Source organism: Triticum urartu, chromosome 2A (assembly GCF_056163025.1).
Source record: "Triticum urartu cultivar PI428250 chromosome 2A, HENAU_Tu73, whole genome shotgun sequence".
In the NCBI taxonomy this organism is placed as follows: Eukaryota; Viridiplantae; Streptophyta; class Magnoliopsida; order Poales; family Poaceae; genus Triticum; species Triticum urartu.
The window spans coordinates 388,380,667-388,452,755 of record NC_141874.1 but is presented as its reverse complement, the minus strand read 5'-3'; positions in this window follow the sequence as shown (position 1 = coordinate 388,452,755).

Here is a 72,089-nt window from a genome sequence, read left to right as displayed (position 1 = left end):
GCAAAACATTGACATACCTAGTTTTTAAAATCTATTAAATCCAAAACTCGTCTGAAATTCATGAAACTTGGCATGGTATCATGGAGCGACATCAACATGTCATGGTAAAATTTTTGTCCCATTTGGGGCAGGTTTGGGTATAAGCTTCTCACAAACCAGAGCTTCTCACAATAAGCCTCATGGATTCGGTACGGAACGTGCCACCTTTGGGGACGAAACGATATTTGTTGCCTCTTATTGCTTTGAAAATTTTCTAGTGCCAACATAGAACAACATGAGTGTTGTGTTAAGTTTTGGAATTTTGGGGGGTTTGTTTGGACATTTTTATACGTTAACTGGGTTTTCTAGACATTTTATGTGCATAACTCAAATTTGAATTACATGCACATGCTCCAGTGCATATAAAATGGTTGAAAAACCAAATCTGTGTCCTTGGGTGCATGCTTAGGTTCCATGCAAGAAATGGGAATGAATTTCAAACACCAGGGCACTGTTGATTGCCGACAAAACATTGAGATACCTAGTTTTTAAATTCTAGTAAATCCAAAACTTGTCAGAAATTCATGAAACTTGGCATGGTATCATGGACCAGTACCCGACATGCCGTGGTAAAAATTTTGTCCCATTTTGGCAGGTTTGGGTATAAGCTTCTCACAAACCAGAGCTTCTCACAACAAGCCTAATGGTTTTGGTATGGAACGTGCCACCTTTGGGGACGAAATGATATCCATTGCCTCTTATTGTTTTCCAAAATTTTCTAGTGCTAGCATAGAACAACAGGAGTGTTGTGTTAACTTTAAGTTTTGGAATTTTTCGGGGTTCGTTTGGACATTTTTATACATTAACTAGGTTTTCTAGGAATTTTATGTGCATAATTCAAATTTGAAATACATGCACATGCTCCAGTGCATATAAATTGGTTGAAAGATCAAATCTGTGGCCTTGGGTGCATGCTTAGGTCCCTTGCAAGAAATGGGAATGAATTTCAAATACCAGGGCACTTTTGATTGCCGAAAAAACATTGAGATACCTGGTTTTTAAATTCTAGTAAATCCAAAACTCATCTGAGATTCATGAAACTTGGCATGGTATCATGGAGCGGCACCCGACATGCCGTGGTAAATTTTTGTCCCATTTGGGGCAGGTTTGGATATAAGCTTCTCACAAACCAGAGCTTCTCACAACAAGCCTGATGGTTTCGGTACGGAATGTGCCACCTTTGGGGACGAAATGGTATCCGTTGCCTCTTATTGCTTTCCAAAATTTTCTAGTTCCAACATAGATAAACAAGAGTGTTGTGTTAAGTTTTGGAATTTTTCGGGGTTTGTTTGGACATTTTTATACATTAACTAAGGTTTCTAGGCATTTTATGTGCACAATTCAAATTTGAAATACATGCACATGCTCCAGTGCATATAAATTGGTTGAAAAAATAAATTTGTGTCCTTGGGTGCATGCTTAGGCCCCATGCAAGAAATGGTATGAATTTCAAACGCCAGGGGACTGTTCGTTGCCGGCAAAACATTGAGATACCTGGTTTTAAATTCTAGTAAATCCAAAACTCGTCTGAAATTCATGAAACTTGGCATGCTATCATGGAATGGCACCCGACATGTTGTGGTATTTTTTGAGTCCATTTTGAGAGAAGGTGCACTCAAATAACTGCCAACAAAGGCATTTTGAAAAAATAGCTCCCACTTTTATATCTCTAACGTTTGTACAATTCAAACCGTGTGCGTTCTGTTAACCATTCACCTGACCCCACATGTCTTGGTTTTAATGGCTATAGGAGGTGCCGTGTGGACAGGTGCTTAACTGAACAGGTGGCGTGCGAGCGCAGTCCGGTGCGCAGGCTCACCGGGAAGCGTGCAAGCTGTTCAACGCAGGATATGTGCATCTGTTCAACGCAAACAGTTCAGATTACGGCCCTGTTCAAGAATTCATTCGATTAACCAGTTAACTTGCCGATTAATCCCTACTCGTAGGGTCACCGAGTAGCCGATAAATCGTCCGATTAATTGATTAATGGCCGATTAACTTACCAATTGGGCTATTAATCCCCTACTCGCCAACCAACCGAGCAGCTACCACTTAATGATTTCCTCAACAATGGATTACGGTATGAAAATTAAAGCCAGACTTCGGCGCTAAGCCAAGAGACACTGCGATTTGTCAAAATAAGAAGCTAAAAATCAATTGCACTATCTAATTTTTGCAACTACAATTCAATAATTTAGCATAGATTTCATGCATAGATATTAAGCACTCGTTCTCACCGGGAAGCGAGACAGCCTTGGACCGCCGCCCGCCTCGCTCCCACTAGTGTGTATTAACGGCGCGGCCGAGTGGCCGCATCCCCCATACTCGCCACAGACACACAATCCTCTCTCTCCACCTGCATCCTCGACGCCGCTCTGAGTCCTCAGAACCGTCAGTGTATGAGGATGCCGCCGAAGCGCCCTATCCGAGGGAGTGGCGACGCCGGGGCTGCTGAAGCACTGGAGCACGGCATGAATATAGAGACAGGGGTTTCCTTCGCCGCCGACGAGGTGGAGAACGAGGCTGCCAACAAGCAGAGGCGGGTCGAGAAAGAACCACAAGCGACTCCAGCAGGCCTAGACCTCGTTAACAACCTCCCCGGTGAATGTTGAGAGTCATCATATTCCTCCTCCCAATCAAATATCGGGCGAGGACAGCCACCCTTTCCCAACGGTGGCACCCCTTATTGCTCCTCACCCCTGTCGACCTCCTCGACGCCCGCGAGCTCTGCCATGGCTATCGCCAAAGCTTGGATGCGTTCTCCCAGATCCTCGGTAGTCACCATGGCCCAATCAAAGGCCTTATCATGGGCAAGTTCCATTCCAATGGCAAGGACCGAGCCAAGCTTGACTAGTGGTTCCGATCCCCCACCATAGATCAGCTCGATAAGATCAGTTTTAATGATGGGCATATGCGCTTGCTGCCAACGTCCGTGCTCCGCTTCACGCCCACGCTGTGCGTCGCCAAGTTCATGAACTGCCATCCCCCCTTAATGACGTGCCCGCTCATTTTCTACCACGACTGAAGCACCTCGAGCTCGTCGCTATCTGCAAACCAAAGGATGACATGGAGTGTCTGCTCCATAGCTATACTTACTCGAGTTCCATCGTCTTCAGGCGATGAATTGGTCGAGTACCTTGCACATCACCTCCAGGACTCTCCGGACTATTTATGTGTGTTGTTGGTGCTGCAACGAGAGATCACCAAAGGCGGACCACAATATGGTCACTTAGGACACACCTTCACTTGAGAGATTACTTGTAGTTAATCAACAAGATCCAACAAGAATAAATGTCATTTCTGCGCCGAAATTGACAGTGGTGGGCTACTCGTCTGTCAAATACTACTACTTTAAGGTACAACAGTCGCCTTATAACTCTCCTTCTTGATATCAACATTATTTCTAGTTTTGAAGATGTATGTTTGTCTGTCATCCAGCAAAGCTTCACCCAGATTCTGGGCACAGTGAATGTCTTGGCACTAGAATCTGTCGGTCCCAACCTGGACCAAGTTGTCAGTTTCCTGAGATGTTTTCTGTGCCTGAAGAAGTTGTCTATCGAGGTGATGTTCCATTCCTGGTAAATTTTAACCATAAGGGAGTTCAATTTTTTGCACCTTTTCCCAAGTTTAAAATGAAAATGTACTATGGTTTCTGAATCAATTTTGGAGGATTTCAGGACATACATCCCCACCACATATTGGTTGCTTGATTCATATGGTTACAATCCATAAGCATTTCTCCTTTGGATTCATATGTACTTGTTTTCTTAGGGAATTTTTCATCCAATCCAACCTATTGTGAAGAAGGCTACATGTTTCTAGATTGTAAACAAATGCCCATGTTAATCATGTTAGATCGAAGATGGCATGTTGGAGCATTTTACAAATCCTGCAAACCAAATGGGCGTGTAGCAGTGTTCAAAACTGCATGTAGGCACTAACACGTTCTCTTCTTCTGCAGATAATAATAGGCCCAGAGGTGGATAATGTTTATAACGAGAATCACATCGAATGCCTGGATCTGCATCTCTCAATATTACTTTGAACTCCTACCGAGGGACCTTACCGGAGATTACACTCGCCAGGTTCTTTCTTGCCAGAGCAAAGGTGCTGAGGGTACTGAGGTTGAACACACATTTAATTAGGAAAGATGAATGGTATGTTGATCAAAGCCGGCAGGTACTACAGAATGGAAGAGGCTCCAAAAAGCTAAACTTCGTATTGGAAGAGCATATGGCAAATCAACTGAAATTCATTGTGTCAAACCCATACATGACTTGTCAGCGGCTGATCCCTTCCCGGAAATGACGATGTTTGCAATGTTTGAATTTGGGCATTGTAATATTTGAATTTGAACCTTGCAATATTAATGGTATTTGCTATATAACGTAATTGGATGTTTTGTCTTATCCATACATGGGCATCCCGATGCAATGTTTGAATTTGGACGCGCTCTGCCAGCGGTTGGGCGTGCACATGATCACGTCAGGGGGCCCATATGCATGCGGTTGCACCGCGCGCGTTGCCACATGATGCAGTTACGTGTGGCACGATGGAGTTACTCACTGCAAATTAGAGCTGCCATCGGGGCTTGCTGATATTCCTGGTCGTCTGGCTTCCCCTTTAATTCCTGCAGCCATTATAACCTTAATATCTTCAACCTTTCGATCGTGCCCCACAACACAACAAGCACACCCACGATGACACATAGAGAGGGGATGTCTAGCGACGCTCCAATGGAATTCGGCGAGCATAGAGTTGAGACCCACGCGAGGGAGACGGATCTCTTGGTGGTGTAGACCATCGACTCGGCCGTGGTGGATGACTACGTCAACAACGTTGAGTAGTTGATTGCTCGAGACAAGTACAAGGTGGTCGGCATCGACCTCCAGTACACCGCGGGTTGTCCTGGCATAGATCAGAAGGTTGTCGTTTCCCAGTTGTGCGTGCGCCATCATGTCCTCATCTACCACTACTGCATGGCCACAGAGCCTTGCGACCGTTTCAACAGGTTTGTCAACAACACCGACTACAAGTTTGGCACGATGGAAACCACTGATAATGTAAAAGTGCTCAGTGTTACAGGCTTGGCCTGCAAGAACCTTGTCGAAATCCGTGACCACTATAGGGTCTAGGCAAGCACGAAGAAGGACTCCCTGGTCAAACTCGCCTCAGCCATCATCAACCCCTACTACGAAAAGATGAAGCAGGATGCCCAAAGAACAAGTCGTGTATCCTGGCATAGATCCTGTATGCGGCAACTGGATGAACCTCACCTCAGGTTCGTGGCCAAGAGCGTGTACACATGCTACGAGATGCACAGGCGGATCGTTGACATGAGGAAGTTCCTCGTTACCGAAATCGACGAGCCCGGATCGAGCCACAAGTAGAGCAAGCGTCACAAGAAGTACATGATGATCAGATGATCATTTATGCTATTTAATCATGCATGTAATATATGGTTCACTTTATTGGTGTGTGGAAATGTCATGTGTGTAGTAGCCACCTTTGTACTTATGCATGTAATAGTTTACTTTCGTGTGTGCAAATGCCATGGTTGTAGTAGCCACCTATGTAAGTGGATGTTTAATTTGGTTATGCAATCTTGTCCCTATAAGTGTGTGTATATATATGTTGTTGTTCTATATGCAATCCCGTCTATGTTATTATCAGTCTTCACACACATTTTTGATTACAGGCTTGTTTGCTGCGTATCACACACGTCTTGTTATATTGAACCGTTTCTGTTCTTTTGTCTCAACACAAACAGTTCATCCGACTGAACCCCATGCCGTATATCTCGCACATGTTGATCTGGCTGACTGTTTATTTTGTGTTGCCTAATCACAAACAGTTCATCCGAGTGAACCGTATGATGTACATTGCACACACCTTCATCTGGCTGCCCGTTTCTTTTGTTCCTCCTGATTGCAAACGGTTAATTGAACTGAACCGTATGCCCTACATCGCACATGCAACTAAAATCTGAACCATGTTTGATGCATCCTCCATCGCAAACATTTTGCACCTTTTTTGATGGTTTTTTACACCACCGTTTGCGATTATTGCATCGCACACAGTTTCGTCGAATGGTATGTAACCGTAGTGTCGCGTTAGCAGCATGCTGCAGTAGTGAAAAAATATTTCTCTTAGAAATAAAATTATGAATTTTAAGCAACTGCATCATGAACATGTTTCCCAATCTTGGGACAGGATGGAATTAATGATAATAAATTTCCCTTCTCATGGTTTAAGTTTGTGGATGATCATACAAAAAATTTATGCGGGGTTGAACTTTGTTTCTAGAAATCTTTTAGATTCCGTCGCATGTGGTACCTTTATGAAAATTACATTACAAGAAGCTACCAAATTGCTTGATAATATTATGGCAAATCATTCACAATGGCATACTGAAAGAACACCTACTAGTAAAAAAAGTGAATTATGTTGAAGAAATTAGTACTTTGAGTGATAAAGTAGATACGCTGATGAAATTGGTTGCTAGTAAAAGTTCTCATATTGATCCTAATGATGTGCCATTGTCTACTTTGATTATGAAAAATAATGACCCCGTAGATGTGAATTTTTTCTCGTGAAACAATTTCAATAGTAATGATTATAGAGGTAATTTTAATCCTAGGCCATTTCCTGGAAATTCCTCAAATAATTATGGCAATTACTATTGTAATTCTTAAAATAATAATAATAATAGGATTATGACTAATCTTGAAAGTAATATGAAAGAATTTATTAATGCTTAAAAACATTTCAATAGTACGATAGAATATAAATTGAGTAAACTTGATGATATGTCTAGGAGTATGGATAGAATCGTTCATGATGTGGAAAATCTTAAATCTAAAATTTTGTCACCCAAGCTTGATATTAATGAATATATTAAGGCTCTATATGTCTCCATGGATGAATGCAAAGAAAGAACCGCTAGGTTGAGGGCTAAGCGAGAATTTTTAGAAAAAGCGATTCCAATCTGCGCGGTTTTTATCGTAGTAATGATGAAGATATTAAAATGATTGGTGTTTCTTCTATTGAATCTTTGCTTAGTGATATTAAATTTGATGAAAAGGGGACTGAAGAAGATTCAACTTTATCTAGAAGGCGTCCCCATAATTTGGAGGGTGAAAATCTTAATGAAAAAATTGATAAAAGTGGGTTTGGAGAGATAAAAAAACTTTAAATAGCGATGTGCCCACTATTTTGGATTGCAAAGATTTTAATTATGATAGTTGTTCTTTGATTGAGTGTATTTGTTTGTTGCAATCCATGTTAAATTCACCCAATTCTTATGAGCAAAATAAGGCTTTTACTAAACATATTGTAGAAGCGATGATGAAACCTTTAGAAGAAAAGCTAGAATTGGAAGTTCCAATACCTAGGAAATTATATGTTGAGCGGGAACCTACCACTAAAGTTAAAACTAGAAATTATGACTACAATGCTTTATGTTATTTGGGTGCTAGCTTTCCACAATACCAAAATCTCTATGTGATGTGCTAGGTTTTACCAATATGGATGAATGATCTCTTAATTTGCACTTAGCAGATTCCACTATTAAGAAACCTTTGGGTAGAATAAATGATGTTATTATTCTTGCAAATAGGAATTATGTGTCCATTGATTTCATTATGCTTGATATTGATTGCGATCCGTCTTGTTCCATAATACTTAGGCCTTCCCTACGAACCATAGGTGTTGTTGTTGATATGAAATAAGGGAATATAGAAATTTAGTTTTTGTTAAAGAAGGGTATGGAACACTTACCTAGAAAGAAAATTAGGCCACCATATGAATCCATTATTAGGGCCACCTATGGAATTAATCTCAAGGATGACAACACTTGAAACTACACATTACGCCTAGCTAGGGGCGTAAAACAATAGCGCTAGTTGGGGGGGGGGAAACCCAATAGTTATCTTAATTTTCTTGTTTATTTTTCTGGTTTTCTGTGTGCACACAATTATGCTACTATTATGGTTGTGTTTTTAGTTTTAATTAGTTTTTGTGCCAAGTAAAGCCTTTGGGATGATTTGGATGATAGTTGCTTTGATTCTGTGCAAAAACAGAAACTGCATCCAGTAGCAAAATTATTAAAATTTGCTGGAGCGCGATAAAATTCTGATTTTTTTACACATGATTGGTATACAAATTGCACATGTTCAGAAATTTTGGAGTTAAAGAAGTATGTTCATTGTTTGAATTATTACAGACTATTTTGTTTTTGACAGATTATATTTTTGTTGCGTTGTTTGCTTGTTTTGATGAATCTGTGGATTGTATGGAGGTATAAGCCATGGTGAAGTTAGAATACAGTAGGTACAATGCAATAATAAAATATAAATGGGTTTACAACTATACTTAAAGTAGTGATTTGCTTTGTCATACTAACGGATCTCACAAAGGTTTTTCTTGAGTTTTATGTGGCGAAGTTTTCATGTTTTTGATGAGATCGCGATGGATGAAGGAACAAGGAGTGGTAAGAGCCTAAGATTGGGGATGTCTGAGGCACCTGAAGGTAATATTCAAGGAATCCAAAGTATCTAAGCTTGGGGATGCCCCGGAACGCATCCCCTCTTTCTTGTACCAATTATAGGTAATTTTACTTGGAGCTATATTTTTATTCATCACATGATATGAGTTTTTCTTGGAGTGTCATGTATTATATGATTCTTTGATCTGTTTGCTTTTTAGTTTGTCACAATCATATTTGCTGGACACACCTTTGAGGGGACACACATTATTCGTGATTGGTTAGAATACTCTATGTGCTTCAGTTATATCTTTTGAGCTAGGCAGTTGCTCTAGTGCTTCACTTATATCTTTTAGAGCACGGCGGTGGTTATATTTTAAAGAAATAGTTGCACTCTCATGCTTCACTTATATCTTTTTTTATAGTTGATAATAGTAATGGCAAGTAGTATGGGTTATTAATTTGGTCCTAACATGATAGGCATTCAAGAGGGATATAATAAGAACTTTCATGTAGACCACTGAATATGATAAGTTTGATTCCTTACAATAGTTTTGCGATATAAATGTGGTAATATGCAGGTTGTACTAGTGAGCAATTGTGGTTTAGTAAGAATATTGGTGTTAAGGTTTCTGATTCCCGAAGCATGCACGTATAGTCTCCCGTTATGCTGAGAAGTTGGAGCCTGATTTATTATTGATTGTCCTCCTTATAAGTGGCGGTCGGGGACGAGCACTGGTCTTTTCCTACTAATCTACCCCCCTAGGGGCATGCATAGTAGTACTTTTCTTTGAGGGCTAATAAACTTTTGCAATAAGTACGTGAGTTCTTTATGACTAATGTGAGTCCATGGATTATACACACTCTCACCTTTCCACAATTTGCTAGCCTCATCAATACCGTGCATTGCCCTTTCTCACCTTGAGATATGATGCAAACTTCGCCGGTGCACCCAAACCCCTTGATATGATACGTTCTATCGCACATAAGCCTCTTATAACTTCCTTAAAACATCCACCATACCTACCTATTATGGCATTTCCATAGCCATTCCGAGATATATTGTCAAGCAACTTCCACCGTTCCGTTTATTATGAGACACATAATCATTGTCATATTGCTTTGCATGATCATATAGCTGACATAGTATTTGTGGCTCAGCCGCCGTTCATCATTTTTATACATGTTACGCTAGATCATTGGACTTCCCAGTACACCACCGGAGGCATTCATATATTGTTCTAGTATCGAGTTGTAATTTTATTTTGAGTTGTAAATAAATAGAAGTGTGATGATCATCATATTCATTATTAGAGCATTGTCCCAAGTGAGGAAAAAAATAGGCCAAAAAAGCCCAACAAAAAAGAGGGAAAAATGAGAGAAAAAGAGAGATGGAGCAATGTTACTATCCTTTCCACACTTGTGCTTCAAAGTAGAACCATGTTTTCATATAGAGAGTCTCCTATGCTTTATTTTCATATAACTAGTGATAATTTTAATTATAGAACTTTGCTTGTATATTCCAATGATGGGCTTCCTCAAATGCCTGAGGTCTTCATGAGCAAGCAAGTTGGATGCACACACACTTATTTTTGAGCTTTCATACACTATAGCTCTTAGTGCATCCATTGCATGGCAATCCCTACTCTTTGCATTGACATCAATTGATGGGTATCTCCATAGCCCATTGATTAGCCTCATCAATGTGAGATTTTCTTCCTTTTTGTCTTCTCCATACAACCTCCAACATCAAACTCTATTCCACCCATAGTGTTATATCCATGGCTTGCGCTCATGTATTGCGTGAGAGTTGAAAAAGTTGAAGCACGTTAAAAAGTATGAACCAATTGCTTGGCTTGTCATTGGGGTTGTGCATGATAAATACTTCGTGTTAAGAAGATGGAGCATGACAAGGCTATATGATTTTGTAGGGATAACGTTCTTTAGCATTGATATTTTGAAAGACATGATTGTTTGTTGGTATGCCTTATTATTATTATTATTATTATTATTATTATTATTATTATTATTATTTTATGTCAAACTATAGACTATTGCTTTGAATCACTCAGATCTTAATATTCATGCCACAAAGAGAAATTACATGATGAACATGATAGATAGCATTCCACATAAAAAATTCTATTTTTACCATTCACCTACTCGAGGACGAGCAGGAATTAAGCTTGGGGATGCTTGATACGTCTACAATGTATCTATAATTTTTTATTGTTCCATACTATTATAGTATCAATCTTGACGTTTTACATGCAATTATATATCATTTTTTGGGACTAACCTATTAACCTAGTGCCCAGTGCCAGTTGTTGTTTTTTTTTCTTGTTTTTGGCTTTTCTGGAAATCAATATCAAATAGAGTCTAAACGGAGAAAAAACTTTGGATCAATTTTTTCTAGACCAGAAGAGACCCTAGATGGCTTCTTATCTCTCTTTGATCTTGAATACAATGTTCTCCTCGATGTTCTTGGAGATCTATCCGATGTAATGACTTTTTGCGGTGTGTTTGTTGGGATCCGATGAATTGTGAGTTTATGATCAGATTATCCATGAATATTATTTGAGTCTTATCTGAACTCTTTTATGCATGATTATTATAGCTTTGTATTTCTCTCTGATCTATTGATTTGGTTTGGCTAACTAGATTGATCTTTCTTGCAATGGGAGAGGTGCTTTGTGATGGGTTCGATCTTGCGGTACTCAATCCCAGTGATATAAAGGGAGATGACACATATTTGTATCATTGCAATTAAGGAAAAAAAGATGGGGTTTATTCATACATGGGTTTACTTTGTCTACACCATGTCCGTCTACTTTGCTTAAGGCGTTATTTCGTTCTTTATGAACTTAATACTGTAGATGCATGCTAGATAATGGTCAATGTGTGGAGTAATAGTAGTAGATGGAGGCAGGAGTCGGTCTACTTGTCTTGGACATGATGCCTATATACACGATCATTGCCTTGGACATCGTCGTGATTATTTGATTTTCTATCAATTGCCCAATAGTAATTTGTTTACCCACGGTATGCTATTTTGAAGAGAAAAGCCTCTTGGGAAAACTATGGCCCCCGGGTATACTTTTTATCATATATTAAAATCGAAAATACTTTGCTGCAATTTTACTTTACTTCATTTTATTTTGTGTTTTAATTATCTATCTATCACTATGAGATTTCATCCTTGCAATTAACCGACGAGGGATTGACAACTCCTTGTTCACGTTGGGTGCCAGTATTTGTTATTTTGTGTGTAGGTATTGTGAACGAGGTGTTGCGTGGTTCTCCTACTGGATTGATAACCTTGGTTCTTAACTGGGGGAAATACTTATCTCTATTGTACTACATCCTCCTATCCTCTTCAACAAAATTCCAACGAAACTCACAAGTAGCATATGTCAAGAGTCCTCTCAAGTACTTACCAGACACAGCGTCGCTCTTTTTTGGTTCTTTGCCTCAAAAGCAGCCAGTTGGGCCTTTAGCCCTTAAATCTCCTGAGATTGCTGGTCATTTTTGGCCTTGAGACCATTCGTGTCCTCCCTACTTCGGGTAAGCACCCGGTGGCCAGCCTGGCATTGTGATTCGTCATACAGCAGATCCTATCGAGCCTGCTTGAGGTCCTTTTCTAGCTGACCAATGACTTCAACTGCTACGAATATAAACCCCATTAGTAGAGACCTCGGTTTCTCTATGGCAAATGACCATATACCATATACACTTACCGTGCGCTTCTCAGGTGAAATTTTTAATGTGCTCCACCTCGGACTGCGAGGCGTCCAGCTTTGTCTTCATCTAGGCCAGCACCTCGGAGACTTTCATTTTTCTCTCATGAAGTCTGCAAATTCAAGGCATTATTACATTAGATCAACCCTTAATATGGCCACACGTCCCGAATAAAGGCTCGGGGGGCTACTAGGACCCGGGCTCCTTTCGTAAGCTTCTTGGTCGTTCTGAATCTAGTCATCAGTTGTATCATCAGACAAGTTCCTTCAGGGCTACTACCATGCATTCAACCCATATGAAAGGAGGACTAAAGACTGAAACATGACTCACTGCCAAAGTAGTTGAGCACGAGGGCACCTCACCTACAAACACTTGGACAAAACATCCACTGCCTTCTGAAAGACGGAGTAGGTCACGCCAAGGTAGGCATCCACCGAACTGAGGGCATTGAATTCTTCACTAGAGAAGGTAGGGTTCCTTATAGAATCCCTCCTTCGACAATGATTCATAGTGCTTTCGACCTCGAAGGTGGTGGCTGCACAAGTCCCGAAGTCTCCGTTCGAGGTACTTTGGGGACATTCCCCGAAGCAGGTATGGCCTTGGTGCTAGGCCTTGGGGTCGAGGTATCCCTGGCGACCGCCTCCTCAGTTGTTGATGCATGGGCAGGCTTCCTGCGCGGAAGGACATGTAGTTAGGCATTTGATGCCGAAATAACTCCCGAAGTGTCATTGTTGATAATATCACCTAGTCGGGGATAAGGCATCATGCTCTATATCCATGGTTGCCACCCATTAAGGGGCACCATGTCCAGCTTTTGGAGGGGCCCCCTTGAGAGTCCAGATCAGGGCATGCACGCTTTGAGCGTCGACCCTTAGGAAGAGGAGTTAGGGTGCTCGGGGCATTCGGGGCGGAAGTTCTTTTTTGAGTTGAAGATAGAAAGGGTTTTACAAATGAAGATGGCTGAATTCCTGGCAAGTCGGGAGTAATAGCCACTCTGGAGCCATCAAGGCTCTCCTGATAAAAAGTCCCATCCTCATATATGGTGGACAATTCTTCATCTTCGTGGAAGCCAGGGTCATCATCTCAAATATACATCCCCGGCTCGGGCGTAGGGCAGCTTAGTGTCTCACCCAGTGCCTCCACCCCTGCTCAGATATACTTAACAATCGTTTGAAAGGAATAAGATGAATTGCTCGGATGGATGAGAGGGTTCGGGGGGACTTACTATTTTGGCAGGGTTGTAATAAGACAAACCGTCCATGAACTTCTGCTTCGCAAATTCCGCTGGTTCCCCCTTGTATATACAAGCTAGGGTTGCGCCAAAAGCCAGTTGATCCTTGAAGCTATTCCAAATTCATTAGGTGGCGGTGGGGGTCCCGTTGTACATACATAGTAGATGTCGGTGATGCCGTAGAGGCTAGACTCTTCGGTCGATTGCTGGCACCATCAAGTCTTTGATGGTGAGGCCACGATTTGTCAAGCACCTCACCTGGGCGGCCAGGCGAGCCACATTGGAGTCATCATTTTGAGCGCTGCTCTGTGGCCTCCGATTAAAGCGTTTCTCTAGGGGATCCGAAGAGAAGGTGGGGAGCCCGGCCCGAACTAGGCCGTGCAGCCGGACATTGGCCAAGTAGAACCACTTGGTCGCCCACGTGTCGGCATCCTCTCGAGGGGTGCCTATGGGGTAGCATTTCCCAGTGATTTGGCAGACCTCGGTCGCACCCACTTCATGGAGTCTCCCTCCTCGAGAGCAGAGCATCACCCAAAAATACTTCCTCCATAGCCCGAAGTGTGTTGTGCATCTAAGGTACATCTCACAAAGGGTGACGAATCCTGCTGTGTGTAAAATCGAATTGGGGGTAAGGTGGTGGAGTTGGATCCTGTAACATTCAAGTAGGCCCCGAAGGAGAAAATGGATGGGAAATCCTAGGCCGCAGAGGAGGAAGGGAAGAAAGCATACTAATACGTCTCCAACTTATCTATAATTTTTTATTGTTCCGTGCTGTTGTATTATCATTCTTGGATATTTTACAATCATTTTATAGCAACTTTATATCATTTTTTGGGACTAAACTATTGACATAGTGCCTAGTGCCAGTTTTGTTTTTTGCTTGTTTTTTACTTCGTAGAAAATCAATACCAAACGGAGCCAAACGCAGCAAAACTTTTTGGAGATTTTTTCTAGACCAGAAGGAATAACTTGGGCCAAAGAAGTACCAGAGGGGTGCCCCGAGGGGGCACAACCCACCTCGGTGTGCCTGGGGTCCAAGTGCACCTCGTGGATTGTGCCCACCTCGGTGGCCTCCCGCACCACCTCTTTGCTCTATAAATACCCCCAAAATCCAAAAACCCTAGGGGAGTCGACGAAACACAATTCCAGCCGCCGCAAGTTCCAGAACCACCAGAACCAATCTAGACACCATCACATAGGGGTTCATCATCCTCATTGGTGCCTCTCCGATGATGCGTGAGTAGTTCATTGTAGACCTACGGGTCCGTAGGCAGTAGCTAGATGGCTTCCTCTCTCTCCCTTTTGATTCTCAATACAATGGTCTCTTGGAGATCTATTTGCTGTAAGTCTTTTTGCGGTGTGTTTGTTGGGATCCGATGAACTTTGAGTTTATGATCAGATCTATTTTATCCATGAAAGTTATTTGAGTTTCGATCTCTTATATGCATGATTGCTTATAGCCTCGTATTTCTTCTTTGAATATTTGGTTTAGTTAGGCCAGCTAGATCAACTTTTCTTGCCATGTGAAGAGGTGCTTTGTGATGGGTTCGATCTTATGGTGCTCAATCCCAGTGACAGAAGGGGACATGACATGTATGTATCATTGGCATTAAGGATAACAAGACGGGGTCTATTCCTACATGAATAGATCTTGTCTACAGCATATCATCGTTCTTATTGCATTACTCTGTTTTCCATGAACTTAATACACTAGATGCATGCTGGATAGCAATCGATGTTGTTGGGAAACATTGCATGCAAAACAAAAAATTTCTACACACACGCAAGATCTATCAAGGAGATGCATAGCAATGGGATGGGGAGAGTGTGTCTATGTACCCTCGTAGACCGTAAGAGGAAGAGTTTAGTAACGCGGTTGATGTAGTTGAACTTCTTCGCGTTCCAACCGATCAAGCACCGAACATACAACACCTTCGCGTTCAGCACACGTTTAGCTCGATGACGTCCTCCGCCTTCTTGATCCAGCAAGACGGTGAGGTAGTGGATGAGTTCCGGCAGCATGAAGACGTGGTGACGGTGATGGTGAAACTATCTCCGTATGGATTCGCCTAAGCACTACGAAAATATGACCGGGGGTGTAAACGGTGCAGGGGGCGCCGCACGCGGCTAAGGGATTGATGTGCTTGTGATAGGCGCCCCTTCCCACATGTATATAGGTGGGGGAGGAGGGAGCAGCCAGGAGGGCGCCCCAAGTAGGCCGAATCCTACTTGGGGTCCTCCCTAAGTGGCGCCTCCCCCTTTCCTTATTTGCCGGAGAAGAAAGGGGAGCAGAGAGAAGGAAGGGGAGGCCGAACCCTCCACCATTTCCTTTCCCACTTTGGTGGCTGCCATGAGGGGCACGCCAGCCCCTTGTGGGCTGGTGTGCTCCCCTCTTATGGCCCAATAGGCCCAATACCCTCTCGGGGTTGACCGGTACCCCCTCTGTTACTCTGATGACTATTCGGTTTTCTCCGAAACACTTCCGGTGTCCGAATACCATCGTCCTAATATCAATATTTATCTGTCGACCATTTAGAGACTCCTCATCATGTCCGTGATCACATTCTGGACTCTGAACAACATTTGGTCACCAAATCATATAACTCATATAACACTATATCCTCAATGAACGTTAAGCGTGTGGACCCTACGGGTTCGAGAACTATGTACACATGACCGAGAAACCTCTCCGGTCAATAAGCAATAGAGGAACCTGGATGCCCATATTGGCTCCTACATATTCTATGAAGATCTTTATCGGTCGAACCATTATGGCACAATACGTAATTCCCTTTGTCCATCGGTATGTTACTTTCCTGAGATTCGATCGTCGGTATCTTCATACCTAGTTCAATCTCGTTTCTGGCAAGTCTCTTTAGTCGTTCCGTAATACATCATCTCATAACTAACTCATTAGTCACTTTGCTTGCAAGGCTTCTTTATGATGTGTATTACCGAGAGGGCTCAGAGACACCTCTCCGATACTCGGAGTGACAAATCCTAATCTTGATCTATGCCAATTCAACAAATACCTTCGGAGATACCTGTAGAGAATCTTTATGATCACCGAGTTACGTTGTGATGTTTGATAGCACACAAGGTATTCCTCCGGTATCCTGGAGTTGCATAATCTCGTAGTCGAAGGAATATGTATTTGACATTAAGAAAGCAATAGTAATAAACTGAACAATCAATATGCTAAGCTAACGTATGGGTCTTGTCCATCACATCATTGTCCTAATGATGTGATCCCGTTATCGAATGTAAAATCATGTCTATGGTTAGGAAACCTTAACAATCTTTGATCAACGAGCTAGTCCAGTAGAGGCTCACTAGGGACATGGTATTTTTTTATGTATCCACACATATATTTAAGTTTTTGGTCAATACAATTCTAGCATGAATAATAAACCTTTACCATGAATAAGGAAATATAAAATAACAACTTTATTATTGCCTCTAGGGCATATTTCCTTTAGTCTCCCACTTGCACTAGAGTCAATAATCTAGTTCACATCGCCATGTGATTAATACCCATAGTTCACATAGCCATGTGACTAACACCCAAAGAGTTTACTAGAGTCAATAATCTACTTCACATCGCCATGTGATTAACACCCAAAGATTACTAAGGTATGATCATGTTTTGCTTGTGAGAGAGGTTTAGTCAACGGGTCTGCCACATTCAGATTCATATGTACTGTGCAAAACTCTATGTCTACAATGCTCTACATGGAGCCACTCTAGCTAATTGCTCCCACTTTCAATATGTTTCCAGATTGATTCTCATAGTCATCCGAATCAGTGTCAAAGCTTGCATCGACGTAACTCTTTACGATGAACTCTTTATCACCTCCATAACCGAGAAAATATTTCCTTAGTCCTTGATAGTCCATTTTGCATCATGTTTCCTTACTGTTATTTATGATGTTTTTATCCATAATAATGCTTTTCGGTGTAATTCTAATGCCTTTCCTCTCATAATATGCAAGGTATACACAAAGAGGGAGAATTCCGGCAGCTGGAAATCTGGACCTGGAAAAGCTACGTCAGACCACCTATTCTGCACAACTCCGAACAAGCTTAAACTTCACGGAGATTTTTTATCAAATATATGATGAATATTGGATCAAATAACTACCAGAGGGGGCCCACCAGGTGGGCACAACCCACCTGGGCGCTCAAGGGAGCCCAAGCACGCCCTGGTGGTTGTGCTCTCCCAGGCCCACCTCTGGTGCCCATCTTTTGGTATATAAGTCATTTTGACCTAAAAATAAGGAGAGGACTTTCAGGACGGAGCGTCGCCCTCGAGGCGGAACTTGGGCAGGAGCATTTTTGCCCTCCGGCGGAGCGATTCCGCCGGGGGAACTTCACTCCCGGAGGGGGAAATCATCGTCATCATCATCACCAACAACTCTCCCATCTTGGGGAGGGCAATCTCCATCAACATCTTCAACATCACCATCTCATCTCAAACCCTAGTTCATATCTTGTGTTCAATCTTGTTACCGGAACTATAGATTAGTGCTTGTGGGTGACTAGTAGTGTTGATTACATCTTGTAGTTGATTACTATATGGTTTATTTGGTGGAAGATTATATGTTCAGATCCAATATGCTATTTAATACCCCTCTGATCTCGAGCAAGATTATCATTTGTGTGTAGTTACTTTTGTTCTTGAGGTCACGGGAGAAATCATGTTGCAAGTAATCATGTGAACTTGATATGTGTTCGATATTTTGATAGTATGTATGTTGTGATTCCCTTAGTGGTGTCATGTGAACGTCGACTACATGACACTTCACCATATTTGGGCCTAAGGGAATGCATTGTGGAGTAGCAATTACATGATGGGTTGCGAGAGTGACAGAAGCTTAAACCCCAATTTATGCGCTATTCCATAAGGGACCGATTGGATCCAAAAGTTTAATGCTATTGTTAGAATTTATTATTAATACTTTTCTCGTAGTTGTGGATGCTTGCGGGAGGGTTAATCATAAGTAGGAGGTTTTTTCAAGTAAGAATAGCACCCAAGCACCGGTCCACCCACATATCAAATTATCAAAGTAGCGAACACAAATCGAACCAACATGGTGAAAGTGACTAGATGAAATTCCCGTGTACCCCCAAGAACGCTTTGCTTATCATAAGAAACCGTTTTGGCTTGTCCTTTGCCTCAAAAGGATTGGGCTACCTTCCTGCACTTTCGTTACTACTATCGTTACTTGCTCATTACAAATTACCTCGCTATCAAACTACTCTGCTACTTATAATTTCAGCACTTGAAGACATTACCTTGTTGAAAACCACTTGTCATTTCCTTCTGCTCCTCGTTGGGTTCGACACTCTTACTTATCGAAAAGGGATACAATTGACCCCGTATACTTGTGGGTCATCAAGGTTATTTTCTGACGTCGTTGCTGGGGAGTGAAGCGCCTTTAGTAAGTGGAATTTGGTAAGGAGACATTTATATAGTGTGCTAAAATTTATTGTCACTTGTTACTATGGAAAACAATCCTTTGAGGGGTTTGTTCGGGGTATCTTCACCTTGACTAGAACCACGATTAGCTACCCCTCAACCTACTGCACCTACTGAAAATATTGAATATGAAATTCCTTCGAGTATGATAGAACAACTGCAAGCTAATTCTTATGTAGGAGATGGAACCGAACACCCTGATATGCACTTGATATATGTAGAACAAATTTGTGGATTGTTCAAGCTTGCAGGTTTACCGAGGGATGAAGTTATGAAAAAGGTTTTCCCTTTATCTTTGAAGGGAAAAGAATTGGCATGGTATAGGCTATGCGATGATATTGGATCTTGGAATTGGAATCGTTTGAAATTGGAGTTCCATCAAAAAATTTCTCCTATGCATCTAGTTCATCATGATCGGAATTATATATATAATTTTTGTCCTCGTGAAGGAGAAAGTATCTCTCTAGCTTGGGGGAGGCTTAAGTCAATGTTACATTCATGCCACAATCATGATCTCTCAAAAGAAATTATTATTCAGAACTTTTATGCTCGGCTTTCTCGTAATGACCAAACCATGCTCGATACTTCTTGTGCTGGTTATTTTATGAAGAAGACTATTGAATTCCGGTGGGATCTTTTGGATAGAATTAAACACAACTCTGAAGATTGGGAACTCGACAAAGGTAAAGAGTCAGGTATTAAGCTTGAGTATGATCGTGCCAAATCTTTTATGGATATCGATGCTTTTCAAAAGTTTAGCACTAAATATGGACTTGACTCTGAGATAGCAGCCTCCTTTTGTGAATCATTTGCTACTCATGTTGATCTCCCTAAAGAGAAGTGGTTTAAATATCACCCACCTATTAAAGAAGAAATTAAAGAATCGGTACCAATTAAAGAAGAAACTATACTTTATAATGTTGATCCAGTTGTTCCTTCTGCTTATATTGAGAAACCACCTTTCCCTGTTAGGATAAAGGAACATGCTAAAGTTTCAACTGTGGTTAACAAAAGCTATATTAGAACACCTAAACCTGATGAACAAATCAAAGTAGAACCTAATATTGCTATGGTTAAATATCTCTTGGAAGAAGATATGGATGGGCATGTTATTTACTTCTGCGAAGAAGCTGCTAGAATTGCCAAACATGATAAAAAAGGATAAACAAAGACCTGTTATTGGCATGCCCATCACCTCAGTTAAAGTAGGAGAACACTGTTATCATGGTTTATGTGACATAGGTGCTAGTGTGAGTGCTATTTCTTACACCTTATATCAAGAAATTATGAATGACGTAGCACCTGCAGAGATAGAAGACATAGATGTTATCAAACTTGCTAATAGAGACACTATATCACCAATTGGGATTGTTAGAGATGTTGAAGTCTTGTGTGGGAAAATAAAATACCCTACTGATTTTCTTATTCTTGGTTCCCCACAAGATGACTTTTGTCCCATTATCTTTGGTAGACCTTTCTTGAACACCGTTAATGCTAGAATAGATTGTGAGAAACAAACTTTCGGCGTTAGTTTTGGTGACGAGTCTCATGAGTTTAATTTTTCCAAGTTTAGTAGAAAGCTTCATGAAAAAGAATTGCCTAGTATCGGTGCAACAAACCCTGGGTCTGTAGCCCAGACTGTGCACAGGCAAGGGAACAAGATTGAAGCACCAACCCAAGCCAGGATACAAGAAGTCAAGAGATCCGAAGAACCAGCATGAAGCTCGGAGAAAATAAAGGCCAAGCTAGAGAAGCAAGATATCGCCAAGAGCAGGGCCTCCCTTGCCAGAGAGGCGGGCCCGACAAGGGACAAGGCCACCCCTAAATGCAGACGACCAAGACACCCCGGCAAGACCCTGCCGGGGCTCGCGGAGGCAAAACTGCCTCACCATCCACTCTAGCACGACCCACATCATCCATGAGTGCGGTGTCAAGACGCAAGGAGATTAAGTGGCAACCATTCGCCACATGGCGGCCATTTCCTACAGAAGGAACCCACATATGACACTTGTCCTGTGACGTGTCAAGAAAACAGACGCGGAGCTGGCAAGATAGCCCGGCAAGCCTTGCCGGGCAACCAGTGATGTGACACTAAGCGGTGCATTTAATGCGCCCTGTCAGCCCACAGAGTTAGGCATGATAGCATGTTTGCTATCATATCAGTGCATAATGACTACTTTGTCATTGTGGTGACCCCTAGATCTATAAAAGGGGGCCCGTGGTAACCATAGAAAGGGGTTGGAAAGTTGATGAACCGACACCCCACATGCGCGTAGTTGCTACTGCCCTTAGGCAACCCTTGCCGAGCAAGTGTACTACGCTTTGTCACCTCCATTCCGCCATCAATCCACCAAAGCAGGAGTAGGGTTTTATGCCTCACGGCGGCCCGAACCTGGGTAAATTGCTTGTGTGCACTCTACCGTGATGCCGCACGCTGGTCTGCACTTTGTCCAACGCGATGTCCCCCTACCGAACCAGCAAGGGGCCTCCCGGTCCCATAGGTGGCCACGGATATCCCGTGACATCTTTGGCGCACCAGGTAGGGGGCTTGCTTGCGCGAACCTGAAAGCTTGCGTAGTGCATCATCTTCATCACCATCTTCATCATCAACGAAGCCATCGACCATTGCGCCAGAGAAGAAGTCTGGTTCTTTGGCCCATCCATCCACCTCTAAGGCTCCGCCGCCCGCGACCTCTAACGCCGCGGGGATGCGGAGGCACGCGAGGACGTGAACGCTGCTGGGGACATGGTTGGAGCAGGTGGTGCCATCACCACTTCCCCTGCGGCCGACACAGGGGCGGGAGATATCAGAGGAGAACAACATCAGCAGCGCCTTGACGGTCACGCTCTGCAAGGTGCAGGCAAGGTGGTCACTCCATCCACACCCCCTCCTCTCACCGACGGGCATAGCTGCAACAACGACACTTGGACCGGGGCCGACCCCACCACGGGAGTGACCACGACGCATGCGCCTCCTCCCTGACAAACTGTCCAGACCGCTGCGCTCGACGGAGCCGCCAACCCTCGAGCACCACCGCTGCACAACCCCGCTGCCTAGGTGGTCGTTCCACAGCAGCGTGGGCGCAGCACCACCGCCACTGGCACCGTTAGGAGCCAGGCGACGGTGTGGTCGACGCCATCAACATCTTTTCCAAGCACAACCACAGAGGCTATGGCGCGAGCCGAGCTGCTGCTGAGGTTTCCGCCAGCAGCTGAGCAAATGGATGAATGGCGTGCCACCATCCAAAGCCTGCTCGGTTTCACCGAAGCTGGGGGCTCGCGATGAGCTGGCCCGCCGCAACCTCCCTAAGCGACAACAACCGCCCGTACTGTTGGCCGTACGGAGAGGGCCATCCCCATGGTGCAGTCCCCACCACGGCAGCCGGTGCGGGCGCAGCAGAATCAAGATTCCGATGACGTCTCGATGGCCTCTTCTAACCCTCGAGCACGTCTAGGCCATCATCGAGCCCCGGAGGATAGGCGGTAGGGAGACGCGCGCGTCGTCGTAGATCGACGCTGCGACGACCTCCGCCAGACTGACGGGTGCGACGGCCTAAACATCGATGAACCTGCGCTCGGTGTTGGCGGGTGACTACCTTTCAAGGTTGGCTGCCCTGCCTTTACACGAGAGTTGTAGTGAGTCTGCTGGTCGTCCGTTCGCACATTCAAGCCAGAGATACCTGAGAAGTATGACAGGAGGCTGACCCCGGCAGAGTTCCTGAGCATTTACACCTGCGCTGTTTAGGCTGCTGGGGGAAGAGATGAGAAGGTGTTTGCCAACTACTTTCCCTTGACCCTCAAGTCCAATGTGAGGTCTTGGCTGATGCACCTGTCGGAGAACTCCATTTCATCATGGGCAGACCTGTGCCACGAGTTCATCGGTGCCTTCACTGGTGGCCACCAAGAGCCTGGTAGGCCCAGCGACCTACAGCTTCTCCAGCAGAAGGAAGGAGAAACTCTCCGTAAGTATTTGCAGAGATTCAGTAAATTTCATCCGACAGCCGTTATAGCAGCTTTCTAGTACAATGTGTACAACCATCGCATTCATTCCAAGATGAACGTGCAGCTGCCCAAGACTGTGAAGGAGCTATACACACTGGTGGTTAAGTGTGCTCGGATGGAGGAAAGAAGGAAGTTTCCCGGAGAGGAAGATTGCACCAATGTTGATTCAGAGGATCAGGATGAATCAACTAGTCACAGGAAGGGCAAGAAGCGCATTAAGAAGCCAAGAGATAAGGCAGTGATGACTGTGGAAGGTTCGGGCACACCTAGTACCGGCAAGAAGTCCAAGGTTGAGGCCCCCGGCAAGGAAGCTGCCGCTTGCACTGCCTGCCGGGAAGCCGTTGCCGCCGAGAAAGCACGGAAAGGCGATGGGTTGTACTGCAAGATCCATCGGACCAAGGGCCACGACCTTTAGGAGTGTTACCAGGTTGAGCAGCTTGTCAAGAAATAGAGGGAAGAATATGATAAGCGTGACAAGGAAAAAGGTCAGAATGCCGCTGGCGGTAAGGGCCGAGGCGGCGAAGCAAATCGCCCCGGTAATGTCAGGACCCCAATTCCAAGTCACATCGATCTAGCCGGTAACACCTCATATCACATTGCGGCCTCACACACGGTATCCCACGGGTGTCGCCTTACCATGGCCCGGGACCGTTTGCGCCTTTTGGCACACATATATGATAGTGTCGCTAGCATCCATATGATAGAGAACCCTGGCCGACATGGCTAGTCGTGAACCCAAAGCGGCACAGACCTATGGAGACAGGCATACATGAATCACATCGAGCATGTCGGTCATCAGCGAGTGAATCCGGGTTGTAGCACTGGGCTAACAGGACTCCGGGGAACCCGGGCTGTAGCAGGCTGGGCAGGACTCCGGATGTCACCGCGTGACATTTCCCCGAAGGGACAGACATCGGAACAAAGTGAAACACATGTCGGCCAGTCAAGTGTCCTGAACAGTAGTGCTGGGCTAGCAGGACTCCGGTGAACCGGGCTGTAGCGGACTACTATGGCTCGAGGAACACTAGACTACATTTCCCCATAAGAAAGGCTGCCAAGGATAAACAACTAGATTGTCGGATCCCACTCATACCAAGCATTTCAATCATACACACAATATGCCCGATATGAGTACATACAACATGGCATCACAACAAAACTCTACAACTCAAGTACTTTATTTAAAGGCTCCACAGAGCCATACATAACATGTTCATACAGGTAGGGGTCACATGACACGACACTCAAGTCATACAAGCATACAAGCACAAGCAGAAGTAAATAGTCTGAGTACAGACACTAGAAAGCAAGAAGGCTTCCGAAGCCTGTCTATCTACATAGGGCCCTCCATGGCCAGGATCACCACCTGGGTGGCTAGTCACTCGTCGACATCAAGGTCTACGTAAAACCCATCGGAGGGGGCAGTGTTGTCGTCTGAAAAGCAAACATGAGTACAAAGGTACTCAGCAAGTCTTACAACAGAACCTACCATACATGCTCATTCTCAAGAAGGTGGTGGAGTTATTGCAGCAAGCCTGCTTTGACTCTTGGCTAAGCTATCCTACGAGACTCCACTAGTAAAAATAGTTTTCGCACACAAGTCCACTACTCACCAACACAATACTCCACCGGGGATTCTCCCTCGTCATCCTACGAGAGGGCCATCCTCGGTACTCACACTTATCTTGAGTCTTTTAGTAGTATCCATTAACTTGTCTATGAACTGTATAGGCAACCAAGTAGTCCTTTACCGCGGACACGGCTATTCGAATAGTTTTATACCCTGTAGGGGTGTACTTCGTCACACATGTTTCCACCACTTAGCGTCTACACACGACATGTGCTCGGCAGACTTCAAGCAAAAACCGACGTGGGTGTAGACCACGACCTGACTAACCTCACAAGTCTCTAGTCCAGGTTTATCGCCTATTCAGGTACCATCCACAAGGAAATCCTGCCGGGGTGTCCTCAACGGCCCCAAACGATGTGTACAGGGTCCCAAGACGCCAAACGGGCGCCTGGCATACCCGGCCACAGTGTATCTACCGCATCATAGCCCACCCCTAGGGTCAGTGCTACGCACGGCCGCCAACACATAACCTACAAACACCAGAAACTAGTTGCAACTCCGGGACAGAGGGCGAGAGGGGTCAGTAAGTCGAGCGGGGTCATATTTCAGGGCCCAGTGTTTGGTAGTAGCTGAATCTTAAATCACACATACAGATCTCAGTTCTTATGGACGGCCTCAATGAAACAACCCACCATGTACTCCTACATGGCCTCTCATCGATACCTTTACCAAAACATGTTCAACACATCCCTCACATTACCGACATAATCATTTCACTCTAGCCCATCACCCAGATGAAGCAGACCTGACACAACTCTAAGCATAGCAGGCATAGCAAGGTAGGAATCACATACATGGCTCAATCAACTCCTACACATGCTAGTGGGTTTCATCTAGTTACTGTGGCAATGATAGGTCATGCAGAGGATAAGGGTTCAACTACCGTAGCACACAGCAGTTTGAATCGTGTTGTCTTAATGCAGTAAACAAGAGCAGAAGCGAAAACATGGGTTTGTATCGGAATGATCAATGGGTTTCTTTCCTGTTGTAGTGGTAGTAGGGTATTGCCCTTCAGACGGATACTCAGGGTTATCCTCGGAGGCAGAACCTACCACGAAAGACACACCGAACATAATCAACACATGACAATATGCAACAATATGATGCATGCTATGACATGGCAAAATGAATGTGTCTTGGTCTAATGCAAGCTAAAACAGAAAGGAATGAACCCATTTGAATCAAAGATTCAAATGATAGTTCATTTATCTTAGCCTTATTAGTGCATTATCTTATTTTGCTTAAACAGCAATGTTATCTTGTTTTGTCATGCATGAAACCATCACAGATGGATAGACTGAATTTTTCTGATCATTTTTCATATATAAATCTTTGCATTTGGAGCTATGGTTGATTTTCTATGATTTTTAGAAGTTTTGGCTATTTTCTGGAATTTCCTATTAAAGAATAAATCTAGTAATTGAATTAATGCGTCAGCATGACATAGGTGTGACGTCAGCGGGTCAACTGGGTCGGCCAGGTCAAACCTGACTGGTGGGCCCTGTCTGTCAGTTACTCAGCTAATTAACAGAATTAAATTAACACTAATTAACTGTCAGTGGGGCCTGGGCCCACATGTCAGTGACTAAACTAATTAAAATTAGTTAAAACTAATCCTAAACTAATTAGCAGGCCGGCCCCACCTATCATAGACTCAGGGGGGTCAACCTGGGCCCACACGGGGGTCAAACTGGGTCAACTCGCTGGCGTCTAGCCACCGGCGAGGCCAGACGCGGTGGAGCAGCGCGGGATTTGCACTCTAGCGACCAAAAGGACGGAGGAGACTATCTACGTGATGCGGGGAGGAAGCCGCGTCGAGTGGTGGCAATGGGTGGAGCTGGGGTGACCAGAAACGTCGCCAGTGACGAGTTTGGCGGCGGCCAGAGCTCGGGTAAGGTTGAACTAGTCACTAGGGGGGCACGGGGAGGCGCGTGGTTTGGTGCATTGAGCTCCCGGAGGTGTGGTAGGACTAGTGGACATGGTGGCACGGCCATTGGGTGGCCGGAGCCTCGTCGGCGACGAGCTCCACGGCGGTGTGTGCGGGTGAGCTACGTGCGGTCGCTATGTGGCTCAAGAGAGAGAACGGAGAGGGTGAGGAGGTGGCTGAGCTCACGGGGGTCTCGTCGAGGCAGTCGGCGAGGTCGGGGATGAGCTGATGCGGAGGGGACGGTGAAGGGGATCTCCGGTGGCCAGAGTTGAGGACGAGCTCGGTGCAGCGTCTCCGGGCCGGGCGAGCGCTCGGGGCTCGGCCTACTCGATGTAGTCGACGACGGCGGAGCTTCCTGGCATGACGGGGCAACGAATGGACGGCGGTGGCTGCGGTGGAGCTTGTCGGCGGCGACGGCTGCGCTCGGCAGGGAGATGGGAAGAGAGGCAGAGAGGGGGAGGGGCCACGGGGAGAGTGGGAAGAAAGAGAAGGAGACGTGGGGGTCGGCGTGGCACTCGTAGACGCCTCCAGGGCGTCGGCGGAAGCAGGAGGTGACCGGCGTGTGGCCGCGGGCGCCGGCCACGCGCTCCTCGTCCTCCTGGCGAGAGGAGGAGGACGACTGGCAAAAACCAGTGGACTGGGCCGAGCCGGGTGGGCTGGTGGGCTGCGCCAGGTAATTCCATGTTCTTTCTCTCCTTTTCTGTTTTTTTATTATTTATTCTGTTATTTATGTAACTTCAGGGCTTTATTAAAAATGCCAGGGCATTACCATAAATCATAAAATTAATCATGGCCACTGCTTAGAATATATCCAACAGCGAACATTTTAGTTTATGGTTATTTGAGCATTTAAAATATTTTATAGCATTTAAATGCCCAAATGCAAATACTATAAGGATTAATCCAATGACCTTAGATGTCCTAGAAAAATGTGCACCATTTTTGTCAAGGGTTTTAACCCAAAACAAAAAGGGTGGGCTTTTTAGAAGGGTATTTCAGGTTCATTGAAAAAGTTTTTTAGTAAACCCTAGTTGTTCCAGGGGGGTGCTGGGGGTTCTGTCATCCCCATTTCAAATCTAAGAGGAATTTAAACATGATGCACACTCTAATGCTTGAACTAGCTAGGGTGTGACAACTCACCCCCACTCAAAAGAATCTCGTCCCGAGATTTAGGATCCTCCGGGAAGAAGGTGGGGTACTCGAGTCGAAGACGATCCTCCCTTTCCCAAGTGGCTTCTTTCTCGGAATGGTGTGACCATTGAACCTTGAGAAACTTGATATTATGACGTCGAGTGGTACGCTCGGCTTGATGAAGCATACGAATGGGATATTCCCGATATGAGAGGTTATCTTGTAGATCAAGCGTTTCGTGGTCCACTCCACGGATAGGATCCGCGAAGCAACGCCTGAGTTGAGAAACGTGGAAGACATCGTGAACTCTGGAAAGATGCGAAGGTAGTTCCAATTGGTAGGCAACTTCTCCTCGTTTGGCGAGAATGCGAAAGGGTCCAATATAACGAGGAGCCAATTTGCCTTTGATACCGAAACGATGGGTTCCCTTTAATGGAGTAACCCGAAGGTAAGCCTTCTCGCCGACTTCATAAGTCATGAGCTTATGTCTACGATCATATTGGCTCTTTTGACGAGATTGGGCTGTTTTCAATTTCTCACGAATAACGCGAACCTGCTCTTCTGCTTCCTGAATCATATCCGGGCCAAAGAGTTGTCTTTCCCCGGTTTCTGACCAATTAAGAGGCGTTCGACATTTTCGTCCATAGAGAACTTTGAAAGGAGCCTTGCCCAAGCTAGCTTGATAACTATTGTTATAAGAAAACTCCGCGAATGGAAGGAATTTCTCCCAACCCATTCCGAACGAGATGACAGAAGCTCGGAGCATATCTTCCAGAATTTGATTGACTCGCTCTACTTGACCACTTGATTGAGGATGGAAGGCGGTGCTAAAAGAGAGACAAGTTCCCATAGCATTTTGGAAACTTTCCCAAAATCGAGAGGTGAAGAGACTCCCCCGGTCTGAGTTAATTTCCAATGGGACACCATGAAGTGACACTATTTGGGAGATGTATAACTCAGCTAGCTGGCTAGCGGTGATACTCTCACGAACAGGTAGAAAGTGGGCTACTTTGGAAAGACGGTCGATCACGACGAAGATGGCATTATTCCCTCTCTTGGTCCTGGGAAACCCAGTGATGAAATCCATACTGATTTTATCCCATTTCCACTCAGGAATAGCCAAAGGTTGAAGGGTGCCAGTAGGCCGTTGATGCTCTGCTTTAACACGACGACAAACGTCGCAATTAGCAATGTATTGAGTGATTTCTCTCTTCATCCTAGTCCACCAAAACCTCTGGCGTAGGTCTTGATACATTTTAGTACTACTGGGATGAATGGTGAGAGGGGATTCATGAGCTTCCTTGAGAATCAATTGGCGTAGATGTTGTTTCTTGGGAACCACCAAACGGTTCTCGAAGAAGACAGCACCTCGCTCATCCATGGAAAAACATTTAGCAACTCCGCTAGCAATGTTTTCCTTAATCCGGAATATGCCCTTATCATGCTTCTGGGCAGCTATGATTTGATCCATAAGGGTAGGTTTCGCCACCAGGGTGGATAGAAAACCTCGAGGAACAATGTGAAGATTAATCTTACGAAATTCCTCATGGAGAAGTGGTTGACTTTGTTGTAACATCAGGTTGTTACAATAGGACTTACGACTTAGTGCATCAGCCATGACATTGGCTTTGCCCGGGGTGTAAGTTATTCCTAAGTCATAATCCGAGATCAACTCGACCCAACGTCTGTGCCTGAGATTCAAATCCGGTTGGGTGAAGATATATTTCAAACTTTGGTGATCGGTGAAGATCTCACGACGATTACCGAGGAGGTAATGTCGCCAAGTTTTGAGTGCATGGACTACAGCTGCAAGCTCTAGATCATGTGTGGGATAGTTTTCCTCATGTGGGTGTAATTGCCGTGAAGCATAGGCAATTACCTGACGATCTTGCATGAGTATGCAACCTAGTCCTTGTCGCGAGGCGTCGCAATAGATAATAAAGTCCTTGGAGAAATCTAGTGGTACCAGTATGGGAGCAGATGTCAGGCGTCTTTTCAGTTCCTGAATGCTGAACTCACACTGTGGAGTCCACTCAAACTTTTTATCTTTCTTGAGGAGTTCAGTTAGAGGTTTAGCAACCTTGGAGAAATTCTTGACGAAGCGACGGCAGTAGCTCGCTAAGTCAAGGAAGCTCCGAACTTGCTTGACCGTCTCAGGTGGAGTCCAATCAAGGACAGCTTGAACTCGCTCGGGATTGACAGCAATACCCTTACCAGAGATTACATGGCCTAGATAGGTCACTTCTGGCAACCAAAATTCACACTTGGAGAATTTGGCATAAAGGCGATGCTCTCGAAGTTTCGTCAATACCAGCCTTAGATGTTCGGCATGTTCCTCTTCATTCTTGGAGTAGATGAGTATGTCATCGAGGTATACTACGACAAATTTATCCAAATACTCCATGAAGACCAAGTTCATTAACCGAGAGAAGGTGGCTGGGGCATTGGTTAAACCGAAGGACATAACGGTGTACTCGTATTGGCCATAACGAGTAACAAAAGCCGTTTTGGGAATGTCCCCGTTTCTGATTTTGATTTGATGGTAGCCCAACCTCAAATCCAACTTGAAAAAGACTGAGGATCCAGCGAGCTGATCATACAGATCGTTGATCCTGGGAAGCGGATACTTGTTCTTGATAGTGACCAAGTTGACAGGTCGGTAATCTACAACCATTCGATCCGTTCCATCCTTCTTCTTGACGAAGAGGACGGGGCAAGCCCAAGGAGAGGAACTAGGACGGATGAAACCCTTTTTCAAGGACTCATCGAGTTGGTTCTTAAGCTCAGCTAGTTCTAAGGGTGCCATCTTATAGGGTCTCCTAGAAATTGGAACGGTTCCTGGAACAAGGTCTATCACAAACTCGACATCCCTGTCAGGTGGAACACCTGGTAGTTCTTCTGGAAAGACATCCGGAAAGTCTCACACTACACGGAACATCTTCAAGGTCTGGAAGGGGGTTGGCATTTAGGGAGTAAAGCTGGCGCTTGGCCACTCGAGTTAAGACATTGACTGTCTTGCCCGATGGGTGAGTAAGTTGAACGGTTCTAGTGGCACAATCAATCTTAGCATAATGAGCTGACATCCAGTCCATACCCAAGATGATGTTTATGTCCGAGGACTTGAGAGCTATTAAGGATGCAAGGAAGACAAGTCTATCGACAAGAATTTCGTTCCCATGGCTTACTCTAGAAGTTTGCCATCTAGAGCCAGGGGTTTGGATTTCCATGGTAGAGGGCATGTCACAGAATGTCGTGTTATGCAATCGAGCATAGTGCTCGGATATGAATGAATGAGATGCTCCAGTATCGAAAAGAACAGATGCCGAATGGCAATTAACAAGGAGCGTACCAATGACGACATTAGGATCCTCATGAGCCTCCTCGGCTGAAACATAGTTGACATGGCCACGTGCAGTGGTGACCGACTTGGTGTAGAATGTCTTTCCCGCTGGCTTACCACGACCAACGGACTTTCCATACTGATTGGGGTTGTTGTTCTGAGGACACTCTCGACTATAGTGATCCGACTCTCCACACTTGAAACATGTCACCACATTGGGGCGTGGAGCAGCATTAGCAGCGGGGCCACCATAGGGCTTCGGCGGTACAAACTGCTGGTTGGGACGAGGCGCCTCAAAGGATGGCCTCGGAATGAACCTGGGTGGCAGTGCCGTGCTTGGGATCCACACCCGGCACTTCTGAGCTCCAGAGCTGGATGAAGAGCCAAAATCACAGGAGTGCTTGCGTGAAGCGTCATAATCAGTCTGGCATGTCTCAGCGCTGATGGCTTTATTGACCAACTTCTGAAAGGATGTGCACTCGTGCAGACGAAGATCGCGGCGAAGCTCAGGGCTAAGTCCCTTGCGGAACCTTGCCTGCTTCTTAGCGTCGGTAGATACCTCTTCAGGAGCATAACGTGCCGGATTCCCAAATTCACGACTATATGCATCCACAGTCAGTCTTCCTTGGGTGAAATTGCAGAACTCCTCCCTCTTGTGATCTATGAGACCTTCCGGAATGTGATGCTCACGGAAGCCTCACTGAATTCAGCCCAAGTAGTGATTTGGCCGACCGGGCGCATAGCTTCAAAATTTTCCCACCAGAGGCTAGCAGGGCCTTCGAGATGGTAGGCAGCATAAGTAACCTTATCAGCTTCAGCTACGTTGGCAGAACGTAGCTTGTGGGTGATGCTGCGAAGCCAGTCATCCGCGTCGAGGGGCTCGACGAAATGGTTAAACTTTGGTGGGTACAGCTTGATAAAGTCATTGATTGACACCAAGTCATTTCGCGGATGGCGTGTAGTGTTCTGCTCAATCCGCTCCAGTAAGCGGTTAGTCTCACGCTTGTTTCTTTCTGCCTCCAGCATCACTTCGGCCAGAGAGGGTGGGTGAGGCAGATTTTCATCCCTAGCTGCACTGGCTTCCCCCTGCTCCGGGGCAGCAGGGTTGCTGCAGGTGTTGACCATCCTAGGAGAAAACAAGACAACGGTTTAGATAAGGATGGCTCAAACTTAGCAAGGAAGTGCGGAATGTAATGGATAACACGGAATGCAGAGATGTTCATCCATATGTCATGGTAATATAAAACTGCCATATATATACCAACGGTCATACACACCATACATAGTTTAGTACAAGCCCAGGCTACAATACAACTATGATGAAAGACGTTACATCTCATCGGAGGCATTCCAAGCTCCTATACATTATTTGTCTACACCTCCGGAATTAATGACACACAAAGTCATATTCCACAAGTCACGCAGGATAGTGGAGATACAACTATTACAATACTAGTGATAGTACTACTAACTCAGACAGCTCCGTAGTAGTCCTCATAGAAGTCACCATAGCCTGGAAGTTCAACGTGATCATCCGGGAACAGACGGTCCTGAGGAGCTTGTGGACCAAAGGGGCTAGGATGAGGTCTTGGACCAACAAACGGTGGCCTGCGGGGACCACGGGGAGGGGTGATGCCTCCCACATCACGCCAATCCACCATGTCTGGCAGAGCAGATCTCACAGGATACAGATCCCTTGTATCCATACATCCTGCTTGCACCGCAGGTGCAAACCGAGTCAATGTGGCCCAATGATCAGCACGGGTGTTGAAAAGCTCCAGCCTCAAGGCCTGATTCTCTCGGTCCTTATCCTCGAGCATCTCGGTAGTGGTACGAGTTAATGAGTCCTCCTGAGTGGAGTCAGCATAGACAGCCTGAAGATACCCTTACACTCCCGGAAGTGAAGCTGGCATGTAACGGAAGTCGGTGTTCCGAAGCAGGCCAGTCCAGACTCGCATGATGGTAATCATGGAATAGGCAGCATCCTGCACAGCCATCTCAACAGTAACCCCGAGTCCATAGGAACAGTGGAGGGTCTCGGTAGATCCAGGATAAGAAGGAAATATCCTGACGGTGCAGAAATATTGGCTTTGATTAAAGTCTCGGAACTGCTCTTCGACAGTGTATTCGGGATACCAATGGTAACCCGTCTCGATCATTACCTGGACTAACATAGCAGTATGACCGTGCACATCAAGGCATCGGGTCAGGCGAACCACTTGGTTTTGAGCACGAGTGGCCATCTGAAAGCACAACCACAATGCAAAGACATTAGAATTTCTAGGGAAAATTGGACAACATAACAGTTGTAAATGCTCAGAAAAAGATTTGAGACATCCACAACAATTTGCAATACCACTCAACAACATCATATCAAGGTTCTGATTCAACTGGCAACATACTAAAAGTAGTAGAAACTGTACTGAGGCTTGTAACAACAATCCTATAAGCTACTACGGATTAGTAACGCGTGAACCTGATAGAAGAAGAGAGCCTAGTCCTTAACCCACGTTGAATGAGAAGAGAATGACTCAGATCAGAGGGCATAAGGTAAAGAAGTAAAAGATCCTTACGTTCCCTCCCACAATCAATTCCCCTACATATAACTAAAGCATTTCTAGACTCGACATCGACCAGTTTGGCTCAACGAACCTACAGGCAGTCCGGCTCTGATGCCAACGCTGTCAGGACCCCGATTCCAAGTCACATCGATCTAGCCGGTAACACCTCATATCACATTGCGGCCTCACGCACGGTATCCCACGGGTGTCGCCTTACCATGGCCCGGGACCGTTTGCGCCTTTTGCACACGTATATGATAGTGTCGCTAGCATCCATATGATAGAGAACCCGGACCGACATGGCTAGTCGTGAACCCAAAGCAGCACAGACCTATGGAGACAGGCATACATGAATCACATCGAGCATGTCGGTCATCAGCGAGTGAATCTAGGCTGTAGCACTGGGCTAACAGGACTCCGGGGAACCCGGGCTGTAGCAGGCTAGGCAGGACTCCGGATGTCACCGCGTGACATTTCCCCGAATGGACAGACATAGGAACGAAGTGAAACACATGCGGGCTAGTCAAGTGTCCTGAACAGTAGTGCTGGGCTAGCAGGACTCTGGTGAACCGGGCTGTAGCGGACTACTATGGCTCGAGGAACACTAGACTACATTTCCCCATAAGAAAGGCTGCCAAGGATAAACAACTAGATTGTTGGATCCCACTCATACCAAGCATTTCAATCATACACACAATATGCCCGATATGAGTACATACAACATGGCATCACAACAAAACTCTACAACTCAAGTACTTTATTTAAAGGATCCAGAGAGCCATACATAACATGTTCATACAGGTAGGGGTCACATGACCCAACACTCAAGTCATACAAGCATACAAGCACAGGCAGAAGTAAATAGTCTGAGTACAGACACTAGAAAGGAAGAAGACTTCCGAAGCCTGTCTATCTACATAGGGCCCTCCTGAAGGAAATATGCCCCAGAGGCAATAATAAAGTTATTATTTATTTCCTTATTTCATGATAAATGTTTATTATTCATGCTAGAATTGTATTAACCGGAAACATAATACATGTGTGAATACATAAACAAACATAGTGTCACTAGTATGCCTCTACTTGACTAGCTCGTTAATCAAAGATGGTTATGTTTCCTAACCATAGACAAAGAGTTGTTATTTGATTAACGAGGTCACATCATTAGTTGAATGATCTGATTGACATGACCCATTCCATTAGCTTAGCACCCGATCGTTTAGTATGTTGCTATTGCTTTCTTCATGACTTATACATGTTCCTATGACTATGAGATTATGCAACTCCCGTTTACCGGAGGAACACTTTGGGTACTACCAAACGTCACAAAGTAACTGGGTGATTATAAAGGAGTACTACTGGTGTCTCCAAAGGTACATGTTGGGTTGGCGTATTTCGAGATTAGGATTTGTCACTCCGATTGTCGGAGAGGTATCTCTGGGCCCTCTCGGTAATGCACATCACATAAGCCTTGCAAGCATTACAACTAATATGTTAGTTGTGAGATGATGTATTACGGAACGAGTAAAGAGACTTGCCGGTAACGAGATTGAACTAGTTATTGGATACCGACGATCGAATCTCGGGCAAGTAACATACCGATGACAAAGGGAACAACGTATGTTGTTATGCGGTCTGACCGATAAAGATCTTCGTAGAATATGTAGGAGCCAATATGGGCATCTAGGTCCCGCTGTTGGTTATTGACCGGAGACGTGTCTCGGTCATGTCTACATTGTTCTCGAACCCGTAGGGTCCGCACGCTTAAGGTTACGATGACAGTTATATTATGAGTTTATGCATTTTGATGTACCGAAGGTTGTTCGGAGTCTCGGATATGATCACGGACATGACGAGGAGTCTCGAAATGGTCGAGACGTAAAGATTGATATATTGGAAGCCTATGTTTGGATATCGGAAGTGTTCCGGGTGAAATCGGGATTTTACCAGAGTACCGGGAGGTTACCGGAACCCCGCGGGAGCCATATGGGCCTTAATGGGCTTTAGTGGAAAGGAGAAAGGGGCAGCCCAAGGTGGCCGCGTGCCTCCCCCCTCCCCTAGTCCTATTAGGACTAGGAGAGGTGGCCGGCCCCCCTCGCCCTCTTTCCCCCTCGGGGAATCCTAGTCCAACTAGGATTGGGGGGGGGGGACTCCTCCTGGCCGGCGGCCCCCTCCCCCTTGGATCCTTTATATACTAAGGCAGAGGCACCCCAGAAACACACAAGTTGATCCACGTGATCTATTCCTTAGCCGTGTGCGGTGCCCCCTGCCACCATAATCCTCGATAATACTGTAGCGGAGTTTAGGCGAAGCCCTGCTGCTGTAGTGCATCAAGATCGTCACCACGCCGTCGTGCTGACGGAACTCTTCCCCGACACTTTGCTAGATCGGAGTCCGGGGATCGTCATCGAGTTGAACGTGTGCTCGAACTCGGAGGTGGCGTAGTTTCGGTGCTTGATTGGTTGGATCGTGAAGACGTACGACTACTTCCTCTACGTTGTGTCAACGCTTCCGCAGTCGTCTGCGTGGGTACGTAGACAGCACTCTCCCCTCTCATTGCTATGCATCACCATGATCTTGCGTGTGCGTAGGAAATTTTTTGAAATTACTACAAAACCCAACAGTGGCATCCGAGCCTAGGTTATTTATGTTGATGTTATATGCACGAGTAGAACACAAGTGAGTTGTGGGCGATATAAGTCATACTGCCTACCAGCATGTCATACTTTGGTTCGGCGGCATTGTTGGACGAGACGACCCGGACCAACTTTACGCGTACGCTTACGCGAGACCGGTTCCCCCGACGTGCTTTGCACATAGGTGGCTTGCGGGCGACTGTCTCTCCAACTTTAGTTGAACCAAGTGTGGCTACGCCCGGTCCTTGTGAAGGTTAAAACGGAGTCTATTTGACAAACTATCATTGTGGTTTTAATGCGTAGGTGAGATTGGTTCTTGCTTAAGCCCGTAGCAGCCACGTAAAACTCGCAACAACAAAGTAGAGGACGTCTAACTTGTTTTTGCAGGGCATGTTGTGATGTGATATGGTCAAGACATGATGCTGAATTTTATAGTATGAGATGATCATGTTTTGTAACCGAGTTATCGGCAACTGGCAGGAGCCATATTGTTGTCGCTTTATTGTATGCAATGCAATCGTGATGTAATGCTTTACTTTATTACTAAATGGTAGTGATAGTCGTGGAAGCATAAGATTGGCGAGACGACAACGATGCTACGATGGAGATCAAGGTGTCGCGCCGGTGACGATGGTGATCATGACGGTGCTTCGGAGATGGAGATCACAAGCACAAGATGATGATGGCCATATCATATCACTTATATTGATTGCATGTGATGTTTATCCTTTTATGCATCTTATCTTGCTTTGATTGACAGTAGCATTATAAGATGATCTCTCACTAAATTATCAAGAAGTGTTCTCCCAGAGTATGCACCGTTGCGAAAGTTCTTCGTGCTGAGACACCACGTGATGATCGGGTGTGATAGGTTCTATGTTCAAATACAACGGGTGCAAAACAGTTGCACACGCGGAATACTCAGGTTATACTTGACGAGCCAAGCATATACAGATATGGCCTCGGAACACGGAGACCGAAAGGTCGAGCGTGAATCATATAGTAGATATGATCAACATAACGATGTTCACCATTGAAAACTACTCCATCTCACGTGATGATCGGTTATGGTTTAGTTGATTTGGATCACGTAATCACTTAGAGGATTAGAGGGATGTCTATCTAAGTGGGAGTTCTTTAACTAATTTGATTAACTGAACTTAAATTTATCATGAACTTAGTCCTGGTAGTATTTTGCAAATTATGTTGTAGATCAATAGCTCGCGTTGTTGCTTCCCTGTGTTTATTTTGATATGTTCCTAGAGAAAATTGTGTTGAAAGATGTTAGTAGCAATGATGTGGATTGGATCCGTGATCTGAGGTTTATCCTCATTGCTGCACAGAAGAATTATGTCCTTGATGCATCGCTAGGTGACAGACCTATTGCAGGAGCAGATGCAGACGTTATGAATGTTTGGCTAGCTCAATATGATGACTACTTGATAGTTTAGTGCACCATGCTTAATGGCTTAGAATCGGGACTTCAAAGACGTTTTGAACGTCATGGAGCATATGAGATGTTCCAGGAGTTGAAGTTAATATTTCAAGCAAATACCCCAGTTGAGAGATATGAAAGTCTCCAACAAGTTCTATAGCTAAAAGATGGAGGAGAATCGCTCAACTAGTGAGCATGTGCCCAGATTGTCTGAGTACAACAATCGCTTGAATCAAGTGGGAGTTAATCTTCCAGATAAGATAGTGATTGACAGAATTCTCTAGTCACCATCACCAAGTTGGTAGAACTTTGTGATGAACTATGATATGCAAGGGATAACGGAAACAACTCCCAAGCTCTTCGTGATGCTGAAATCAACGAAGGTAGAAATCAAGGAAAACATCAAGTGTTGATGGTTGACAAGATCACTAGTTTCAAGAAAAGGGCATAGGGATGAAGGAGAAATTCAAGAAGAACGGCAAGCAAGTTGCTGCTCAAGTGAAGAAGCCCAAGTCTGGTCCTAAGCCTGAGACTAAGTGCTTCTATTGCAAAGGGACTGGTCACTGGAAGCGGAACTAACCCAAGTGATTGGCGGATAAGAAGGATGGCAAAGTGAACATAAGTATATTTGATATACATGTTATTGATGTGTACTTTACTAGTGTTTATAGCAAACCCTCAGTATTTGATACTAGTTCAGTTGCTAAGATTAGTAACTCGAAACGGGAGTTGCAGAATAAATAGAGACTAGTTAAGGGTGAAGTGACGATGTGTGTTGGAAGTGGTTCCAAGATTGATATGATCATCATCGCACACTCCCTATAATTTCGAGATTAGTGTTGAACCTAAATAAGTGTTATTTGGTGTTTGCGTTGAGCATGAATATGATTTGATCATGTTTATTGTAATACGGTTATTCATTTAAAGAGAATAAATTGTTGTTCTGTTTACATGAATAAAACCTTATATGGTTACACACCCAATGAAAATAGTTCATTGGATCTCGATCTTAATGATACACATATTCATAATATTGAAACCAAAAGATGCGAAGTTAATAATGATAGTGCAACTTATTTGTGGCACTGCCGTTTAGGTCATATTGGTGTAAAGCGCATGAAGAAAATCCATACTGATGGGATTTTGGAATCACTTGATTATGAATCACTTGATGCTTGCGAACCATGCCTTATGGGCAAGATGACTAAAACGCCGTTCTCCGGAACGATGAAGCAAGCAACAGATTTGTAGGAAATCATACATACTGATGTATGTGGTCCGATGAATATTAAGGCTTACAGGAGGTATCATTATTTTCTGACCTTCACAAGATGATTTGAGCAAATATGGGGATATCCACTTGATGAAACATAAGTCTGAAACATTTGAACAGTTCAAAGAATTTCAGAGTGAAGTGGAAAATCATCGTGACAAGAAAATAAAAGTTTCTACGATATGATCGCAGAGGTAAAATATTTGAGTTATGAGTTTGGTCTTCAGTTAAAACAATGTGAAATAGTTTCACTACTCACGCCACCTGGAACACCACAGCATAATGGTGTGTCCGAACGTCATAACCGTACTTTATTGGATATAGTGCAATCTATGATGTATCTTACCGATCTACCGCTATCATTTTGGGGTTATGCATTAGAGACAGCTGCATTCACGTTAAATAGGGCACCATCTAAATCCGTTGAGACGACACCTTATGAACTATGGTTTGGCAAGAAACCAAAGTTGTCGTTTCTTAAAGTTTGGGGCTGCGATGCTTATGTGAAAAAGCTTCAACCTGATAAGCTCGAACCCAAATCGGAGAAATGTGTCTTCATAGGATACCCAAAGGAGATTGTTGGGTACACCTTCTATCACAGATCCGAAGGCAAGACATTCGTTGCTAAGAATGGATCCTTTCTAGAGAAGGAGTTTCTCTCGAAAGAAGTGAGTGGGAGGAAAGTAGAACTTGACGAGGTAACTGTACCTGCTCCCTTACTGGAAAGTAGTACATCACAGAAAACTGTTTCAGTGACACCTACACCAGTTAGTGAGGAAGCTAATGATAATGATCATGAAACTTCAGATCAAGATACTACTGAACCTCGTAGATCAACCAGAGTAAGATCCGCACCAGAGTGGTACGGTAAATCCTGTTCTCGAAGTCATGCTACTAGATCATGATGAACCTACGAACTATGAAGAAGCGATGGTGAGCCCAGATTCCGCAAAGTGGCTTGAAGCCATGAAATCTGAGATGGGATCCATGTATGAGAACAAAGTATGGACTCTGGTTGACTTGCCCGATGATCGGCAAGCAATTGAGAATAAATGAATCTTCAAGAAGAAGACTGACGCTGATGGTAATGTTACTGTCTACAAAGCTCGACTTGTCGCGAAAGGTTTTCGACAAGTTCAAGCGGATGACTACGATGAGACTTTCTCACCTGTGGCGATGCTTAAGTCTGTCCGAATCATGTTAGCGATTGCCGCATTTTATGATTATGAAATTTGGCAGATGGATGTCAAAACTGCATTCCTGAATGGATTTCTGGAAGAAGAGTTGTATATGATACAACCAGAAGGTTTTGTCAATCCTAAAGGTGCTAACAAAATATGCAAACTCCAGCGATCCATCTGTGGACTAGTGCAAGCATCTCGGAGTTGGAATATACGCTTTGATGAGTTGATCAAAGCATATAATTTTATACAGACTTGCGGTGAAGCCTGTATTTACGAGAAAGTGAGTGGGAGCACTACAGCATTTCTGATAAGTATATGTGAATGACATATTGTTGATCGGAAATAATGTAGAATTATTCTGGAAAGCATAAAGGAGTATTTGAAAGGAGTTTTTCAAAGAAAGACTTCGGTGAAGCTGCTTACATATTGAGCTCCAAGATCTATAGAGATAGATCAAGACGCTTGATAAGTTTTTCAATGAGTACATACCTTGACAAGATTTTTGAAGTAGTTCAAAATGGAGCAGTCAAAGAAAGAGTTCTTGCCTGTATTACAAGGTGTGAAGTTGAGTAAGACTCAAAGCCCGACCACGGCAGAAGATAGAAAAAGAATGAAAGTCATTCCCTATGCCTTGGCCATAGGTTCTATAAAGTATGTCATGATGTATACCAGATCTATTGTGTACCCTGCACTGATTTGGCAAGGGAGTACAATAGTGATCTAGGGGTAGATCACTGGATAGCGGTCAGAATTATCCTTAGTGAAATAAGGATATGTTTCTCGATTATGGACGTGACAAAAAGGTTCGCCGTAAAGGGTTACGTCGATGCAAGTTTTGACACTGATCTGGATGACTCTAAGTCTCGATCTAGATACATATTGAAAGTGGGAGCAATTAGCTAGAGTAGCTCCGTGCAGAGCATTGTAGACATAGAAAATTGCAAAATACATAACGGATCTGAATGTGAAAGACCGTTGACTAAGATTCTCTCACAAGCAAAACATGATCACACCTTAGTACTCTTTGGGTGTTAATCGCATAGCGATGTGAACTAGATTACCGAATCTAGTAAACCCTTTGGGTGTTGGTCACATGGCGATGTGAACTATGGGTGTTAATCACATGATGATGTGAACTATCGATGTTAATCACATAGTGATGTGATCTAGATTATTGACTCTAGTGCAAGTGGGAGACTGAAGGAAATATGCCCTAGAGGCAATAATAAAGTTATTATTTATTTCCTTATTTCATGATAAATGTTTATTATTCATGCTAGAATTGTATTAACCGGAAACATAATACATGTGTGAATACATAAACAAACAGAGTGTCACTAGTATGCCTCTACTTGACTAGCTCGTTAATCAAAGATGGTTATGTTTCCTAACCATAGACAAAGAGTTGTTATTTGATTAACGAGGTCACATCATTAGTTGAATGATCTGATTGACATGACCCATTCCATTAGCTTAGCACCCGATCGTTTAGTATGTTGCTATTGCTTTCTTCATGACTTATACATGTTCCTATGACTATGAGATTATGCAACTCCCGTTTACCGGAGGAACACTTTGGGTACTACCAAACGTCACAAAGTAACTGGGTGATTATAAAGGAGTACTACAGGTGTCTCCAAAGGTACATGTTGGGTTGGCGTATTTCAAGATTAGGATTTGTCACTCCGATTGTCGGAGAGGTATCTCTGGGCCCTCTCGGTAATGCACATCACATAAGCCTTGCAAGCATTACAACTAATATGTTAGTTGTGAGATGATGTATTACGAAACGAGTAAAGAGACTTGCCGGTAACGAGATTGAACTAGGTATTGGATACCGACGATCGAATCTCGGGCAAGTAACATACCGATGACAAAGGGAACAACGTATGTTGTTATGCGGTCTGACCGATAAAGATCTTCGTAGAATATGTAGGAGCCAATATGGGCATCCAGGTCCCACTATTGGTTATTGACCGGAGACGTGTCTCGGTCATGTCTACATTGTTCTCGAACCCGTAGGGTCCGCACGCTTAAGGTTACGATGACAGTTATATTATGAGTTTATGCATTTTGATGTACCGAAGGTTGTTCGGAGTCCCGGATATGATCACGGACATGACGAGGAGTCTCAAAATGGTCGAGACGTAAAGATTGATATATTGGAAGCCTATGTTTGGATACCCGAAGTGTTCCGGGTGAAATCGGGATTTTACCGGAGTACCGGGAGGTTACCGGAACCCCCCGGGAGCCATATGGGCCTTAATGGGCTTTAGTGGAAAGGAGAAAGGGGCAGCCCAAGGTGGCCGCGCGCCTCCCCCCCTAGTCCTATTAGGACTAGGAGATGTGGCCGGCCCCCCTCTCCCTCTTCCCCCTCGGGGAATCCTAGTCCAACTAGGATTGGGGGGGGAGTCCTACTCCCGGGAGGAGTAGGACTCCTCCTGCACCCACCTCCTGGCCGGCGGCCCCCTCCCCCTTGGTTCCTTTATATACTGAGGTAGAGGCACCCCATAAACACACAAGTTGATCCACGTGATCTATTCCTTAGCCGTGTGCGGTGCCCCCTGCCACCATAATCCTCGATAATACTGTAGCGGAGTTTAGGCGAAGCCCTGCTGCTGTAGTGCATCAAGATCGTCACCACGCCGTCGTGCTGATGGAACTCTTCCCCAACACTTTGCTGGATCGGAGTCCGGGGATCGTCATCGAGCTTAACGTGTGCTCGAACTCGGAGGTGCCGTAGTTTCGGTGCTTGATTGGTTGGATCGTGAAGACGTACGACTACTTCCTCTACGTTGTGTCAACGCTTCCGCAGTCGGTCTGCGTGGGTACGTAGACAGCACTCTCCCCTCTCTTTGCTATGCATCACCATGATCTTGCGTGTGCGTAGGAAATTTTTTGAAATTACTATGAAACCCAACACCTCCATGGCTAGGATCACCACCTGGGTGGCTAGTCACTTGTCGACATCAAGGTCTACGTAGAACACATCGGAGGGGGCGGTGTTGTCGTCTGAAAACAGTAATTAAGCAAACATGAGTACAAAGGTACTCAGCAAGTCTTACAACAGAACCTACTATACATGCTCATTCTCAAGAAGGTGGTGGAGTTATTGCAGCAAGCCAGCTTTGACTCTTGGCTAAGCTATCCTACAAGACTCCACTAGTAAAAATAGTTTTCGCACACGAGTCCACTACTCACCAACACAATACTCCACCGGGGATCCTCCCTCGTCATCCTACGAGAGGGCCATCCTCGGTACTCACACTTATCTTGAGTCTTTTAGTAGTATCCATTAACTTGTCTATGAACTGTATAGGCAACCAAGTAGTCCTTTACCGCGGACGCGGTTATTCGAATAGTTTTATACCCTGCAGGGGTGTACTTCGTCACACATGTTTCCACCACTTAGCGTCTGCACATGACATGTGCTCGGCAGACTTCAAGCAAAAACCGACGTGGGTGTAGACCAGGACCTGACTATCCTCACATGTCTCTAGTCCAGGTTTATCGCCTATTCAGGTTCCATCCGCAAGGAAATCCGCCCAGGGTGTCCTCAACGACCCCAAACGATGTGTACAGGGTCCCGAGAGGCCAAACGGGCGCCCGGCATACCCGGCCACAATGTATCTACCGCATCATAGCCCACCCCTACGGCCAGCGCTACGCACGGTCGCCAACACATAACCTACAAACACCAGAAACTAGTTGCAACTCTTGGACATAGGGCGAGAGGGGTCAGTAAGTCAAGCGGGGTCATATTTCAGGGCCTAATGTGTGGTAGTAGATGAATCTTAAATCACGCATACAGATCTCAGTTCTTATGGACGGCCTCAATGAAACAACCCACCATATACTCCTACATGGCCTCTCATCGATACCTTTACCAAAACATGTTCAACACATCCCTCACATTACCGACATAATCATTTCACTCTAGCCCATCACCCAGATGAACCAGACCTGACACAACTCTAAGCATAGCAGGCATAGCAAGGTAGGAATCACATACATGGCTCAATAAACTCCTACACATGCTAGTGGGTTTCATCTAGTTACTGTGGCAATGACAGGTCATGCAGAGGATAAGGGTTCAACTACCGTAGCACACAGCAGTTTGAATCACGTTGTCTTAATGCAGTAAACAAGAGCAGAAGCGAGAACATGGGTTTGTATCGGAATGATCAATGGGTTGCTTGCCTATTGTAGTGGTAGTAGGGTAGTGCCCTTCAGACGGATACTCGGGGTTATCCTCGGAGGCAGAACCTACCACGAAAGACACAACGAACATAATCAACACATGACAATATGCAACAATATGATCCATGATATGACATGGCAAAATGAATGTGTCTTGGTCTAATGCAAGCTAAAACAGAAAGGAATGAACCCATTTGAATCAAAGATTCAAATGATAGTTCATTTATCTTAGCCTTATTAGTGCATTATCTTATCTTGCTTAAACACCAAGGTTATCTTGTTTTGTCATGCATGAAACCATTACAGATGGATAGATTGAATTTTTCTGATCATTTTTCATATATAAATCTTTGCATTTGGAGCTATGGTTGATTTTCTATGATTTTTAGAAGTTTTGGCTATTTTTTGGAATTTCCTATTAAAGAATAAATCCAGTAATTGAATTAATGCGTCTGCATGACATAGGTGTGACGTCAGCGGGTCAACTGGGTCGGCCAGGTCAAACCTGACTGGTGGGCCCTGTCTGTCAGTGACTCAGCTAATTAACAGAATTAAATTAACACTCATTAACTGTCAGTGGGGCCTGGGCCCACATGTCAGTGACTAAACTAATTAAAATTAGTTAAAACTAATCCTAAACTAATTAGCGGGCCGGCCCCACCTGTCATAGACTCAGGGGGGGTCAACCTGGGCCCACACAGGGGTCAAACAGGGTCAACTCGCCGGCGTCTAGCCGCCGGCGAGGCCAGACACGGCGGAGCAGCGTGGGATTTGCACTCCGGCAACCAAAAGAACGGCGGAGACTATCTACGTGATGTGGGGAGGAAGCCGCGTCGAGTGGTGGCAGTGGGTGGAGCTGGGGTGGCCGGAAACGTCGCCGGCGATGAGTTTGGCGGCGGCCGGAGCTCGGGTAAGGTTGAACTAGTCGCTAGGGGGCACGGGGAGGCGCGTGGTTTGGTGCGTTGAGCTCCTGGAGGTGCGGTAGGACTAGTTGACAGGGTGGCGCGGCCATTGGGTGGCCGGAGCCTCGTCGGCGACGAGCTCCGTGGCGGTGCGTGCGGGTGAGCTACGTGCGGTCACTACAGGGCTTGAGAGAGAGAACGGAGAGGGTGGGGAGGTGGCTGAGCTCACGGGGGTCTCGTCGAGGCAGTCGGCGAGGTCGGGGATGAGCTGATGCGGTGGGGACGGCGAAGGGGATCTCCGATGGCAGGAGTTGAGGACGAGCTCGGTGCAGCGTCTCTGGGGCGAGCGAGCGCTCGGGGCTCGGCCTACTCGATGTAGTCGACGACGGCGGATCTTCCTGGCATGACGGGGCAACGAATGGACGGCGGTGGCTGCGGTGGATCTTGTCGGCGGCGATGGCTGCGCTTGGCAGGGAGATGGGGAGAGAGCCAGAGAGGGGGAGAGGCCACGGGGAGAGTGGGAAGAAAGAGAGGGAGATGTGGGGGTCGGCGTGGCACTCGTAGACGCCTCCAGGGCGTCGGCAGAAGCAGGAGGTGGCCGGCGTGTGGCCGCGGGCGCCGGCCACGCGCTCCTCGTCCTCCTGGCGAGAGGAGGAGGACGACTGGCAAAAACCAGTGGACTGGGCCGAGCCGGGTGGGCTGGTGGGCTGCGCCAGGTAAGTACCTGTTCTTTCTCTCCTTTTCTTTTTTTTATTATTTATTCTATTATTTCTGTAACTTCAGGGCTTTATTGAAAATGCCAGGGCAATACCATAAATCATAAAATTAATCATGGCCACTGCTTAGAATATATCCAACAGCAAACATTTTAGTTTATGATTATTTGAGCATTTAAAATATTTTATAGCATTTAAATGCCCAAATGCAAATACTATAAGGATTAATCCAATGACCTTAGATGTCCTAGAAAAATGTGCACCATTTTTGTGAGGGGTTTTAACCCAAAACAAAAAGGGTGGGCTTTTTAGAAGGGCATTTCAGGTTCATTGAAAAAGTTTTTAGTAAACCCTAGTTGTTGTTCCAGGGGGGTGTTGGGGGTTCTGTCATCCCCATTTAAATTTAAGAGGAATTTAAACATGATGCACACTCTAATGATTGAACTAGCTAGGGTGTGACAGGTAAACCCTTTCGGAACCAAGGAAAGCCCGCCAGGGGTCAAGAGAAGCAAATCTATGATGATGTAAGTGATGGAGGGGATGAGGAGGAAACCAGTGAGCAGGAGTTTCAGAAGGCCACTGACGCCATGTGCATTGATGGAGGTGCATCTTTGCACGCCTCTCATCACGAAATCAAGCGATGGGTGTCGGTGTCAAAACCGGCGGATCTCGGGTAGGGGGTCCTGAACTGTGCATCGGAGGTTGATGGTAATAGGAGACAGGGGACACAATGTTTACCCAGGTTCGGGCCCTCTCTATGGAGGTAATACCCTACTTCCTGCTTGATTGATCTTGATGAATATGAGTATTACAAGAGTCGATCTACCACGAGATCGTAATGTCCAAAACCCTAGTAGTCTAGCCTATGTGATTATGATAGTCCCTACGGACTAAACCCTCCGGTTTATATAGACACTGGAGGGAGTTAGGGTTGTACAAAGTCGGTTACATAGAAAGGAAATAGTACATCCGGCCGCCTAGCTTGCCATCCACGCAAAGGAGAGTCCTATCTGGACACGGGAGAAAGTCTTATATCGTGTATCTTCATGGCCCAATAGTCCGGCCCATGTCCAATAGGCCAGACACGCGAGGACCCCTTAGTCCAGGACTCCCTCAGTAGCCCCCAAACCAAACTTCAATGACGAGGTGTCAGGCGCGCGGATTGTCTTCAGCATTGCAAGGCGGGTTCCTTCTCCAATTACTTCAAAGTACCCGACTTAAAGAGCGGTATTTATTGTTTCCATTTAATGTTGCACCCATCGGCCTCTACGCCTTCCTAACTTCTGCTTCCACGTGTCGAGCGAATACGAGAGGTCGGGGTATTTTTGCACATACTACCCTGACCATACAAGAAAGTTGCCTATTTAAAGAGAATAGATCTCAGATCCATTCCACACCTTGCGAAAAAATCCTCAGAGCTCGCTAGGAGGAACCACTCCAACATGGCTAGCGCTCCCAACTCTTCCTCTCATCCCCATGGCTCCGAAAAAGGTGATTGTGAGAGATGTTTCGTATCTCACGGTCAACTGACGAAGCTACAAAAACAGGGCTTTCTTCCCCCCGCGGATCTAGTCCCTGTCCGAGCAGGATTGACGTCCTTCAACGGAGGGGTTCAGGCGGAGAATTTCCTCAATCCGTATAGGGGAACGAGTATGCTTTATTCCCTACTTGCTAAGGGGCATCGGATTTCCAATCCATCCCTTCCTCCGAGGACTTCTGGAGTATTATGGCCTCCAACTACACAGTTTCACTCCCGCCTCCATCTTGCACATCGCGAGTTACGTTGCTCTGTCTGAGCTATTCCTGGGCTGTGAGGCCCATTTTGAATTATGGAGAAAAATGTTCTGCCTCGTCCCTCGTAACCAAGGGGGGTCAATATTCGAAGTGGGAGGAGCCGAGGTATGGCGCATCGCCGGGACCGGATACCTGTCCGGCACGCCAAGAAGGCTTCCGAAGAGTGGCTTTCTGAATGGTTCTATATTGATGACGTCACTCTTCCTGACCCCGTCTGAATGGGTCTCCCCGAATTTTCAAGTGATCCATTGAAGAAACTCCATAGCTGGCGCCCTCAAAGCCTCGAGGAGGAGGATAGCACGGAAGTCAGTCAGTTGATGGGTAAGATTAAGACGCTCGCCCAGTCCGGATTATCAATAATCAAGGTAATGGCAATCTCCATAGTGTGGGGGTCCAACCACTCCAATACAGAGGGCTTCCCATGTGGCACTATAATGGGGAAGATGACGCCTCACGCTGCGGTCGGAAGGGTCCAAAAAACCCCCGCCACTTTGGCCAAAATATTGGTCGAACTGTATAAAGGGGAGAAGGTGGAGTTCAGTCGTCTCCAATGTCGAGATGGATTTTCCATGTATAATCCTCCTAGCTGGGTAAGTTCTAATTCCACAATTTTACTCAATCCTCTCCCTGAATCATTTCTAATGGATAGCAACCTATCCACACGCAACATGAATGGAGGAAAGCCATCGAGGGGATCCATAGCCCCGCCCCCCAGCCGGAGGGTCACAACCGAGACCTTGACCCCAGATTCCAAAGTATACGGACATATTTGTGGAGCTTGAAAATAGAGTCTTCTACTAGACGAGCTACGATGGTACGGAAGTGCCCATCATTGCCGATTATCCCGGCCTCCTCCCTGCTTCGCATGTAAGTAATTTCAACAGACACCTTCTTCGAAAGAGCTTCTTTATTATGCCTCACCCACCGCACTATATCGTGCTCCAAAGGGGAGGCGCTCAACGCCGCAATGCGCACCGGAGGCATCTCCCACGCCGAGCATGCCTTCGAAGAGAAAGGCAAACGATAATATCGCAGAACCTTCATCAAAGAGGTAAGGCTTAAAAATATGCCTCCTGGTCACCACATCAAATCATGATGTCATCCGCCGCATTCTATCAGGAAAAGTGTCCGCCGGACTATGTCCGGGAATCCTGCCGGTCGTGCCTCCACTAGCCAGGTTCCAGACCCTGCCCTAAGGATGGGTGCTGACACGGGAGTGGCGTCGAATTGTCCTTCCGCAGAGGATTTGGATGATATGTCCGTCACAAACTCTGAAGTGGAGAGCGCCATGAATCATCGTCATCGGAGGGCCGTTCTCCGTGACCCCGACTTTTCAAAGGAGGCATTCGATGCCTTCAGCTCGGCCGATGCGTACATCCGAGCTGCTCAGGATGGACTTGCCAGAGCCATGGACCAGCATCTAAAAGATATGCGGGTAAGTGTAGATTTAATAATCATATACCAGTAGTCCCCGAGAATTAAAGCGGTTCATACAACTGATTTAAGGATCATTGTATAATCGGGCACTTATGGAGAAGAATAGCTTGCTGTCTCAAGAGCTGGCAAAGTGCCAAACTCAGCTAACTATATGTACCGCCGAATTGGAAAAATCCAAGGAGGCACCTCCTGGTAATGCTTCTCCCCGTCAAAAAAAAGTATAATCAAATACCAGCTGTATTAATACTGTTATGTTTCTGCTGACAGAATCAGTAGAGCAACTGAGAGGGAAACTAAAGGAAGCCCAGGATGGTGAACAAGAGGCCAAAACACAGCATGCGGCAGGTGAACGTGTGCTGACGCGGGTCAGGGATGAGAAGAACAAGTTGCAGGATTCCCATACCCAACTGGGCGAAGAACTAAAAGATGTTCGAGCCCAGCTAGCTGGAGCCGTCAAGGAGAATAGGAGGCTACAAGGTGGAATATTCAGTATGCTCTTCAAATTTGCCTCCCTGTAATTCGGCGAGGGCCGGAACTGACAGATTTATATTGCCAGGTATGCTGACTGGCCGTCCCGAAGAGGAGATATCCGGATCACAAGGTGACCTGCTACAAGAGTTGTCCCAGATGCACGAGCAAGTTCGGCAGGCAATGCGGAGTGTTGCCAAGGCTTTATGGCCATTCGCCTCTCCTCCAGGAGGTATGGCGGAGCTTGTGGAGCTATTCAAAGGAGCATGGCGGCGTATTCGATTATGGAAGATATCAGGCTGCCGGGAAGGTGCGCGAGAGGCCTAGGCCATCGTAAAAACACGGTATACCAAGCTTGATCCGAATCATATGGCCCGGGTCAGACCTCTAGGGTCAGATGGGAAAGAAATTCCTGTTAATTTGGTGTATGACCAAGTAGAAGTGGTCACCAAATATTCCCAACAGGATTGTAAGCTAGACAGACTGTTAGATGGTATAGAGGAGGAAGTTTTTCAGTCTAAGTGACTATGTAATTTCCTGGACATATTTGTCCCTAGTCGGATTGTGAAACGATTGTCATGGCCGTACTTCTCTGCTTTTATATCTGCGGGCTTGCTGTTGATAAAATGCGGAACGGGCTTTTGCAACATCGCGCTCCTCCTCCAGGGCATCTAAGCTGTCTTGCCAATCAAGCTCGGCCTCTCTCTCTTCGTGCATGTGCCCTCGGGTGAGTCATGAATAATGTCGCAAGGTAACACGGCCTCTGCGTCATACACCATGAAGAAAGGTGTATATCCGGTAGTGCGATTGGGCATGGTCCGCAGCCCCCAGAGTACGGAGTCGACCTCCTCAACCCAGTGCTTGTCTGATTCTTTCAAAGACCGCACTAGTCTGGGTTTGATGCCGCTCACAATAAGACCATTGGCTCGTTCGACTTGACCGTTTGTTTGCAGATGATAGACGGAGGCGTAATCGAGCTTAATGCCCAGAAAAGCACACCTGGCTTTCACCCCATCGGCTGTTAAATTGGAGCCGTTATTGGTGATGATGCTGTGTGGAACACCATAACAATGCACAACGCCGGATATGAAGTCTATCACTAGTCCGGCCTCGGCCGTTTTAACCGGTTTGGCCTCTATCCTCTTAGTGAATTTATCCACCATGACCAGCAAATACTTTTTCTTATGGATTCCTCCTTTAAGGGGTCCGACCATGTCAAGCCCCCAGACCGCAAAAGGCCCAGTGATGGGGATTGTTTGTAGAGCAGTGGGTGGCATATGGCTTTGGTTGGCGAAAAGCTGGCATCCGACACAACGTTGTACAAGGTCCTGTGCATCTGCTCGGGCCATCGGCCAATAGAAACCTATACGAAAGGCCTTTCCTACAAGGTCCCAAGCTGCGGCATGGTGACACTGAGACCGGCATGAATTTCGGCCAAGAGCTGTCGCCCCTCTTCCTCAGAGATACATCTTTGAAGTACTTCAGAAGCGCTTTTCTTGTAGAGTTCTCCTTCATGGACCCTGTAGGCTTTCGAACGTCGAACAATGCAGCGGGCCTCATTCCGATCCTCAGGGAGCTCTTGCCTATTAAGGTAGGCCAAGAAGGGTTCAGTCCATGGGGCAATGACTGCCGTGATGAGATGGGCCGAAGGTGTTATTTCGGTGGCTGGGCCTCCGACGATATCGGTGTGTTCGGAATCTGGGGTTATGGTCGGCTCCGAACTGTTGTTGCCGCTCTCCCCTTGCCACACCACGGATGGCGTGAAAAGCCTTTCCAGAAAGATGTTAAGTGGGACGGGGTCACACTTGGCGCCGATGCAAGCAAGGACATCCGCCGCTTGATTACTTTCTCGAGCCACGTGGTGAAACTCGAGCCCCTCAAACCGAGCCAACATTTTGAGTACAATGTTACGATAGGCCGCCATCTTTGGATCTTTGGCGTCGAAGTCTCCATTTATCTGGGATATTGCGATATTTGACTCCCCGCGTACTTCCAGGCGTTGTATGCCCATGGAGGTAGCCATCCGAAGACCGTGCAATAAGGCCTCGTATTGCTGCGTTGTTGGAGTCTGTGTATAATATTTGGAGTATGTACTGAACTGCATGTCAAGTGGGGGACGTTAAGACAACGCCCTCCCCTAAGCCTGCTAGCATTTTGGAACCATCCAAGTGCATGACCCAGTTGGAATATGTGCCGTACTCTTTAGGGAGTTCAGCCTCTATCCATTCGGCAACGAAGTCTGCCAGCACTTCAGATTTGATGGCCCGGCACGGCTTATATGTTATGTCGAATGGAAGGAGCTCAATGGCCCATTTGGCAATCCGGTCCGTGGTGTCGCGGTTTTTTATTATGTCATTTAGTGGAACTTCGAAAGCCACCGTGATCGAGAACTCTTGAAAATAGTGTCGTAGCTTCTGTGATGCCATGAAGATCGCGTATGCTATCTTTTGATAATGAGGGTATCGAGATTTGCATGGAGTTAGAACAGTGGATATGTAGTATACCGGCTTCTGGAGAGAGAATTTGTATCTGTCCTCCTCTCGCTCGACAACGAGTATTGCGCTCACCACCTGGTGTGTTGCAGAGATGTATAATAACATTGGTTCGCCGATGCCTGGCGCAGCCAGGATTGGGTTGCTTGCTAAAAGAGCCTTTATTTCTTCCAATCCGACTGTTGCCACATCCGTCCACTCCAAGTGGTTGGTGTGTCGGAGGAGTTGATAAAGTGGCAATGCTTTTTCTCCTAGTCGGGAGATGAAGCGGCTTAAAGCTGCCACGCATCCGGCTAGTTTTTGGACCTGTTTAAGGTCTGTTGGTGTGGACAATTGTGATAAAGCCCGGATTTTGGCTGGATTTGCTTCGATTCCTCTACTGGAAACAATGAAGCCTAGTAGTTTTCTAGAGGGAACGCCGAAAACACATTTTTCCAGATTGAGCTTAATGTCACATGTCTGGAGGTTGTCGAATGTGAGGCGTAGGTCGCCTATTAATGACTCGACGTGCTTGGTCTTGATGACGACGTCATCCACATATGCTTCAACTGTCTTGCCGATTTGTTTCTCCGGGCATATTTGAATCATGTTTTAGTAGGTGGCCCCGGCATTTTTGAGCCCGAAGGGAATAGTGTTGAAGCAGAATGGCCCATATGGTGTAATGAATGCCGTTGCGGCTTGGTCAGACTCCTTCATTTTGATTTGATGGTATCCGGAATATGCATCGAGAAAACACAGTGAGTCGTGTCCTGGAGTAGCATCGATGATCCGATCGATGCGGGGAGGGGGGAAGGGATCCTTAGGGCAAGCTTTGTTAAGGTCTTTGAAATCGACGCAAAGGCGCCAGGATTTATCCTTCTTTGGCACCATCACCAGGTTTGCTAGCTAGTCCGGGTGTCTTATTTCTCTGATGAATCCGGCCTCAATGAACTTGGCTAGCTCCTCCCCCATAGCTTGTCGTTTGGGTTCGGAAAAGCGCCGCAGGGTTTATTCAACCGGCTTATATCCCTTCAATATATTGAGGTTGTGCTCGGCCAACCTGCGTGGGATTCCTGGCATATCAGAAGGGTGCCACGCGAATATGTCCCAGTTCTCGCGTAGGAACGCTCGTAGTGCGGCGTCTACCATTGGGTCTAGTTGTGACCCAATGGATGATGTCTTCTTTGGGTCCGTCGGGTGGCCTTGAAATTTGACTATTTCGTCTACTGGTTTGAAAGAGGTGGATTTGGGGCACTCGTCAAGGATTACATCGTCCCTATCCACCGTCGAGCGCAGCGCGGTTAACTCTTCGGTCGCAAGGGCCTCAGATAGTGCCTCGAGGGCCAGGGATGCTGTTTTGTTTTCAGCACGGAGGGATATATCCGGATCACTAGCGAGAGTGATAATACCGTTGGGCCCAGGCATCTTGAGCTTCATATACCCGTAATGAGGTATGGCTTGAAAGCGTGTGAATGCGTCTCGCCCCAATAGGGTGTGGTATCCACTGTTGAAAGGGGCCACTTGGAAGGTTATCTCTTTGGACCGATAGTTCTCCGGCGTGCCGAATACCATGTCAAGTGTAATTTTTCCCGCGCATCGTGCCTCCCGACTGGGAATGATTCCTCGGAAGGTCGTGCTACTTTGCTCAATACGGTTTCTGTCTATTTCCATTTTGCTGAGTGTATCCTCATAGATGAGGTTCAATCTGCTGCCGCCGTCCATGAGCACGTTGGTGAGTCTAAAGCCGTCCACGATTGGATTGAGCACCAAGGCGGCTGGTGCCCGGACTGACCGGATTTTTGGTTCGTCACTAGCGTTGAAAGTTATGGCCGTGTCGTTCCAAGGATTTATAGTTGCTACTTGGCAGACTTCGGCGAGGTCGCGGAGTGCTCTCTTGCACCAATTGTTTGAAGCAAAAGTCTCGAAGACTGTCAATACCCTGTGGTCGTCATTTTCCGAGGGGAGTTGCTCCGCAGTGTTTTTCGTGAGGACATCCTCGCCGCTCTTGGCCACTTGCCGGAGTATCCAACATGCTCTAAGGATGTGGGTTGGTATGGCATCCGGTGTTGTGTGTATTTTGCATGGCCTATCGAGCCATCCCTCCAGAACGGTTCCGCATCCCGTAATGGGTTTTGATTTCTTTACTATTTTGTCGGGCGCCCCGCCAGGGTGCATCCTTTTTGTCTGGACGAGGGGTTGAGTGGAAACCGGTGGTTCCCAACTAGCTGCCCGAGCTTTCCAGGTGCCTTCCATTGCGGAGTACTTCTGTACTATGGTTGCCAAGTCAGCGAAGTGTGATATGTGATGGTGGTTGATGGCGTTGAGGATTCCTTCATCCGTGCAATTATTGCAGAATGCTGAGATGGCGTCTTTGTCACGACAATCTTTAATCTTGTCTTTGACAAGGAGGAATCTAGCCCAAAAGTGATGGACTGTTTCCCAAGACTGCTGCTTTATGCACGTGAGGTCGTGCATATCTGGGTGGGTGGGTGGATTTAAATCCGAACCCTGACCCATTTTGGGATTCGGGGTTTGAGAAATTTCCGAGCTTAATAGTTCGGGCTCCGGGAGATCAACCAATTTCTCAGGTCTACCGTCTGATTCCGAGTTCAGAGGACGAGGTATGTCATTCCGCGGACAGGTATCCGGCTCTTCGAACCCAGAGATCCGGACATAGTTCGTCCTCAGTATCGAGGGAGAGTTGTTCCTTTGCTCCTCTACTACCGCTATCTGGTGGGTGATCAATGGAGATTTGATTTCTCTCTGATCGGGTTTAAGCCCAATCCGATCGTAGTCTGTAGCGACCCCTAAGGCGGCGATGCGATCCAGGAGTTCGTTCAAGGATGACAATTCCGTTGGATCCATCTGTTTGGAGTATTCGGAGTCAATTCGGAGGCGATTTTCAATGACCCGAGAAGTCATCGTCGACTCACCGGCCGAATGGGCGGCCATGATAAAGCCACCCAGCCGGAGGGTTTGGCCTGAGGCCATAGCTCCTCCAGCGGTGATATTGTCCTTGATCACAAGGCGAGCCATCAACTCTGACTTTGATGTCACCATGGAACTCTCAATGAAAGCACCAATGTCGGTGTCAAAACCGGCAGATCTCGGGTAGGGGGTCCCGAACTGTGCATCGGAGGTTGATGGTAACAGGAGACAGGGGACACAATGTTTACCCAGGTTCGGGCCCTCTCTATGGAGGTAATACCCTACTTCTTGCTTGATTGATCTTGATGAATATGAGTATTACAAGAGTTGATCTACCACGAGATCGTAATGGCTAAAACCCTAGAAGTCTAGCCTATGTGATTATGATTGTCCCTACGGACTAAACCCTCCGGTTTATATAGACACCGGAGGGAGCTAGGGTTGTACAAAGTCGACTACATAGAAAGGAAATAGTACATCCGGCCACCTAGCTTGCCATCCACGCAAAGGAGAGTCCTATCCGGACACGGGAGAAAGTCTTCTATCTTGTATCTTCATGGCCCAATAGTCCGGCCCATGTCCAACTGGCCGGACGCCCGAGGACCCCTTAGTCCAGGACTCCCTCAATGGGCACGAGAGATCAATGCAGTGGAGCCAGCGCCAGAGGCTCGGAAGCCATTCAAATGGTCCCGCACACCCATCATCTTTGAGGAAGAGGATCGCCCTGGCCGCACCACTATGGTAGGATGTTTTCCATTGTTGGTCTCCCAAACAATTCGCAACCTCAAGGTCACAAAGATGCTAGTGGATGGAGGGGCCGGGTTGAATCTGATTTCCTAGGCAGTCATCAACAAGCTTCAGATAGGAGAAGAAGAGATGGAGGTTACCGGCACGTTTCAAGGAGTGAACCCCGGGAGGAGCCATCCTAAAGGGAAGATTACATTGCTGGTGACGTTTGGGGGAGAATTGAACTATCGGACTGAGAACATTGTGTTTGATGTGGTTGATCTCCCCCTGCCGTGCAATGGGATTCTCTTACGCCCGGCCCTGGCCAAGTTCATGGCAGCATCCCACTATGCTTACAACACCTTGAAGATGCTTGGGCCATTGGGAGTCATCACTATCCCATCAGATGAGAAGGATGCAATTATTTGTGTGGATAAGATGTACCAGGATGCAGTCGCAAAAGATGCAGCGACAACAGCAACTCCCGCCAAGGAAAGCAAATGAAAGAAGAGGGATTGTAGGACCTCTAGCAAGGAGTCCGGGAAGCGTGCCCCTTCCGGGTGCACGACACCCGCTGACGACGTGCCGGAGTGTTCCAACAGCAAGAAATCCAAGGTTGTTGCACCCCAGGTGAAGAAGGTCCCTGCAAGGCTGGTTGGTGTTGATGGTACTTCCACTATCAGTGCCGCCCTTGATGACAAATAGGAAAGTGCGCTCGTTGCCTTCCTGTGGGTGAATATCGATGTGTTTGCTTGGCAACCATCTGATATCCCCGGTGTTCCCAGGGAGGTAATCGAGCACCACCTTGCTGTCTGCCCACATGCCCGACCTATCAAGTAGAAAGTCCGAAACCAGGCCTTGGAGAGGCAACAGTTCATTGCCGAAGAAATCAAGAGACTGGAGGCAGCTGGTTTGGTCAGAGGAGTACTGCATCCTACATGGTTGGTAAATCCAGTGGTAGTCCGGAAGGCTAATGGGAAGTGGAAGCTTTGCATTGATTTCACATATCTCAACAAGGCTTGCTCGAAGGATCCATTTCCCTTGTCGTGCATCGACCAGATTGTGGATTCCACTTCAGGTTGTGATTTGCTCTCCTTTCTAGACACACACTCCGAATATCACCAGATCTTCATGTCCAAAGAAGATGAAGAGAAGACGTCATTCATCACTCCATGTGGTACGTACTGCTTTGTTCGCATGCCATTCAGATTGAAGACTACCGGGTCCACTTTTGCAAGGGCAGTCCAGATTAGTTTTGAGCCACGGTTGCACAGAAACATAGAAGCCTATATGGATGATATCGTGGTCAAGACCAAGGATAAGGCCACCCTTATCCAGGACTTGGGGGAGACATTTGCTAATCTACACAAGATCAATTTGAAGCTTAATCCGGAGACGTGTGTGTTTGGTGTTCCCTCCGGCAAGCTACTTGGTTTCTTCATGTCCCATCGGGGGATCGAAGCTAACCCCGACAAGATCAAAGCCATCAAGCACATTCAAGTGCCAATGACAGTTAAGGATGTGAGGCGCTTGATGGGATGCGTTGCCGCACTAAGAAGATTCATCTCCAAGTCTACCGAGCGTGCCCTGCCGTTCTTTAAAATTTTGAAGAAGGCAGGGCCTATGAAGTAGACCCTAGAAGCAGATGCAGCTCTGCAGTAGTTCAAGGCATACTTATCATCTGTGCCTACCTTGGTTGCGCTCAAACCCCAAGAACCGTTGTTGCTATACTTGGTGGCAACCAACCAAGTGGTTAGTGTGGCCTTGGTAGCGCAGCAAGAAGTGGATGAGGCAGAAAGTGAGCAGAAAACAGCAGAGGCAGATAAGGATCAGGACAGCAATGAGCACGGCAATGAGAACAACCCAAGGATGCGGCAAGGAAGAAAGTGGTGCAGTGCCAGTGTACTTCATCAGCTCCTTGTTATAGGGGGATAGATCGAGGTACTCTGGTGTGCAGAAGTTGATCTTTGGCCTCGTTATGGCCTCAAGGAAACTGCACCACTACTGTCGGCGTCCTGGGAACAGGGGTCCCCAGACTTACCTGCCTGCGGCCCGCGGCGTGGCTGAGCCAGCAAGCCGTACGGCCCATCTTCACCAACAAAGCATCCAAGACCCTCAGAAGGGTCCAAGCCTCGCGAGGTGGATGACGCAAGGCCTCCTCTGGAGTGGCCTAGCTAGGCAGGCTCACGAGGATCGGAGATATCAAGGCGGGGCAAACCTCACGAGGCCCTCGTGATCTGAGCCATGACGCACGACACCAGGCGGGCGCCAGCGCACGCAGCGTCCTTGTTTCCTCTTTGGTGCTAAGGAGGCCAGCGTAGGCAAAGAGTACCAAGGCATCAGGGAAAGGTTGGTATATTGGTGCAGCAAGACCAAGACCAGGAGGACCGCAAGACGGAGGTCATCGTGGAGCCGAAGACGGCGTCACCACCATACCTTTTGGCAGGCGAAGACCACTTTTGTTAGGATAGCTTGTATTAGCTGTCCCCCTTCAAATTAGTCCGCCATTGTTGGCTCCCTTCCCGCTTGATATTTGGGAAGAGGACCAGGGCCTATATAAGTAGAGCTAGCCACCATAGTAGGGGACGATCTCATAGGATTTGGGAGGATCTAATCTCATCCTAGCTCGATCCAACCCAATCGAGAGCCTACACACAAGAACACCTCAACCTCAGGAGGCTGTTCTTCCCTTGTACTGTTCATCATCAGCCCTAGAGGCAATCCACCACCACCACACTAGAGTAGGGTATTACACCACAACGGTGGCCCGAACCAGTATAAACCTCGTGTCCTTCTGTGTTGCGAGTTTGTCGAGTTCGTCCACGAGATCTTAGCGATCTAGGGCGTAGATCGGTAGGAAGGAAAGGCTTCGCGTGCACCCCAGAGTTCGAACCTTAAGGGTTTGCCAGAACCCCATATCCGACATTTGGCCGCCATGTAGGGGTGCGCCGGAGCTCCTCCTCCACCAGCCAGCTCGTCGACGCTCCTCAGCCACGATGTCCGGCGATTCAAGGGCCGGCTCGAACCGCTGGGCAGCCGGGCCAGCCCGGGCAGCGCCGCCTGCCCATGAAGGTCTCGACCCCGCACTCCAGGCGGCACGGGCGCCGCCAAACTCCGCCGGGCGCGGGCAGCACGGCTAGGCGTCGTCCACCCTCACCCCATGGCAGGTACGGGCCATCGCAAGAGCGGCGAGCTATGCCGCAGCAACGGCACCGCACTCACGGCGGGAGCAAGCAAACATGCGGGCAGCGCTCACCATGGCAAGGGAGCTGTTGCGGTGCAGGCTAATGGAAAGCGGTCGGGACACACTGCTGGCGCGTGTTGCCGAGCTGCTGGATGCAGCGGCGTCGGGAGCACCACCCTTCTGCTATCGACTTCCTCCCCAGGCCACAGCAGAGCCGCGCGGCGAACCTCACCACATCCGCGCGCCATCAACTACACCCGGGGGCTTCATCAACATCAGCACGGCCAGCGGCGTAGGGGGCTCCGACTCCCCCATGCCGCCCGCGGCGGGCACGGGCGCAAGCATCGCCCCCCACGGTCCCAGCCGGATGCCGTACTGTCATCCCCATGGCGCCACCATGGGCCGAGCAACATGGAGCGTGGGGCACCATGGCGAGGTGTTCCGGGTGACGGCCCCGGAAGCCTACGTGCCTCGCATGATGGACCAAGGGTATGCACCAGAGGACGACCCTGGCTCGTTCATTGGAGAAGATTGGGGAGAGGGGGCGCTAGGAGTCGATGCCTTGCAAGAACTAACGGAGAACCACAACGATCGCGCTGACAACCGCAACTATAGGGTGCCGCTAATCTCTCAGGAACTGGCTTATGCTAACCATGGGATGCAGATGTATCAGGTTGCAACGTCGATCGAGGACCCTGGCACGGCGGCACCCGTTCCAACAAGGGAGACACACTACGGGCCGCCGGGAGGGAGCCAGGAGTAAGGCCCCTCCCCAAGGCACGCGAAACCAGGGGATGCCTGGAGGTAGGCCCTCTGCCGGGGTGGCTTCGACAACCCTTCCCCCGGCAGAGGACCCGTGGTCACCGAGGGAACCGCTGGTCCCCTTTCCCTCTTTTGTGTCGTCCTGGTGACCGGTCGGCTCAAAGGAGGTCTAAGGTGGCGCAAGGCGGGGCCCTCGACTGGAGATATGAAGCAAGGCCGGTACCTGTGAAGAAGGCCCGGTGCCTGTGAAGCTCGCCGCCCGTGACACTCTCACGTAATAATGAGTTGGGGCTGTACACGCCCCGGAGTCTCGGGAGCGCCGGCCTCAGGCCCTGGGGCTCCCTCCCACGCCTAGTGGCAACACTTAGCTCTGCACTGGTGAGAAGACTTGAAGACCCGAAGACTATACTAGGTGTCGGACGCGGCCTTTTGCTTTGGATCTCTCTTTCTGTGGCTTTGCTTTCTGGATCTGGACTTAAGTTGAAGCTGAATTTTTATCGATGCGCGCGGGGGTGCCTTTTCTCGTTCGAGCTATTTCTTGCCTTCTGGATCTCGTTTGGTTTGGGACTCATGTACATCGCCTTTCCCTCGCAAAGCTCCTCGCGAGCCAGACCGCGCAAAGCGCACGCTCGTCATGCACGCGCTAGCACTGCGCCAGGTGCTCACCTCTTACCGGGCCCCCTCAAAAGGGGTGATAAGCTCCGCAGGATTCTCAGGAACTCGTCGCCTCACGACCCAGCCCTAAGCTGGCGCTGACTAAGGTAAACCACGTCAGGGACCTCACCCCAAGCTTCATGAGCTCACGAGGACACATACCCACATCACATAGGAAAGTAAAAACTGCAATTTGCTTACACGAGGGGCTCCCCCTCTCAAAATGCTCTTACAAAGTCTTCCAAGGGCCACACCCGAGTTTTGTGTGCAGGATGAAACAACAGGTGAACATGGGATCAGCCAGAGATATCACTCGCTACATCACCCGCGGACGCGTCACTCGCGTCGTCGTCATCTTTGTCGGAATCGCCGCCGCCGTCTGCGACGCCCCCATCACCGTCGTTAACCATGTCACCTTCATCTACGACGACCACCACCATGTCATCCTCCGAGGTGAAGGCCCTGACCAACGCGTCGACATGGTCCTCTACCTAGCGTGCCAGGTCGCCCCGGACGGCCGTGGGTACGGGAGAAATGGCGGCGTCGAAGTCGAAGTTGGGGTCGACATTCAGAAGGTGGCTGAAGACATGAGAGAAGGCGTGCTGAAGCAGGCCACGACCCCTCTCCTCCACAAGCTGTCGAGCTCTGGCAGATTGAGCCTCCAGGCGCGTCACCACCTCGGTGAAGAAGATCAGGTGGCTGGCGTAGTCATTCGAGTGAGGGGTCGGGGCGTTCTCGTTGCAGATGTAACCCAGGACGGTGCTGGCCTTGTTCCGAAGGTCTTGAAGCATAGGAGCATGCTCGCGCTCCAGCGTTCGGCGTTGGAGCACTTCCTCCCTGTTTTTCCGTGCGACGGCCTCAGCGTCATCAACTCGTTTCCGAAGGGAAAGCAGCTCGGTGTGGGCGGAGGCCAAGTCCGCCTGCGCCGTAACCAGGGCGACGGCTGTGGCCTCCGCATGCCTCTCGGCCTCGTCCAACCTGGGCTTGAGGGCGGCGGCCCTTCTCGCACCCTCCTGACCGGCGAGCTTTAGCTTCAAGTCGTACTTGCCCTCCAGATCTGCGCGAACCTCGGCCACCGGGCGGTTGATATCCTCCTCGACTCCGGCTTCGTAGGCCCCAACGGCATCTTCTGCTTGAGCGACTTGATGTTCCCTCGTCTCCAGTCGCTCGAGCTCGAGGCTGCGCTCCACGGCTTCCAGGGCCAGCATCTCCTCGCGCTGCCACACCTCCTCTTCCTCCGCGGGCGTCCCCCTCAGCGATGCAAGAGCGGCCCCGCGCGCCTCCACCTACTGCTCAAGGGACGCACTCCAGGCCTGAAGCCTCGCGCGCGCGCTCCTCCGCAGCCTCGCGGCGGCGATCGGCCTCGCGAGCTTCTTCCAAAGCTCGCAAGCGGGCCTCCTTGGCAATCTTGAGGGACGCCTCGGCCTTCGCGTTCTCGAGGTCACGCTGATAGCGAACAAGGTTGATGGCCACTCGCAGCTTGCGTTGCTCCTCCACCAACCGAAGAACTTCAGCCTCAGGATGCGAATCGACACCAACAAGCTCTTCACCGAGGCGGCTCATCGCGCCCATCGCTTCTAGGAAGAGCTTGTGACGGACTACACTGTGCCCGCGCTCGAGCTCGAACGCTCGACCCGCCTCGTCCTCCACCGTGGGGGCTGCGGGTGGAGCATCAAGTGGCGCGCCACCTCCCGGTTGGGGGCTGGGGGCTGGCGCCGTGCCTGACGTCAGCCCATCCTCGCGAGGAGCCCAAGTTGATCGAGGCTTGCTGCTTGAAGAGGAAGCGAAGACCGAGGTCAGCCAGCGACTACTCATGAGCAGAGGAGGAGTCTTGGGCATGCCCGCTAAGCTCCACGCCCGACCGTGGGCGAGGGGCGGCCAAACCACGGACTCAGCACGTCCCGAAGGCGGGGACGCTCCTCCGACCGACCCTGCTCCAGGGGTGGCAAGAAGGCTAGGAACGCTCAACGCCGACGGGGGAGTTGATGAAGGAGGAGGCCGCTTCTCAGAAGACGCAACAGCTTCAGCAGAAGGAGCCCTGGAGGACAGGCGTCAGGATAAGAAGACCACACGGAAAAAGACATGGCGACAAGATACTTACGAGTCAATAGCGATGTACTTCCATCGCTTCAACGGCCCAAAGATGTTGCTGCCGCTGGGGGGCCCCTTCCTCCTGCGGAGCTCCTCGAAGTCCACACAAAGGCGACCGAAGTGCTGGACGTGACGGCCGGTGCGTGGCGGAGCCGAAGAAGACCCAAGGGGGATGGCCTCAGGGGAGCCCGGCTGAGCCGAGCAGCCCGGCTCCTTCCCACTGCGACCTCCCGAGGCTCCTGGAGCCTCAGCCTCGGGAGCCGCATGCCGCATCTCCTCGGCAACCGACGCCTCAGGAGGGGGGTCGCAGGCCCCCGAGGACAACGCCCCCAGATCACCACCCGGCATGTGCTCCTCAGCACCTGAGTCGCCGGCCCCCGTCGCAGCTTGCTCCCCTGCACCGTCACCTGGGGTGAGCTCGGCACCGACGGCGAAAAAGGGGACCATGATGACGGGGTTCTCGCGGGGCCCCACCAAGACGACTGGGCACAGCCCCCACTCATCAAAGGAAGGCATGTTCGCGGCAAATATGACCTTGTTCTCACAGCGGTACAACATGCAGTTGTTCCTGGGCATCTCGTCTGGCAGAGGGACACCTGATAGGACTGTGAGCACTGTCTGCCGCGCAGCGAGAGGAATCCCCTCCTCCTGAAACCTCATGTTGTCTTGTCTACTGAGCAAGTCCCACATCGGGCGAGAGTGGCGCTGGAGTGGAGCAACTCGGCGCCTGACGAACTCCCTCACCACCATGGGCACAGTCACGCCAAGGTCCTTCAGCCACCTCAGCCTGGCCCAGACGGGGGCAAGGCAGGGGCTCGTGAGCTTCTGATGACCCCAGCCGGAGTTTGGAATAGCAGGCCCCACCGGAGCTTGGAGCAGAGGGTTGAGCACGCCTGCGTCAACAAACACCCATCGCTTACGGAACTCGCTCATGGATGAAGGGAGCTCGAAGTCGATCCCCGCGCCTGCCATCGCAACCACGCCCTGGAAACCCACGCACCCTGAGCTCTGTCGGGGACCGGTAAGATGCAACGAGAAGAAGTGGCGGAGGAGTGCCACGGAGGGGGCGATGCCCACCATGGCCTCGCACATGAAGGCGAAGACGGCGAGAAGGGTCACAGCCTAAGGATCGAGATGGAGCATGTGGATCTGATATTGCTCGAGCACCGCGTTGAAGAAGGCAGAGAAGGGAGGAATCAGGCCAGCCCAGAGGGCATCAATGAAGATCGGAACCTCGGTAACTGCCCGAGCCATGCTGCTGCGAGACGCGGGCCAAGTCGGCGTCTCTCTCCACTCGTTGAAACTCGAGGCAAGCATGGGGCGCACCTTGTCCATGGCCTCGTCGTTGAGCACCCGCGGCCGGCCGAGCGCCGGCTCGAAGGATGGAGCCGCAGTTGGCGAGGACAGAGGTTTCTTCCCCTTTTTGGTTTGTTTCGGCGCCATGGCGGTGAAGCAGGCGGAGCACAGGTCGGATTGAGAAGTTGGAGCAGGGCGTTGAGGTAGCAGGGAGATTGGAAGAGTCGGGCGTGGTGAAAGAAGAATAACCGTGTAAGAGGCGGGGCCGCATAGCCAGGCGGATTCAAGGGCAGCATGGGGGAGCGGAGACGCCCACGTCCAATCATCCACCATGCGTCAATCGAGGCCGCAGGCTTTTGGGGCCCACGGTGCTCCGTACTTGGCCCTTGGGTTCGCCGCGAAGCCAAGCCCAAGCGCACCTTGGGCCATGGGGCTACTGTCGGCGTCTTGGGAACGGGGGTCCCCAGACTTGCATGCCTGCGGCCCGCGGCGTGGCTGAGCCAGCAGGCCATATGGCCCATCTTCACCAACAAAGCATCCAAGACCATTGTGAGGGTCCAAGCCTCGCGAGACGGACGACGCAAGGCCTCCTCTAGAGTGGCCTAGCTAGGCAGGCTCACGAGGAGCGGAGATATCAAGGCGGGGCAAACCTCACGAGACCCTCGTGACGTGAGCCATGACGCACGACACCAGGCGGGCGCCAGCGCGCGTAGCGTCCTTGTTTCCTCTTTGGCGCTAAGGAGGCCAGCGCAGGCGAAGAGTACCGAGGCATCAGGCAAAGGTTGCTATATTGGTGCAACAAGACCAAGACCAGGAGGACGGCAAGATGGAGGTCATCGTGGAGCCCAAGACAGCGTCACCACCAGAGCTTTTGGCAGGCGAAGACCACTTTTGTCAGGATAGCTTGTACTAGTTGTCCCCCTTCAAATTAGTCCGCCATTGTTGGCTCCCTTCCCACTCAATATTTGGGAAGAGGACCAGGGCCTATATAAGTAGAGCTAGCCACCATAGTAGGGGAGGATCTCATAGGATCTGGGAGGATCTCATCTCATCTTAGCTCGATCCAACCGGATCGAGAGCCTACACACAAGAACACCTCAACCTCAGGAGGCCGTTGTTCCCTTGTACGGTTCATCATCAGCCCTAGAGGCAATCCACCACCACCACATTGGGGTAGGGTATTACACCACAACGGTGGCCTGAACCAGTATAAACCTCGTGTCCTTCTGTGTTGCTTGTTCGTCGAGTTCGTCCGCGAGATCTTAGCGAGCTAGGGCGTAGATCGATAGGAAGGAAAGGCTTCATGCGCACCCCAGTGTTCGAACCTTAAGGGTTTGCCGGAACCCCACATCCAACAACTACTTCCAAGCCCATGAGATCACGGTTGTCACTCATTTTCTGCTGCAAAGGATACTCTAAAACCCTGAGGCTACCGGTAGAATAGTGGAGTGGGCTTTGGAGTTATCTAGCTTTGGTTTGAAGTGTGAGAGCATGTCAACTATTCAGAGCAGGGCACTGGCAGAGTTCATTGCAGAATGGACGCCAACCCCTGATGAGGAAATAACAGAGATAGCTCTCCCCAGCAAGGAATCACCCCAAGAATGGATTATGTATTTTGATGGTGCTTTTTCCCTACAAGGTGCGGGGGCTGGCGTGCTTCTTGTTGCCCCCTCCGGGGAGTACTTGAAGTACGTCGTCCAAATGCATTTTGCCTGGGAAGAAGCCACCAATAATATAGCTGAGTATGAAGGGCTCCTTGCCGAGCTCAGGGTTGCAACAGAATTGGGAATCAAGAAGCTGATCATTCAAGGAGATTCACAGCTTGTGGTGAGACAAGTTAACAAGGATTATCAAAGTCCATTTATAGAAGCATACGTTGAGGAAGTGAGGAGATTGGAGGAGCACATTGATAGGTTGCAAACAAAGCATGTACCCTGTGCGGAAAACAGCATAGCTGATCACATGTCAAAGTGTGATGCGTAGAAGCTTCCTGTGGAACCAGGAACTTTTGTGCTCCGTCTCTCTCAGCCCTCCGTATCACCAGCAACAATGGCCCAGAAAAGGAGATAGTTGGTCTACGGTAAGCCTCTCCCGGTCGAGCCGTCCACTCCCGGCAGAGATCCTGCCGGAAACAACTCCTCACAGCCTGCCGGACCACCCCCTCCAGCCGGGCCCATGGACCCCGCGAACGAGGTTGATGCTCCCGTAGCAGAGGAGGTGCCGCTAGTCCTCGTTGTCGAGCCCTAGGCTCCAACTTGGGCAAGGCACATCGTCCACTTTCTTCAGACTGGAGAACTCCCTGGCGACCAAGATGAAGCTGAAAGTGTAGCCCGGAGGGCCGATATGTATCAGTTTGTCGATAACACTCTATACAGAAGGAGGCCCAACGGTTTGAAATTGAAGTGTGTCTGCCGAGAGGATGGAAAGGAACTGCTGGCTGAGATTCACAAAGGAATGTGCAGCTCCCACATTGGATCAACGGCATTAGTTGGGAAAGCATTCTGTCAAGGCTTATATTGGCCCACAGCCCTCCAAGATGCGGTCGAGCTCGTCATGACATGTGAATTCTGCCAGTTCCATTCCAAGAAAACACACCTGCCTACCCAAGCTCTTCAAATAATCCGTCTATCATGGCCATTTTTGGTCTGGGGGCTCGATATCCTCGGCCCCTTCCCCCGAGCAATTGGGGGCTTTGAATCCTTGTTCGTCGCCATCAACAAGTTTACAAAGTGGCCGGAAGTGACTACCGTGAGAAAGGTGACTACTCAGTCAGCTATCAAGTTCTTTAAAGAGTTGGTGTGTCATTTTGGAGTTCCGGCTAGGATCATCACCGACAACGGCACCCAGTTCACGAGCCACGCCTTCATGCAATATGTTCGTACCCTCGAATTCAAGATCTCATTCGCCTCTATGGCACACCCCCGGAGTAATGGACAAGCTGAGAGGGCAAATGCTGAAGTGCTACATGGACTCAAGACAAGAACCTTTGATACGTTGCAGAAGCACGGCAGGCGGTGGATCGAGGAGCTGCCGGTAGTTCTCTAGTCCCTCAAAACGACACCTAACTGAGCTACCGGGCTAACTCCCTTCTCCCTGGTCTATGGGGCAGAAGCAATTATCCCCACGGAACTCATTTACGGGTCTCCTCGAGTGCTTGCCTATGATGAAGTAGCGCAAGTTCAGCACCGGTGTGACGACGCTATGCTAATCAAGGAGAACCTTCTCTAGGCTGCTATCCGTGCTGCACGCTACCAGCAAGCCCTGCATCGCTATCATAGCCGTAGGGTTCATGCCTAATGTTTTGAGGGAGGTGACCTTGTCCTTAGGCGCGTTCAGTCTGCCAAGGGTACACACAAGTTGTCACCGAAGTGGGAAGGCCCTTACCGGGTGGTACGAGTCACCAAACCTGGCGTAGTCCGTCCGGAGACCGGAGATGGCACTGCAAAACTCATGGAATATTGAGCATCTCCGCAAGTACTACATGTAAGGCGCGGCTGTCGGGCCCTGCCCGATAGCCACCCTTTTGTATAGGCCTTGCCTCAGCTGCATGTAACCCCTTGTACAAAGACGGGGCGATGACCCCGTGCAAGAGAAAATAAAGAAGCACTGTAGGGGGGGCAACTAAGATTGCATGCATGCATGAGCATACCCAGATCACTCCATAAGCATTTCATGAGCATTTGCATATGCATATGGATAGGATTGCATCTGGCATTCATTCTCATTTACATGGAGTTGCAGGTTCCTGCCGCGAACTTGGCTTCGTCAAGGAGTTGAGAAGATGCCCTGGCACTGCAATCCCCGGCAATCTAAATAGATAAGTTCTACCTCTTGTCCATTTGTGTTCTGTAAGGTGTAACTTTGCATGAGAAAACCTCACTTCTCTTTTGAGACATAGGTGCTCCCATCCATGACTCGAACATTGCTTCGGTCAGGATGGTCGCGGTGTCCTTTGGTAAAAAGAAGTTGGCGGGGGGTTTGCCCCTCTGTCTGTTCCCCGGCAGACGTGGCCCGCCGGCAGACAAAGAGGGTGCCGATAGGATAGCCTGCTGGGGAAACTCGTTTATTTACAATAAAGAGGCATTCCACCCCTACATGGACATATACATGCACGGGTTCCCGGCAAGGTTCATCTTTTTCATTCATATGATAATACAAGTACAAGCATTATAGAACACAAAGATGGACTCGAGGGATTACATTTATTTGAATTAAAATTTGGCGATTGCCTACAGATTTAAGATTGAAAAAAGATAAGTGCTTTGTAATGCCCTTTCTTGTCCCTCTCCTCCTAGGCACGACCGTCGAAGGAGAGGAGGGCAAAAGGAGCGCCTGGGTAGGAGCCCAGTCCGCTCCTGTCGGGCTTCAGGAGAGGTAACCTGGTGGGAATGGAAGCGCAAGGTAATGCCTCGATGGAGAGCACAGCAGAAGGCGGCCCCGTCAACCACCGTCACCAGGGCCAGCAGGACTTGGCAGGTCTAACGGAGCTACAACCCGAGAGGAAGCCTGCTGGAGGACCCCGATAGCACCATCCACACCTCTACATCCAACTCCCCGGCAAATCACATTGCCGGGGAGGAGACGCAGATGCAGATGATGGTGCTTCCGCCTGATGAAGATGGTGTGAGCAACAATCAGCCGGAGTCAGAGTCGTCGCTCCCCGTCCACTGCCATCATCATGGCCGTCACTGTCCTCCTCGTCGCTTTCGCTTGAGGAGGAGCTTTCATCGTCGGTCGAGCTCTCCACGCAGCACCCTAAGCAACCTCCTGAGCGCCCGAAGATCTTGACGGAGAGCAGGCCGCTCTCCATTAATTTGAGTTGGAGAACATGCCCCTCCGAGAAGCCATGGGCATGAACAAAAGTCTTCCAGCCACGGCGAAGATACATCACATGAGGGGGAGGGAAATCGACATCAACCCACATGCTGCCATTTCCACAGCCCCTCATGTGCAGCCTCAGAGCACGTGGTTGCTTGAGCTCCATCTCCCGCGCAAAAGGGGTTGGAAGACGAAGATGACCACACAAGGACGTATACAGCCTAATGATGAACTCTCGAGGTTGGCCCCCGACGTGGCCCTCCATCGAAGGGGGGGCGCTGGTGGGGGTGTAGCCAAGGCTCCACCCGCCCTCCTCCTCCTCGAGCACCGCGGTGGCCTCGGCCTCGCCCCCTCCTTCCTCCTCTCACGGAAGGATCCGCCGCCTCAGGCCCCGGAGGAGGAGGGATGCGCTACCGAGCGGAAGCCCTCGTCGCCGCCACCGGAACACCACTACGCCCTCGCCCTCTTACCATGGCTAGAAGAGAAGGATTGTAGAGGAGAAAGAGAAGTGTGTGCAAAAGGTACTGCCCTTGTCTCTTTTTATAGAAGGGACGGGGCATGGGGTTGGCCCTCGTGCAGGAAATGGCCGCCCCGCTCCTCCAATGCGGCCTCTCTGCACCCTCGGCAGCTTTGGAATCAAGGCCGACCCTCTCCAACTGTCAATGCTCGATTTTCAGCCATGGCACTCCTCCCCGTGCCCTCCGCATCCACCAGCTACCATGCCCAATGCATGTGAAACACATGGCAGGCGCATGCGGGACGGGGGCGAGTGGGATGGAGGTTTCCGCCTCGTGATCATGGGGCGAGGCAAATCCACAAGCCATGACTGAAGTTCCTCCGTGGCGTTACGCATGACGCGCGTGGAAACCAGAAATTGGCCTGGAATCAAGGCTGATGAAGAAGCAATGAAGACATCAAAAGGTCGACCCCTTCAGCACCCCTGCCTGTGCACTTATTAGGCCCTACCGTGACGACGCTCAACAGCGCACTCACAGTAGGCCCGGGGGCTTCTGTCGGTGCAACAAACCCTGGGTCTATTGCCTAGACTGTGCACAGGCACGGGACCAAGATTGAAGCACCAACCCAAGCCAGGATACAAGAAGTCAAGAGATTCGAAGAACCAGCATGTAGCTCAGAGAGACTAAAGGCCAAGCCAGAGAAGCAAGATATCACCAAGAGGAGGGCCTCCCGTGCCAGACAGGCGAGCCCGGCAAGGGGCAAGGCCACCCCTAGAAGCAGGCGACCAAGACACCCCGACAGGGCCCTGTCGGGGTCGCGGAGGCAAAACCGCCTAACCAACCACTCCAGCACGACCCACGTCGTCCATCAGTACGGTGTCAAGCCGCAAGGTGATTAAGTGGCAGCCATACACCACATGGCAGCCATTTCCTACAGAAGGAACCCACAGATGACACCCGTCCTGCGACGTGTCAAGAAAACAGGCGCGGAGCTGGCAAGATAGCCCGGCAGGCCTTGCCGGGCAACCAGTGATGTGACATTAAGCGGTGCATTTAATGCGCCCTTTCAGCCCGTAGAGTTAGGTATGATAGCACTATTTGCTATCATATCAAGGCATAATGACTACTTGCCATTGTGGTGACCCCTTGATCTATAAAAGGAGGCCCATGGCAACAGTAGAAAGGGGTTGGAAAGTTGATGAACCCACACCCCCACACGCACGTAGTTGCTACTGCCCTTAGGCAACCCCTGCTGGGAAAGTGTACTACGCTTTGCCACCTCCATTCCGCCATCAATCTACCAAAGTAGGCGTAGGGTTTTACGCCTCATGGTGGCCCGAACCTGGGTAAATTGCTTGTGTGCTCTCCGTCGTGCTACCACGCGCTGGTCTGCTCATTGTACAACGCGACGTCCCCCTGCTGAACCAGCAAGGGGCCTCCCGGTCCCATCGGTGGTCGCGGATATCCGCGACATTTGGTAAGGATGAATTAATTGGTCTTGCTTCTATTGCTGTACCACCTACTAATCCTTTAAAACAATATTTGCTAGACCATGAAAATGATTTACATATGCATGAAAGAAATGAGATAGATAAGATTTTCTTTGAACAACGTCCTCTGCTTAAAAACAATTTGCCTATTGAAACTCTAGGAGGTCCACCTCCAGCTAAAGGTGATCCTGTGTTTGAATTAAAACAATTGCCAGACACTTTGAAATATGCTTATCTTGATGAAAAGAAGATATAGCCTGTTATTATTAGTGCTAACCTTTCAGAACATGAAGAAGAAAGATTATTGAAAGTTCTAAGGAAGCACCAATCTGCTATTGGATATACTCTTGATGATTTAAAGGGCATTAGTCCCACTCTATGTCAGCACAAAATTAATATGGAAGTTGATGCTAAACCCATTGTTGATCACCAACGTCGGTTAAACCCGAAGATGAAAGAAGTGGTAAGAACGGAAATATTAAAACTTCTGGAAGCAGGTATAATATATCCTATAGCTGATAGTAGATGGGTAAGTCATGTTCATTGTGTCCCTAAGAAAGGAGGTATAACTGTTGTTCCTAATGATAAGAATGAACTTATTCCGCAAAGAATTTTTATAGGCTATAGAATGGTAATTGATTTTAGAAAATTAAAGCAACTAGAAAAGATCATTACCCTCTGCCTTTTATTGATCAAATTCTTGAAAGATTATCTAAGCACACACATTTTTGCTTCCTTGATGGATATTCTAGTTTTTCACAAATACCTGTTTCTCAACCTAATCAAGAAAAGACCACTTTTACTTGTCCCTTTGGAACTTATGCTTATAGACGTATGCCTTTTCGTTTATGTAATGCACCTGCTACATTTCAAAGATGTATGACTGCTATATTTTCTGACTTTTGTGAAAAGATTGTTGAGGTTTTCATGGATGACTTCTCTATTTATGGGAAGTCTTTTGATGATTGTTTAAGTAATCTTGATCGAGTTTTGCAGAGACGCGAACAAACAAGTATTGTCTTGAATTGGGAGAAGTGCCACTTTATGGCTAACGAAGGCATTGTCTTGGGTCATAAAATTTCTGAAACAGGTATTGAAGTGGACAAAGCAAAGGTTGATGTAATTGAGAAAATGCCATGTCCTAAAGATATAAAAGGTATTCGTTGTTTCTTAGGTCATGCTAGTTTCTATAGGAGATTTATCAAAGACTTTTCTAAAATTTCTAAGCCTCTTACGAATCTTTTGCAAAAGGATATTCCTTTTGTTTTTTATGATGATTGTTTAGAAGCCTTTGAATCACTTAAGAAAGCCTTAGTTTCTGCACCTATTGTTCAACCACCTGATTGGAACTTGCCTTTTGAAATTATGTGTGATGCTAGTGATTATGCTGTTGGTGCTATTCTAGGACAAAGAGTTGATAAGAAACAGAATGTTATTCATTATGCTAGTAAAACTCTAGACAGTGCTCAATGAAATTATGCTACCACTGAAAAACAATTCTTAGCAGTGGTGTTTCCTTGTGATAAATTTACACCTTATATTGTTGATTCCAAAGTAATTGTTCACACCGATCATCCTGCTATTAAATATCTTATGGAAAAGA